General features: G+C 47.7%; 2 protein-coding genes across 4 annotated transcripts; both read right to left on the reverse strand.

Annotated features, from left to right (window-relative positions):
• Positions 1-7,651: 7,651 nt before the first annotated feature.
• On the reverse strand, positions 7,652-44,664 carry LOC116946600 (putative DBH-like monooxygenase protein 2). Its single transcript, XM_032961659.2, has 13 exons — positions 44,078-44,664; positions 42,116-42,262; positions 37,602-37,787; positions 32,656-32,739; positions 27,199-27,384; positions 26,022-26,124; positions 25,176-25,366; positions 23,188-23,273; positions 18,742-18,838; positions 14,183-14,242; positions 11,620-11,750; positions 10,012-10,162; positions 7,652-8,562 (listed from the first exon to the last, which is right to left on the reverse strand). The coding sequence occupies exons 1-13, from the start codon at positions 44,360-44,362 to the stop codon at positions 8,380-8,382; spliced, it is 1,890 nt and encodes a 629-aa protein (XP_032817550.2). The 5' UTR covers positions 44,363-44,664; the 3' UTR covers positions 7,652-8,379.
• Positions 44,665-46,947: 2,283 nt separating this feature from the next.
• LOC116946598 (putative DBH-like monooxygenase protein 2) lies at positions 46,948-68,840 on the reverse strand. 3 transcript variants are annotated; one of them, XM_032961658.2, is made up of 14 exons: positions 68,738-68,840; positions 67,166-67,510; positions 64,628-64,774; positions 63,519-63,698; positions 62,933-63,016; positions 61,674-61,853; positions 59,731-59,833; positions 58,502-58,695; positions 57,997-58,073; positions 55,764-55,860; positions 52,965-53,024; positions 51,500-51,630; positions 49,801-49,951; positions 46,948-47,587 (listed from the first exon to the last, which is right to left on the reverse strand). In XM_032961658.2, exons 2-14 carry the CDS (start codon positions 67,466-67,468, stop codon positions 47,402-47,404), a joined length of 1,893 nt encoding a protein of 630 aa, XP_032817549.2. In that variant the 5' UTR covers positions 67,469-67,510; positions 68,738-68,840; the 3' UTR covers positions 46,948-47,401. The 3 variants fall into 3 exon arrangements, with proteins under 3 accessions (XP_032817549.2, XP_032817548.2, XP_032817547.2); XM_032961657.2 differs by lacking the exon at positions 68,738-68,840 and adding an exon at positions 68,542-68,559; XM_032961656.2 differs by lacking the exon at positions 68,738-68,840 and adding an exon at positions 68,404-68,496.
• Between the last annotated feature and the right edge of the window lie 3,082 nt (positions 68,841-71,922).

A 71,922-nucleotide genomic window follows, 5' to 3' on the forward strand; every position in this document is an offset into this window, starting at 1 on the left:
TAACCAACGGAGCATGTTTGTTAAGAATTTGGAGAAACGTGTACCTGAAGGTCTCCCAAGCCATAGTCAGGTTGGGGATATCACAGACCTTGTCAGTATCCGAGTGAAGCACATCATTCGTAAATGCCTGAATGCTGACGTGTCTTATGGAGTGCTTCTCAACCAATTTAGGGGGGCTTTGGGTCTGGCTGATGATCTCACCCCAAATATGAAGGAGTGATCACTAAGGTTATTACCCAGAACACCAGTCAGTGCAAAATTGTGAAGGGCATTTGTCAATAGGACGTCAAGCAGAGATGACTGTCCTGGATTTTTTAGGTTGGGTCTTGTGGGGATATTTATTAATTGAAATAGGTTAAATTCATCTGCAAAATGTATGGCCACGGCCAGCAGGTTTAGCTAATTCCAATTCAGGTCACCCATTAAAATTATTACACCTTTAGGGAGGCCCCCAAGAAGCTTCCTCAGTGCGTTGCAAGCTTCAACATCCTTACCACTAGGTGGTCTATAGCAGCACACTACCAAAATCTGTTGATTTTTAGGGAGAGTGATTCTGAGAGTTAGACCTTCAAAGCAATATTTCTTTAGCAAGGAATGAGCTGGTGAACATGCAATAGTACTACAAACATATATGGCAATTCCACCTCCTTTAGACCCTCGGTCAATTCGAAAAAGGTTGTAGTTGTCAATTGTAATCTGCAAGTCATTGATAGCCAGAGTGAGAAATGTTTCTGTAAGGCAGAAAATGCCTGGGTCCAGATTTGCCACTTCTAGTTTTAGTTGACTTAATTTAATCTCAAGCCCTCTGATGTTGACATGTAGAACACCAACACCTTTTCTGCCAGAAAAATCTACAGAATTAAATTAGTTCTTTACATTTGGGCCAGGGTGAAGCTCAATACCTCCCAGAAATAAGAAAAGTAGAATAGTTAGCGCAAGTATTTTCTGTGAAAGAATGAAGAGCGACGAACCTTGGACGAATAGCAGCTGCTTGCATATGGCAACATTTTTAAGAGCAGAACGCAGTTAGGAAGGAGTGCTGGTGAAGTAATAGAATAGAGATAGGGTTTAAAAGGATACAATAATGGAGTGTAGAAGTGGCTATAAGCTGTTTCACTAGCAGGTGTAGTGGCGAATGGAGCATCAAGTATGGACAAGAAATAACGAGGGCTGCCAGTGCTGGAGTTGTGTTTGGCATTAGATATGGCCAGGAGGGACAGCAGTAGAATACACAGCAGAACTGCCATCTTTAAAATAACAAAGATCCACAACAGTTAAACACACAAGTGAAAAACGTACAGGTAGGCCGAGCGCGAGTAATGTCTTGCCGCACTCGTCGCACATGTACGGCTTCTCGCCTGTGTGCTTGAGTTTGTGGTGGTGGTCAGCTCCAGGTCACGAAGTTGACTAGTCGTTCAAGTTCTTGCTGTTTGTAAGAACACCTTTGTGCGTTACTATTTCTCTACGCTAGCGTACATGTGACCTAACACTTCACTTTTTGTTCTCTAAAGGAGCATCTTCGCGAACAGGGCAATAACCTGATCAAGCAGGTGAAGGGTAAAAACCTCAAGGAGCGGGTCAAGATGGTCGAGGGCTTCCTGCAGAAGCTTCGGCCCCTTGATAACGGAGAGCGTTTCTGAGCAAACCAGGCAGCAGCAGTTAAGGCAGACCCAAGGAGCAGCAGCTCAGGCAAGCCCAGGGAGCAGCAGCTCAGGCAGGCTAGGGAATAGCTGCTCAGGCAGATGCACGGAGCAGCAGCTCGGGCAGACCCGGGGAGCAACAGCTCAAGTAGACCCAGGGAGCAGCAGCTGAGGCAGATGCAGGGAACAGCAGCTCAGGCAGGCCCTGGAAGCAGCAGCTCAGGCAGACCCATGGAGCAGCAGCTCAGGCAGCTGCAGGGAGCAGCAGCACAGACAGATCCGTGGAGCAGTAGCTATGGGAGACCCAGAGAGCAGCAGCTCAGGCAGTTCAAGGGAGCAGCAGCTCAGGCAGGCCCCGGAAGTAGCAGCTCAGGTAGACCCTGGAAGCAGCAGCTTAGGCAGACCCAGGGAGCAGCTCAGGCAGCCACAGGGAGCAGCAGCTCAGGTAGACCCAGGGAGCAGCAGCTCAGGCAGACCCGGGGAGCAGCAGCTCAGGTAGAACCCGGGAGCAGCAGCTGAGACGTATACTGCGTTATGGGATTGCTATTCGCATGAATGACGCTCTATAAAAAAAATACTGCATGTGATAGCCACAGATCTTATGAGCTGTTATTGAAGAGTCATAATGTCTTCTTTGGTTCTTTTGGTAAAGTCACGTGTATGCTTTAATACTGCATGTGATAGCCACAGATCTTATGAGCTGTTATTGAAGAGTCATAATGTCTTCTTTGGTTCTTTCGGTAAAGTCACGTGTATGCTTTAACTTAGCTATTTCAATGCTAAATTCTATGCTAATTCCTTTGTCAAGGGGTGCCTCTGCGGATGTGTATGCTTTAACTTTTAACATAGCCATTTCTGTGACCAGTCACAAGCTAATCACTCAGCCATTTCAATGCTAAATTATATGCTAATTCCTTTGTCAAGGCGCTTTGTTTCCTCTCACACAGCTTAAAGGTCGTGATCTGAACGTGTTTTTTCACTCCAGCGCTGTCCTACCAGACAGTCTCGTCCCTTCACCTGAAGGCCGCTTGTGTTGTGGCCGAAACGTCGTGAGAATATTATTGTGTTATTTTATTTTATCCATTTATTATTGTATTCTCATTCTACGTGACTTTACCGAAAGAACCAAAGAAGATGAATCATTGCAGTCACGAAAGCTTTAAATCGAGTCATAATGTCTTGTTCCTTCATATCCAAGTTGAGCGTAATCATGTTACCTTGTTGGTTTACCCCATGAAGGCCGAGAGCATATTATGTGCTATACGCCAACACAGTAGTGATGTGAGGAAGATCTCATGAGGCTTTCGAGAGCTTCCTCTCGTGGCGGCATGAGCCGGCAGTTGCAGGACTGCACCTTTACCTCTGCAACATTTATGAACAGCTATAACCACGATAACATGACAGATAATTAATCCCCAAATTACATTTAACAAAATTACTTATAGATTAAGGGGTAACTTATAATCTGCAATTTTGGATCTCGGTAAAAATTGTTAAGTTATTAAACACCTTCTATGAGTAAACAAATTTAAAGTTTATACATTTAGGCCTACTAATCTGGTACTAGGTGAAGCCTGCGGCAAGATAACTGATCCTGAATTAGTTTTTAAAATACTTATAGATTAAAGGTGACTGATAATTTCCCATCGAAGGACCTCTGTACTGTAAAATTAAGTTATTAAATACCTTAGATGGGGAACTAAATTAAAGTTTAAATCTTTAAGCCTGAGGCCTACTAACATGTTATTAGACGAAGCCTGCGGCGTGAGAATTAATCCTCAAATGAGTTAAAAATGCACTTACAGACTTAGGGGTGACTGAAGATATGCCATCTAACGATCTCTGTAATTAAGTTATTAAACACCTTAGTTGAGTAACCAAATAAAAGTTTAAACCGTTAGGCCTAAGGCTTGAGGCCTACTAACCTGTTTCTAGGCAAAGCCTGAATCCTCAATTACGTTTAATTTACTTATAGATTAAGAATGTTCCATGAGAACATGTATTGATTACCGAAGTGTTGATGATGGGTGATGGTGTTGAATGATAATCATGATGGGTGGTGAAGATGGATTGTGATGATGATGGGTGTACGTGCATGCGGGAGCACGCAAACCTGCCTGTTCATACTGAGACGAACTGGAACCGATTAATTAAACTCCCCTGCTCCCGCCAATCTCAATTTAAATACACACACACACTCTCACACGCAGCTCAACTCATCACAGCTTACTCACACGCCGCCGCAATAATCTTGTGATGATCGACGCATGAGAGTCTGGTGATGGAATGTAAGCCAGTTCATGTGCAGGATTGACGTGGATTGTTTGCAACTCAGGTCAATGACGGATGGTGGAGGCCTTCACTGCTGATGGCGAACACTGAACGTCAGATGGTAATGGTGACACTGAGAATAAATCATTTGGTTAAGCTCGCGTCTCCGATTGCCACGGTTCACTGCTTACAGTGCGAAAGAAGTTCAACATAGATACCCAATTGGTCCTTGTAGGATATGTCTACTGAGTAACAAAGGGTTAGACCTAATTCCAGATGGTGGTGGTGACCATGAGGTTGTTGCCCTTTGAGGAGTGGTCCTGTGAGGATGAATATTGACTCTGTAAGAGCTGTGGGATCTGGCCGAAGGAGGCGATGTGGTGACGTGAGGTGGCATCACTGGCAAAGGCCATGGTGTTCCTGAACTTGTATATTTCATCAATGTAGTTTGAGTCACAGCATGGCACATAGCGGGTTATGCAAGGGTGACCGAGTGGGATGAAAGGTCGTGATGTTTTTTTTTAACCAAAATATCAGCAAGAAACCTTGGCTGGTGGTAACGCCACACTCGATTAGTTCATCACCTTGTCATGTGAGATCCACGATGTATTAATGAGGTCCCTTATCAGTAATTTCATTTATTGGCCACACCAGTGACTGCAATTATGTTTATCTACTCCCAGCCACACCCACAAACTATACAAACACAATTCAGACGAACTTACACATGCTAGGAACTTGGTGGAGTTGTGGTAAAAGGCATTTATTTTAAGGCTGAGTCTACCTAGCGGGATGGGGGTGGGGGGCAGGGCCAGTTGAGATAACCGCCATTGTGTTGATTGTGAGTGCGAATCGAACTCAGGAAACCAGGTTCAACAGGAGTGGGGACAAAGATATGAACACCCCAAGAGGGAGGCCATTTTCGCACTTAAAACACATGCGCTACAGACACACAAACACAGACCACATCTAGGGGCCGACCTTTCTGAGTCGATAGACAATCACGAGCGTAATTCAATCGGTATGTGTTCAAACAAATCTTGGGGTGACCTCCCAAGCGAGGAAGTACAGCAGAGTTTATCACATCAGGCACCGGGTTGTCTGCAGAGCAGAGCCACTGTGTCACGCCACTCAGGATGATGAGTGGCATGCCATTGAAAGGAGCTTTTGTCTCTGACATGACCAAAGGAATTAATTAAATAAGATAGATATATCTTAGCTGCATGGTGAGCCGACATTTTATATATGGGGGGGGGGCATAGCCCCCCAAACGGCACCCCACACGCTCCCAGTGACGTCACCATACCTAACCCAGCACACATTATCCTGGCCCCGCACATCTAACGGTTACATAATGACCCCCCTCATGAAGTTAATCAAAATATTGCCATTGATTGAGTAAAGTAGAGCCAACATGAGGTGGGGGGGGGTTCCGTTCTTTCAATTCCCCCAGTCCACGCTTGCCCACAGCCCTCTCCCAATCCGTTCCCCACCAGAATGCCCCAAGCCCCCCCGATGCCCCACTCTATCTCCTCGCCCGCTCCTCCCCCCTTCCACTGCTCCCGCTCCACTGCCCCTCTGATTTTGGCCGGAATCTTCTCCATGCCCATTAACACACTGTCCATCTCCATTCCTAGCCCTGACGTCCCTTACATGTGCGCAACCCAAAAACCTGTTGGCGATTCCAATTCACGGTGTTGTATATATAGGCCTTTTTCCAAAAATTAATATTAAAAAGAATTCTGCCAATTTTTTAAATAATAATAATCGACAAAATAAATAAATAAAACACCCTCAAACCCGCTAGCTCCCACCAGCAGTTGGAGGTCGTAAAAGGCCATTAAATAATAAACTCCGGGGCAAAGGGAGGTTAGCGACTTTCTGCAAAATCTCCAGATTGCCAAAGGACAATTCACAAACAAACATCTATTTGATGTAATGCAGCCGCCCGGGGTCACCAAGAGGGGAGGGGGGCAATCAGGCGCGGCCGCGGTGATAGAGCGGACGGAGTAAGCATCTGTTTTTTTCCTCTCGCAAGAGACGCGCAGAGGGGATATTTTTCGTATATAAACAGCAACACAGCTCGACAATTCAGCTCAACAAGGGACAGCTCGGCGAGCGACAGAAGAGGGCGGAAAGCGGCAGGCTCCGGAGTGGGCCCCGCAATCAACCGAGGATGGCGAGGCTTGCAGAGTAGCGATGTGTCACCGAGTGTGAGTTCAGAGCTGAAAGACAAAGTATCTCTGAAAGAGTTTTATTCTACATCGAGTGCCAGCTCCCAGCAGCAGCTGCAGCCCGAGAGAAAGAGTGACGAGCGATGAAAGCAATCGTCCACCGCGAGAGAGCACGCAGCAGGAGAGAGCGCACAACCAGCACAACCGGCACAACCAACGCAACCAGCGCAACCAGCGCAACCGGCGCAACCAGCGCAACGAGCGAAATCAGCGCACCAAGCAAGAGAGTCAGCTGCCAGCGGACAAGCATTGTGCCGACTCAGCTCATCCAGCAGGGGAAAGAGCCTGACCAGCCGCCCGTGAGCAAGGGTGTCAGCGGACCAGCGGCGAGCGCGATCGAGCATCTTCAAGGAGAGGGCATCGTGCCGACGCAGCCCCTCCAGCAGTGGAAAGAGCCTGTATCTGCCAGCCGACGCCCCGAGCAAGAGCGAGAACGAAGCAGTTTGTATGACCCTCCCCCACATTCACACCTTCACGACGCATCACCCGGCGTCTGCTTTCCGAAGACACACAACACGCATATCGGGACAAATCAAGAAGGGTTGCTATTTCCAAGGTGGTGCATTAAATATCAACTGATAGTGAAGAACATTGCTGCCCATTGAGTTACGTGGATACGGTCATTTAGAAGTATTTTAGTCGTTCGTTTTTCCTTTTTAATTGCATAATCTTGCCAATGAATCTATTGACGTATACTTTTGCCTTTGGGGTATAATAATTGCTTTTATTGCTTTTTGTGTGAATATCGTCGCATTAATTTTTAAGGACTTTTTATTCCTATTTGCCGTATAAGCTCGTGTGCGGTTGCCAAAGTGAAACAACGCAACCATTGATGGTTTAATGTACTGCTCACTGAGGGAAAATTCCCCGATGGTACCAGGGGTAATTCCAAGCATGAGAATCGCATATTAGAGTGTTAAGGTTTTGTTTAGAAATTAAAATTGCTTAACACAGAAGTGTTTGAGTGTTTCTTTCCTGAGTTCATGCGTAATAATCTTAATTATAAGAACGGTATCCTGCGGTGAGATTTGAATTTGGAGACCTGACATAAACATTAATACATAATCAGTAAAGGTTAAAGCGAGAATAATTGCATTATACCGATTGATAATACGAACCTAGACAACGAAGGCGAGGTTAATCTGGCATACTTACAGCACACCTGCATAACTTCACACCATTAACTGTACGATCCCGATTGATGATACGACCCTCGTCAACGAGGTTGAGCCTAATTATCATAACTGTGTACATTAGCATAATCGCACACATTAACATAAATTAATACAATTAGCTCTCGAATTTATGCGCATAATTACATAAATTTATCATAATTTCAGATAAATACGGATTTTTTTTTAGTGAATTAAATTTGTATTATTTTCATCATATTTTCAACAACCAGCACATACAACAACGATCAACCTCCGCGAGCACGCCCGTCGTCTTTGCGTGGCGAGACAAACAACACGGCATCACTCACGCTTAAAAAAACGCTTCGTCCTATCATTTCCGTACCCTCTTGTGGGCACGTTATATTATATTTATTAGAGGCCCCATGGCACAGCAAAATATTAACAGTTGCTGTAACGCAATTGACCCCCTCCTTCTGAACACCGTGATTGAACCACTCTACATTCACAAAAGATAGCCGCAAGTACCTGGGCAACGCCGGGTATTTCCTGCTAGTAATTGATAAAGCGAGAATGAGTAAATGTTGAAAGTGAGAATCATTGATATTATCACGATTGTCAATACAAATCCCTTGACAACATGAAAGCCAATAATAAAATTTATCGTTCACTGAATTCACTAAATGATCTTGAATTCATGTTAGAATAACTAACCTTTATGATAATCGCTCCTAATAATCGACAACAATTAAATAAATATTGATTAAATATTGCAATTAACATTAACACATACACATTTGTCATTAATAACAAAATAAACATAATTACCATCCAATATTTTTCAACTATTTGTAGTTGGGGGACTAGAAGGCGGTGTAGGTGGTGAAGTGATGTATGCAGTGGTATTGGAGAAGGTGGTGGAGTGAAGTAGGTGGTGGAGGTGAAGATGGTGTAGGCGATGTAAATAACTTGGTGTAATTGGTGGAGTAGGCGGTGGAGGTGGTTGTTATTTATGGAGGAGCACGTGGTGTAGGTGATGGAACGAGCAGGTGGTGGAGAAGGTGGTGTACGTAGCGGGCATCCACATCGATGAACAGAGCGTCAGGCGACGAGCAGAGCGGTCCCCATCAGATGCAGGAGGAGCACCGGCAGAAGTGTGGTGAGAGCGGCATTCATCCCGGGAGCACTTCCCTTCGCCGTGGAGGTGGTAAATTTGCTACAAGGTTGAGCTGTGGGGTCCGTGGGAAGCTTGGGGATCTTTTCGACGGATAAAATGGGGAAAAGCTGCATGTGCACACACACAAACACAGCAGCAGGGATGGAAATCGAGCAAAGGATGAGCGACGTGCCATGCCTTAAATATTTATTGATGGGAGTGTTGTTGGTATGAGTGGTGCGGGATGGATGGTCGGACTGGTGAAGCAATGTGGAGCAATGCGGATGAGGTATGCAATTTGAGTTCATAAAATGTATGTAATGGTGAGAAGTTTGGTGCTGAATGGAAGAGTGATGGATTGGTGACGAGAAACTGAAGTGCGTAGTTGAGCGGCGGGGTGGAATCGATAATCAGCTGTATCACGTTTTCAGGGGTTGAGCGGTGAAAACTAGGAAGAATGCACGGACCGTGCAACACTCATCCGCATGCATTTATCCTCAACACCATTTCATTGGTGATGGCGTTTTGTTTCAAGCCGCACAATGGGATGACGTCACAAAGCGTTAGGAGCGTTACGTCGCGATGATGATTACACGTGTAGCGACGCCATCGGGGAGTGGGAGCGGATACAAAATGTAACCATTAGGAGGAGGTTTTGGGGAACGAGCGGGCTTCGGGAGGGGTAGGAAAGGGGAGCAACTCGTGCTCCACTTTGTTTGATACAGAATTATATTTATTTATACTTGGATACGATGAGCTATAAGGCTATTTTTCACATATGAACCTTATGGCGGGACCCCTGCATTTTCGACGTAATTTTATGTCTGTAGAAGGCGAACGATATGGCAATCTATTCCTCTCGAAGAGCTTTACACGATGCGCTAATCAAAGATGTGTTTCTTCTGCGCATTCGTCCTCACTGCGCGTGGACGACATGACAACATAATGATCCGCGCCAGGTGGGTCGCGGCGTTTATGTGCGCGGTCGGACGGAGTCGCCAAAAAACAATTAATTACGATTTTGACTTCCGTTTATTCGGGATCCCGGGGTCCCGCCATAAGGTTCATATGTCCAGTAGATGGTGATGGTGGTGTTAAACTTGTCCACTCATCTCAACCAGTCACGTGATGCGGAAGGAAACGAGAACACAGCGCAGAATAACGTCGTTCCCAAATGCTTTTTTTTTAGCCGGCCAGTGGGGGAGAGGGACAGGAGGGGGCCAGCTACACATTTACATTCCCACACACAAAATGCAGCAATGGAACGACAGTTTAAACCAGTGGTTTCTTAACCCAGGGTGCACGCTGCACCACCTGGGAGGTGCCAGATGCCCTTTTCTGGGGGTGCGAGACATGGCCACATTTTTTTGTTCGAAGGTAAATCATCGAAAACACAAATTAAGCACTCAAGTTTATCAAACCCAATGTATTTATTAACATTCTAAAATAGTTTTTTTTTACGATTGAGAACCAAAGGGGGTGCAAGGCTGCAGTAAAGGTTTAAGAACCAACCACTGGTCGAGACGCTCACGCCGCCCCCCACATCTCCAGTCTTGTCACCCCCGACCCATACTCACGTCGTTTAGGGAGGAGACGTATTGCGTTGCGTTACGAGCGGCACTCTCCACTTGGCAAACCAGCTGCTCGGTCCAGGGGATGACGTCATAGATTTCAAATAAAAAATATCTGAAGAACGCTTGTGGGCTGGTGATGTAATATGGCCATTGCCTGTGCAACGTTTTGGTCAAGGAGAGAGGTGCCCAATGAGGCATGTTAGGCTGTGATTCGTTTGTAATTGTTTTAAATCCTTATGCAAGTATAGTCTTCACGTGCCTTTTTTTTGGAAGAGGTAAGCAATTATATCAACTGTCTATCCATATCGCCTCCTCAGCCATGAGCCTAAATTGTCATATTAACGGTAAGATTAAGACTCCCCCCAGAACCACATTAACAACCATGGTTCAATTGTATGGTTGGGAGGGATGGGATTTTCGCTGGCTGTGGTTTTTTAATCACCGGGATTGTACTTTAAGTTGTCATCTCTTCAAGTATCCTCTAGGGATGGGAGGGATAAATACATCTTTCCCAAACTTGACAACCCGAGTCCCATTTCCTATCCATGGTTACCATCAGTGGCGTATAAGTAACCTGGTCTTGGGCCTCTCCTGTGTCATGTCAGCCTCAATCGAATACCTGGTGCGGTGCGTAATTAGTACTGGGGAGACAAATGAGGCCGCGTGATCCTGGCCACACCCCACACTCGCCCCGTGCGGTGTATGTGCATATCGTAATCACACCGTTATAGCAACAACGGCTCTCATGAAGGCGCCACAGTTGTGCCCCGAAAGATGCGCGGGACATTTCCCGTCATTGAGTCTGCTACCACGAGAACTGGCTGGCGGTGGAAAAAAAATATCGTGGACAGTGGCCGGGTAATGAGTTCCACGTCGAAGGGCCGGACACCGCCAAAGTGTGGCAACTAGGTCGGTGAGCAAGTGGGTGGGCGGGTGGCCGAGCCTTATGGGCAACACAATCTTACGGGGTCCGTGCACCAGATGTCTCTTTCGGTGCGTGGGACGATCGATTTACGGTGTGCTGCCGACCACAGTTGACGACCATTGGCACAGGCATAGACTGGGTACCACGTTGTGTCTCGGCTAGATAGGGCAGTCTGTATTGGAGCAAATACTGGAGCAGAACTCCATAGACGTGGCGCGCACAGCTTGTAGGCTCAATCCGGCTTGCCGGACTGTCAGCCAGTGCAGCGCGTCATGAAGTGTCACTGTGATGTGATCTGTGTCTTTGCGGTGGACTGAAGTACTGTGTCCGGCATTAACAGACGCTCATAAACAACACTTTCTGGGCTATGGATGCGTTGGATATAACGCGATCGAGTGAACAGAACTACGTCGCGCGAGTAGGAATAAGCGGTTGTACGGCTGCCTCGGCGTAGCATCACGCAAAGCGGGATGCTGCTGGATGCTTCTAGACTGCTACCCACGCGCCTCAGTCTTTGTTCAGCCTGGGTACGCATCTCACGTGTTTTCGTGGACTGTGCTCTACCCGATATTATTTATTATAACGCGATTTTTCCATAAAGCGGTGTTCTTCAGGAACGCATTATAGGACAGACTGTACTTTGTTTTTTCAAGTGCGGGTGTGTTTCTGTGTGTGTTTGCACTCACGAATTCAAAGTGAATCCCATCACTGGAGCTACAGTAGTTATGTCGTACATACTGCGACAAAGTCCAATGTTCACTTTGGGGTAGTAGTATAGAAAGGAGAGGCACATTTCATTCATCGTGCTCAGTCCACCCTGCGAGAGGAGGGGCAAGGAGGGAGATGTTGAGTGGAGGAACAATACATTACAATTTGCATTAATAAAGCGTCTCAATGCGAGCACATCTACACATGTAATTGGTCACATTAAGGCGCCGCAGTGGTGAGATGTTAACTACCTCGCCTGGTATGGGTGCGATCCCGACCCTGACGCCTGTATATTTGGAGTTTGCATGTCTCCCCGTGTTCGTGTGGATTTTTCTCCGGGTCCTCCGGTTTTCCCCTCCACATTAAGAAACATGTATTCAGACTATTTGGCTGCTATAAATTTACACATGATACACCTGGTAAAATAAAGCATTGTTTCGTTTTAGTTTAGTGTGAGTCCATGAGATTTGTTTTTGAAGGCGGATTGCGGGGATAGGGACTGGGGTAAGGAGGTGATGGTGACGATAATGTTGATGTTTTTCAATAGAAAGGAGTATAACCTGGGTTTGTCAGCAAATTCATCCGTCTGCTTTTTCAAGTGGATAAACGTAAAAATGCATGGATCATTGCATATAATGGGATCTGCCAATAGCACCTCCCCATATGAGTGTGGATAAAAGGCATTGCCCTAACAAGGAATCAATGAACTTGATTCGGCTCTTTCGTGACTGCAGGAATTACTCTTTGTATTGATTTAGTGTGCTCCTCCGTGTGCTCCTCCGTCCCTCTCTGTATCCCCTGGTGTATCTGTGTTAATTCCCTCTACTTAAGGTCTGTATATATATCTGCGGTTATGTTTCCTCTACCTGATGATGATTGCTTGTGTTGCAATCGAAACGTCGTATGCTATTATGTAATTTTATTCTTTCTTATTTCTACGTGACTTTACTGGAAAAAAAAGGAACCAATGATTACGATTGCGTTCCAGGGGGAAGGAAAATGCACGCTTGGGTAACACATATTTGGGGGGGGGGGGGACATTCTGACACCAGCACTGCTGATATTCTGGTTTTAACTCATAAATAAATAATGAAACACTGAGTGTTCAAATTTAGCAAGTTGATCTCAATTTGGTTACTGAACAATTCAATTACGATAACTTTAGTTTTTCACTTTAATCAGGAGTATATTTTAGGCCTCTAAGGATTAAACATTGTGGGTTAAACACTCTTTGCAGGGCAGATAAAAGTGTGCCACATAATTATTATGAAAAACGTAGTGGAGGAATCTATTAAAGTAGTTCTGTGGCATAATCTTCTCGGACCATTCTCTGATACGAGGTGGTGCACTGCTCACTGCAAGGATAAGGATGTCGATTTGTTATAGGGTGCTTAATATGCCATGGCATCTTAAAGCACATTTTTTATGAACAAAAAAAAACATAAAGAGACAGGGCAGAGAGACGAACCGACCTATAGCTTATGAGAGTTTGTGAGTGTAAACGTCTTTCCTTCGTGACACGATGCCAATAGCACGATTACATTAACACTGGGAGAGTGACCGGTTTTAAATAAATTGTTAGTAATGTCATCTCTGAAGGTCGTTTACAAAATGTTCGATGTGCCTATACTCAACTGCATTTTACAGCCTTTGCTCCATTTAAATGCTGGACTACGGCTACCCATTGCTGTCAGGCATGGAGGTTGTTTGACCATACTTCACCACACTGGTCATTGCAGTGTTGTCAAGAGGGGACCCTAGGACCGGTTTAGACATCGCTCACCACCAATGTTGGTCATGGCCATGAGTCAATTAGGGTCAGTGGGTTTGTCCTGCAGTGCACGAGCCACCGCTCGATTGTGGAACGTGGACTCTAGGAGGAAGGAAGGAGCAGTTGAACGTGGGCAGCTGATACGCAATTTCCTTTTAAGCTTGCTGAGAATGAACTGTCGAAGATAGGGTAAGTAACAGTCTTATGACGGACATACATGGTAAGAGGATAACCTCGAAGGAGTAAAAGAGCTCACCAAGATTCGAAAGGTGCAGTGACACGAGGCGGATGGAGGAAAGCAATTGAACCGAGAGGCTTATTTGAGTTGTGGAGGAGAGAAGACCAAAAAAGGCAGGGCAGAAAAAAGAGTAGAACGAACAGGACTGGAGAGCGCTGGAGAAAGAGAGACAATGGGAAGGCGTGGAGAGGTGTCTCACAACCAGCCCAGGAAATTCCTGGACACAGAGACGATGACGATTTTTTTTACATTTGCGTCGTATTCTTGGATATTGTGTCACTGTACGAATGCGACAATGGGTCTCTGTGTGGCAGTGTTGACCGCTTCAGTTAAAGTATTACTGTTCATTGTTTCACTGTAATTTAGCATTTTTTAAAACTTTTATTCTGAAATGAAGGGCTTAATATAATTCTACATTTTTGAGAAGCATCATGAGAGGTAGATGCTAAGTGCATTAAAATTGTTATTCTATGATGATTTCATGTTGTTGGTCACAGCGAGTTTTATCCGAGTGCTCATGCCAGTAACGTACGGTGGTGGTCACGGTGCGGGTTGTGGTCCTGTAGGTGCACTCCGTGACCACCTGGTCTCCCTGAATCATCGCACAGACAGCGCAGTTGAGATGTCAAAACACAATCAGAATATTTGTTTAGACTGGAGGAGGTGGAATCCGAAGAGCGATGAAGCTCTTGTTCACAGGTGTCCTAGTCGGGGGAGAGGGTCAGCAAGTTACAACAACAAACAATGCAATAAACGATGGGAGTGCAAAATAGAGAAAAGGTAAGCAGGTCACTAAAAGTACAGATGACATAACCACATAATTTGCCTGCCGATTTTTCAGCACTAAATTGCAAGCTTGGGGCAAGGTGAGAAAACAGCAGCACAGCAAGCGATCGCCCCGTCATCATCGCACGTGAGAGGCTGTCGTGGAGAATGTGAATTAATCGGAGGGTCTTTCTATTGTCCACTACATTTAATGTATAACAATACATGCACCTAATTTATTCAATATTTTATTCATTAACAGTTAAGTAGTTTTTCCTGTTCGATGGACTGTGGATTAGTTCTCATCTCCTGTTTACAACCCTGAGCTCTTTGTGAATATTTCACATTCCTCTGGTGGGATTGTGTCTGTCTACAGGACAGCTGTTTGAGTTCCCACAAATTTGTACTCATTTTTACACGCTTTCTTTTAACTCACTCTGTTGTTGTTGTCGTTGTTGTATCCTCAAATCTTGTAACTCAATTTTAACCCACTTCCCAATGTGGTATCGACTGCAAACTGTTATACTTATGTCATACTGATGACAATACTATATTCTATCATTAAAAATATTTATTTTTAAATATTCTTTTTTTATATTATGTTTCGGCTTGGGTCTAATTGTCCACGCTCAACAATCACCACGGTTCCTTACGTTATGGCAAGCTTCGGGGACACTTCCTGGAGTCGTGGAGTTCTGCCATTACTAGTACATTTCATAAAAGTGTGTTTTCAAACAAGTTTTTAAAAAAAATATTACTTATTTTAAATGACCCCTGTTCGGAATTTGAACTCGCAAACTCTCCGGTCACTGTGGTGCTCTAATGGATTACGATTTATTTACCCAGGAAGACCTCACCAAGTCTCAAAACTGCTTCTGAAGAGTCCATCTGCATTGAAACATTTGGCCAGTTATTTTTGAAGGAGAATTCCACGTGTGGAAGAAAACCCATGAGTCTGGAGATGGTCACATTCCAGCATCCGCACGGACAGGTGCGGACGCTGTTCTGTCTAAACTATAAGTTGAACTAAAACTAAACTTTTTTTTTATATTAGCAGGTAAGGCCCACTGAGAGCTATAAAGCTGTTTTATAGAAGCGACCTGGTCACAAATGATAGCTGAACGAAGTGCCTTATCAAGTGGAAATGTATATCAACCACTCGAAAACGCATGTTGCTAAATGTGGATGCATAAACGGGAGGACCTGAAGAAAATCCACGTGACCACAGGGAGAACATTCAATCTCCAAATTTAAAGGTGTGACGGTCGGGATCGAACCCACAACCTCCTGTATACCAAGTCAGATAGTTAAAACCTCACCACCATGGTGCCCTGCTTCAAACAAGCAATACGCTAAAAATCTCAGAAAACAATCTAATTTTCAAATACGCAAGTTTGTGTTTTTAAGATGGCGTGACCTGACCTGCAAAGTGGGCCAAGATATACAGTGAGGGAAAAAAGTATTTGATCCCCTGCTGATTTTGTACGTTTGCCCACTGACGAAGAAATTATCAGTCTATAATTTTTTATGGTAGGTTTATTTGAACAGTGAGAGACAGAATAACAACAACAAAATCCAGAAAAACGCATGTCAAAAATGTTATAAATTGATTTGCATTTCATTGAGGGAAATAAGTACTTGATCCCCTCTCAATCAGAAAGATTTCTGGCTCCCAGGTGTCTTTTATACAGGTAACGAGCTGAGATTAGGAGCACACTCTTAAAGGGAGTGCTCCTAATCTCGGCTTGTTACCGATGTAGTGGAGTAGGAAGGTGTAGCCTATGGAAGGCGTAAACAGCGTGGGTCGCCTTAAGACAGGCACGTGCAGAAGCTGCAAGGTGACGTTATTGGTTGGGACAATTAAGGTAGACGAGAAGCAACGGCGGTGATTGGCTGGGACTTGCCAGGGCTGGAGAGGCGCCGGGATGTCTGAGAGGAGGCAGGTGGTGGATGACGCGTTGTGTGTGGAGGCACGCGGGCCAATTGATTAGCAATAATGTGAAGGGGGATGAATTGGGAGGAGACAGAGTTAGAGTCGGAGCTGAAGAGAATTGGGAGTAGGAGCTGAGGAGAGTTGGGGTCTGGAGTTGGAAGCCAGGACTGTGTAGAGTTAGCGGAGCTGAAGAAGACGAAGCAGTTAGCAGTGGAGAGAGCGTAGTAATAGAGCAGCTGGAGACGATGTGTGCGGAGGCAGAGAATTGAGATTGGGTTTCGCTGTGTGCGACGACGCTGTATAGCGGAGGAGCTGAGGAGGATAGCCAGCAGTGGAGAGAGCGTAGGAATAGAGTTGAAGATGTGTGCGTGGAGCAAAGCGACGTGATACTGAGAACCAAGGTGGTGAGCGAGACGGGCGAAGCACGGCAAGCGAGCCAGGATACGGTGGAGTGTGGAGAACGTGTTAAACGATGAAAATAAAGAAGTGGTTGAAAAAAGACGACAAGTTGTTCATGTAAAGTTCAACCACTACACCTGTATAAAAGACACCTGTCCACAGAAGCAATCAATCAGATTCCAAACTCTCCACCATGGCCAAGACCAAAGATCTCCCAAGGATGTCAGGGACAAGATTGTAGACCTACACAAGGCTGGAATGGGCTACAAGACCATTGCCAAGCAGCTTGGTGAGAAGGTGACAACAGTTGGTGCGATTATTCGCAAATGGAACAAACACAAAAGAACTGTCACTCTCCCTCAGCCTGGGGCTCCATGCAAGATCTCACCTCGTGGAGTTGCAATGATCATGAGAACGGTGAGGAATCGGCCCAGAACTACACGGGAGGATCTTGTCAATGATCTCAAGGCAGCTGGGACCATAGTCACCAAGAAAACAATTGGTAACACACTACGCCGTGAAGGACTGAAATCCTGCAGCGCCTGCAAGGTCCCCCTGCTCAAGAAAGCACATATACATGCCCGTCTGAAGTTTGCCAATGAACATCTGAATGATTCAGAGGACAACTGGGTGAAAGTGTTGCGGTCAGATGAGACCGAAATGGAGCTCTTTGGCATCAACTCAACTCGCCGTGTTTGGAGGAGGAATGCTGCCTATAACCCCAAGAACACCATCCCCACCGTTAAACATGGAGGTGGAGACATTATGCTTTGGGTGTTTTTCTGCTAAGGGGACAGGACAATTTCACCGCATCAAAGGGACGATGGACGGGGCCATGTACCGTCAAATCTTGCGTGAGAACCTCCTTCCCTCAGCCAGGGCATTGAAAATAGGTCGTGGATGGGTAGTCCAGCATGAAAATGACCCAAAACACACGGCCAAGGCAACAAAGGAGTGGCTCAAGAAGAAGCACATTAAGGTCCTGGAGTGGCTTAGTCAGTCTCCAGACCTTAATCCCATAGAAAATCTGTGGAGGGAGCTGAAGGTTCGAGTTGCCAAACGTCAGCCTCGAAACCTTAATGACTTGGAGAAGATCTGCAAAGAGGAGTGGGACAATCCCTCCTGAGATGTGTGCAAACCTGATGGCCAACTACAAGAAACGTCTGACCTCTGATTGCCAACAAGGGTTTTGCCACCAAGTGCTAAGTCATGTTTTGCAGAGGGGTCAAATACTTATTTCCCTCATTAAAATGCAAATCAATTTATAACATTTTTGACATGCGTTTTTCTGGATTTTTTTTGTTATTCTGTCTCGCTGTTCAACTAAACCTACCATTAAAATGATAGACTGATCATTTCTTTGTCAGTGGCCAAACCTACAAAATCAGTAGGGGATCAAATATTTTTTTCCCTCACTGTAGGGTGCTTCAAAAAATGTTAACACTTCTGAGAATTTGCAACAAGAAATGTGCCTCCGGACTCTGGAGACCACCTGGAGAAGATTCCAGGCGTGTATTGACAATGATGGCGAACAAGTGGAGACTCTTTGCCTTTCTGAAACTATTAGGATACATTTGTTAGCATGTTAGTGTATTATCCGTTCTTTTTCCATTAAAAACGATAGTCCCATATAAGTGCTTTTTTTTAAGCACCCTGTATTGTGGAAAGAACTAACAGCTCGGGAAACAATGTCTCACTCTCACAAATACAGACATCGACCAAATTCCAGAGGGTGTACCTACTCTGACAAGTTACGAGAGAGTGGGGATTGCATGCCATTGATCATCAAACCATTGTGGAAGATGAGCAACTAGTGCGGGCACAGCCCCAGCAGTGAGAACGCCAAAGCTGGTAGTTGGATAACAAAATATCCCCAAAGGTGTGTGCATAAATATGCTGCATGGCAGCAGGGAAAAACCCTCTTCTGGATGCAAACGCAGCCCATCGCGCCGAGACCGTGAACGTACAACATGTGGGCATTTGTCAGTGCTCACCGGCAAAACGGCCGTCAGATTGTTGAGGTAGCGCGTCTCCTGCAATCCAAAGTCGTAGCCCATGTCACGACCAAGGTTTCCAATCTGGTTGCCGTTCCTTTTTCACACACGCACACATAGACATGCACAAACATCAGCTGCCGTCATTTACCACTTAAGTGGTGATGACGTCAGCACAGAATGTGCCAGGCATGTGAAAGGCTTGCTGCTGGCAGGAAGTCACGCGATAGGCCCAGGTGTTGACCGACAGATTACTGGCAGATGCACCACCTGTGCACCACACTGCCTGACAACTTGCTGCGTTTTAGCCGCTCGTTGCAAGTGTGGTGCCGCCGCAGCGGAGCCGCTCCATCCGGGCCGTGCCCACCGCCGTGACACCGCCACCGGGGAGTGACGGCGCCGATGCGGCCCGCCCCTCGCCGCCTAATGGGATCAAGCTTCATGGTTTCCTGCGGCCGGGCAATTGGGCGATCTACCCCCGAGGCTGACATGCACCGCAGCGCCGTGACCTGATATTAAAGTTACGTGCTCACGGCAGAGGCCGTTGAGCCACTGCGAGTGAAACCGCATACACAAGCACGAGTCAGGAGGCCAAGGGGGGTACGGATCGGAATGCCTTTGTTATAGGTAGGATTTTGGGTCCAAATAAGAGGGACAGGAATAACCAGGCCTCTGAATGGACAGGGTGGCACGGTTGCGGGGGCAACTGAATGCCTTGTTATCGGTGGGATTGGGGGATCTGAATGTCAAAGGGACAGAAATATTTCGGCCTCCGATTGGATGAAAGGGCACGGGCGAGCAAGTGCAGGGTCCACGGAATGCCCTTTGTGATAGGTAGGATAAAAGGCAGGCGATAGAGACAGTGAGGGAGTTCTTCTTCTTCAAGACATCGAGAGCAGCGGGGTGTTGGAGTCAGCCGTTCAAGATGTCCGTGTGACAAGCTTCAACGCAGCCAGGCTCAACCCTCTACGGAGATGACCCACAGCATCACCCTTCTACAGCTTCCAGCGCAGCAGAGTGGAAGTAAGCGTAAGAGAGGTGAGTTTGAGCTATTTCATCGAGGGTAGAGAGCGGAGAGATAGGCAGGATAAATTGGACCTAGGATCCTCGAAGGATAGGCTAGGAGGGCCTGCTGACTCACAGACGCACGTAGTTTAGCAGGATATTCGCGAGGAATAAAACTGTCGTGGTCGCTGTGAGTACGAAGAGGGAGGCGGCGTGTTTTGTGCTCTCGCGCATACGCGGCTGTTTGCGGCGAATAAGGGAGTGTAGCGTCTGGTGATCGCGTGCACGCACGGTTGTGTACAATGAGGCGGAGTGCTTAACGTGCGCGTGCCTACGTGTCTGTTTACGGGAGTGCTTGGCGTTTGCGTACCCGTGCAACTTTACTGGAGTGTCTCGCGTTCGCGTGCATGCGCAGTTGTCTATAGTGAAGCGGAGAGCTAAACGCCTGGTGTGTGCGTACACGCGCGGCTGTTTAAACGGCCCTTTAAATCGGAGCAGCGTGACTCCCTCCCATCAGCGCGCGCACGGCGGACACCCCCCCCCCGACCCCAATTCCCTCGCGTGTGATTGGTGTACGGGGCTCGGCAGGTAGCAGCGTCGAGTTTGTTATTGCCTGAGCGCGTAGAGCGTGTGTGTGTGTGTGTGAGGGAACCACGCGTTGGCGCGCCGTCCCTGTTGGTTCACGTGCGGGACGGAGTCTCGCTCCGCGAGCGTGCTCACTGCCGCACGCCGCCACTGAACAGCGTAGCGCGTCGTAGGCGTAGAGCAGGCGGCCCCACCGATTGAGACATGCCGACGCGGTCAGCAACCAAGTCGGGGGTACAGGGGGGCAAGGAAGTGGAGGCCGGTAGCCCGGATCCCCACAGAACAGCCGGGGGGCAGTGATATAACTGCGACAGAGGAGACGGGAGATGGCGGGGTTAGGACTGTGGAGGTGGGGGGCGGCAGCACCCGCAGTAGTACGAATATAACGGGGGAGTCGGAACAACGGCCCCGACAATTCTGTGATGGCGGGGGACGGTAGCACCCACACAAGCATCACTCCTCCACCCCCCGATGCTGGAGGGCAACTGCTTCCAACTGCCCAGTAGCTTCCTTCATGAACCTCATCTACAGAAGCTGATCTTGCCACTAGTGATACCAGTATAGATTATTCTACATGGCCAAATAGCTACCTGGGCATACGGGTAAGATGACCCAGTAAACGAAGGAGCTCACGATCTTTCAAGCATCTGTGACCTCACACAATCCACCCTAGTTAAACCCTCTCATGCCCTACTTTGCACACACACACAACTACACGTACGATATGTATCAGCTTTCAAGTTAAAGTTCTTCGAGTAGAACGAATCGTGTGGACTCATTTTCACATGGACTGCTGGAGCCAGTGCTGTTAGTGACACCGGTTACAAAATGGTGAACAAGGGGCTACTTTGGCCTTCCCCATGTCTGGCTGTGTTTTATCTCCTCAGTGTTGATGTTATGCCACGCCAGGTGCTTATTTAAATATACGTTAACTCGGCTATGCTAGGCCCAGGGCAGGTTTAGATATCACTAATTTCCCAAGGCCAGGAAATAAACCTCCAATGAACATGTTTTTTTTATTTTACACAAGCTCGCTATGCTAGTGCCATGCTTTCATGTGCTGTCAAATACAGGAAAGTATAGCAATGCTGCAACGATTTGTGAACCGCACTGATCAGAAGCCGACCCAAACCTGCCAATTCGATGGCGGATGTGAACACCCCGCGTCTTATACGGCTGAGATCCAGAAAATCCGCTTTAGAAACACGCGGCGCAAGACTCCGTGTGACGCGAATTTCAGCATCAAAATGGTGAGGATGCAGTGGGCTTGAAGCAACGTGCCCAAGCAAAGACCTGATCAGCAACCCCACCAACAGACTCCCAGGTTTTGATCTTCCATGGAAATAATGGGCAAGCCTTAATCATGCCAAATGTACAAGTGAAAATTCAAAGACTCTCCTGTGTGCGACTTCAGCTACGAATACCAAACCACGGACCATATCGCACTGACCCAAATGTATCTGCAATTCATCAACTCTCAGGCAAAGCAAGAGAATGGCTAAATCACGGATTAATGATGCATGGATTTTCCCTTCAGCCAAAATTAATCATCTAAAAACAGTTATTCTTGGAAATGTTTATTACAAATCACGTGCTTAAACTGAACAAATAAGCGCTCCAATGAAACTGAAATCCCCGTGATCGTCTCTGCAGTACAGTAGTTGCATATCTTTCAACAGTGGGTGGAGTTTGATTTTGATTGGCGTGGCTCTGCTGTCATCCACTTAGTGAGTGGAGTCTTCTGCATGCGAGCAGGAAAGTGTTATCACTGAGCACGCGCATCAATCGGTGGAATCTTTTCTACAATTTTTTTTTTGTTCATTGACAAACTCAATTTTCTTAACTTAAACATAAATTACACCTACATTAGTGTTTTTTGGCATAAATATCCGCGGAAAATGGATATTTTTGGATTATCCACGGCCCTCCCTGTCATTAGCGTGGATAATCGAGAGTCTACAGTAGTTGTTGTTCAGAGGCCATATGATAGAAGGGGCAAGAGAGGGTTAATCTCCAATTCCTGAAATTCATCAACCCTGAAATGTTTTTTTAAACTATGACTACCTCTCACTTTATACGGGGGGTTGTGTTCTTGAAAAATGGCGCATAACTCAAAATCGCGCAAATTAAACGTAATTTCCCCTTTAGAAATAAAGAAAATGGACGAAGTTAGGAAGATCACGCTGTCGAACCTCATTCTTACATCTACATATTTCACTGGTTACAGTACATATTATATTGACAATACTACCATGTATTAAAGATAGTAACAGTCTATTTAAAGCAAAATATGTAAGTTAAACGAAAAGATGATTGAGTGTGGTGGAGGGGAGGAGTAGAGATTCCAGGAGAGAGAGGGTCATATTCGTCAGATGACGATGGTGGAGATGACGTCAATCGTGATGGCTTTCTGCTGCTCCTTGGATATGGAGCCATGCTTGGATGTAGCTCGACGCTTATCGGACATAGTGGTGGCCGAGTGTGTGCACAAGGCAGAGTTCACGTGGACAAGATCGTCTGACGCATGAGAAGGAGATGCTGACGCTGCCCGCACTTGTGGTTGTCACACTGCACCTCGGGCAGCATCGCTAGTGAACTTTGTAGCCTAACGATTGGCTCGCAGCGCGTCTCCGTACATCGTGGCCAATGCACTGGAGCGCATTATTTCAATGATAGTGCGAACGTTATAAAAATAAAATTTCAAATTGATCTAACGCGCCACATCAAAATCGCTTTATGCAGACACACGTAAAAGGCGAGGCGACTGTATAGCCAAAAGAAGTCCAACTTTTCACGGAAAAAGGTAAACCATACCATTCACAAGGGCCCATGGCCTTGTCATCGACTCGGACATACCTGAAGTGCCGCACTTGAATCGCGATACCGGCCAGGTGGGAATGGAGCATAGTGGCGAATACGTTCATGGTTCCAGACACTTGCCCCTGAAACACCACACGACGATCGCTCGTGACCAAGTTTCTTAATTTTATTTTAAGAAAATTGTTTTTCGGTGGTTATTGGTAACAGCATTAAACAAAAAAAGGCAAACATTTTGTTCATGCGTACACCCGTCATACGACAGCTATGGTATTAAGATGCCTCCATCTCGGACATTGTAAATATTATTGAGTTGAGAGAAGACGATTGTACAGAAAGGTCGGGTCAATAACTCCCCCCACAGCTGCGTCGCACAGTCAACATTTAATTGAATTTGTTACGTTTTTGAGTCGGCTGGTCAGGATTAGGCAAAACCTAGTCCACATTTCACCCAGGAAACTGGAGAGCAGCACAGACTGTGTTACTAATCTAACATTAGAACAAACAACAACATATTTACGAATCATGGTTAATAGACAAACAAATATATACTATGAAAAATAAGAATACAATTTTTTTTATTTTTTCAATGGATTGCCTAAATTTTAAGGCCTTCACAGACTGCATTCCGCAGGGCAATGGCAAAATGGTAGATCGGGTTACACATCGTGTGGCTCTGGGAGTTGCATGAGTGGATAAGGTGTAAGAGATTAATATAAGAAACTAAAAATATTCATATAAAAAAGGGGGGGATTGTAAGATTATGAGAATGAAAATGCACTAATTGGATATTAGACATGTAAAATTATAGAAAATAAAGTTGGAGCAACTGATATAGGGTGATGACAACACCTGAATATTCCAAATTGTATATTTTCTTATCTGTCATACATTTTTATGAAGCTATAAGTAAAAATGGTGTTGGGCAGTGGAGAGAGGTGATGGGAGGTGGGTCAAATGCAAATCTCAGGCACGAAGGACTCGTGTTGTGCACCTGCTATAAAGGTCACTTCCGATTGTTTATACGTACGGAAGTGTCACAGAGGTGAGTCTGTGTGTGGCTCTTGTCACTCTTTGAGAATCTGTGTGGGTCTCTGGATCTCTATACATACCTGTCAACCTATACGGTTTATATTCTTTGGTTCTTTCGGTAAAGTCACGTCGATAGAAAATAATAGCGCTGAGCGGTGAGGGGCGCAGTCCAAGTGTGTCAGCAGCATGGGCGGGGCAGCCACCCCGCAGTAGCACCCGGTGCTACTGCGGGGGTCCACTTTCTGCCCTGCCTCCTCCCCCTTTCTCTTTCCTCCCCTGCAGTCGACCTCGCCAGTGCCACTGCGGTGGCCCACTTTACTCCAGTGACCCGGGTGCTGCTGCGGGGTCGACTTTCTGCACCCCCCCCCCCCCTTCCCTCCCCCCCCCCCCTACTGCCGAGGCCTATATAATCTCGTGCCACGGCAGATCTCTCGCCTACTGCAGCAGTCTTTTCTCGCTGTGGTTGTCCCACCTGATGACGATTGCTTGTGTTGCGATAGAAACGCCGTGATCTATTATTTTTCTACCTACGTGACCTTACCGAAAGAACCAAAGAGTGGTGTTTTTTTTCTAGAATCCTATTGGTTAGAAACACATCCTTCAAATGTGCAAGTGTTGTTGGCTGGTATCTAAATTGATAATTATTTGGTTCGTTACATATGTAGTTCCTGATATTGAACAACAATGACTGGATCGGCCACTGAACGGCACGTGGCATTTGTCTTCTCTATCTTGCAAAGTGAGGTTATTTCCTTTTAATTCCGAAATTACCGTGGCACACCTGATACTTTGCCGGCACACCTGGAACGTTTCCGGCACACCTGGGACTTTGCCGTGGCACAACGGTAGTTGCGAAGGACTGATCTATAGAACAACGATGACTGTTATCCGCGATGAAGTTCATGAGGTTAGTCGTGGTGGTGGTGGTGGTAGGGGTCAGGGAGGAGGGAGTACCGGTCAGTTGCCCACGCCTGGGCTGGCACCTAGCCCAGTACCTGCAAGGTGTCGTTGGAGTTGGCGGTGACGAAGCTTCTGGTGTTGCAGATCCCATAGCTCGTGAAGCTCGTCGTCTTCGGGGGGATGAAGTGGTATATGTTTGGCAAAATGCCAGTCTCCAGTATCCCGGTGTCGTACTTGCGCAGGTTAGGTGTGTAGTACAAGCGAAGTCCTGAGCTGTCGCTCACACCTGTGTGTGTGCGTGTGTGCAACACCTGTGACGATGATCTGAACCAGTCCTGGGCCTCTCCAGGTCAACTCAGCCTCAAATTAGTACCTGGTGCAGTGTGTAAACATTTCCGCTTAGGAGACAAAGGCGGTCGGGTGTGGTGCTGGCCACCCACCCCCTTGTGTATCTTGGTGGCCTTTATTGGTGCTCACTAACAGCTCTTGCCCCAACAGTCTGTTAAGGCTCTTTGGGGGATATTTGTCTTTGTTGCGTGTGGTTGATGTGATACATGTATCCACGTGTGCAAGTATGCATTTGTATAAATATTTGTGCATCTCAAGATTCTACATAAAAGATATGCAAAGGAACAATGTGGGGATGAGGGATTTAATTTATAATGCGAAGTAATTAAACAGAGGAGCGTTTTGGGGTATACATGTTGGAAATATTGTAACGTTTATCATTACGTGCGAGTTCACTGAAGCAGCATTTTGACGACGATATCATCCACACAGGCGTGCACGAAGAGATATGTACGTCTTGTGAAGAGACGAGTGGTACGGCTGCCTCATGTCTCCCTGGGGTAACCGCTTTACTTTTCTCCCCATGAGGTACCATGCTCAAATGTCGGAATTTTCCGATTTGGCTGGGGGGACAGTAAACAAGAGTCACTCACCAGACGCCGCTTGTGGATTGTTGTAGTGCATCTCCAGCATCACGACCTTCGGGTCTGCGTCCATGCCCAGCGAGTATCCGGCATCAGCGGGGTAGTCGAACGTCTGGAGAATATCGTTACGGTTATCCACACGATCAGCGGCTGTGGCCGCAGCACCAACGTCAGCAGCAGCAATATCAGCGTTATAATGATGGCCATCGGTGTAAACAATTGAACCCACCCCCATGTCCTGCTACCACTTGTAATTGGTCACATTAAGTAGTAAGACTTCAGGGCTAGAAATATATTAAATTATGCATGTTTTTTCTTGCAACGATTATGATTCTGATGATGTTGGCGATTTATGGACTGATTTATTAGGGATGTAATAATTCATTAGTGTATCGATTAGCATTGATTTTAAGGATACATGTGTTGAATTGAGCGTGTAAGAATCTGCATTTTTTTTCCATTTATGAAAATAATATGCTGTTCAATTAATTCTAAGGAAGCTGTACAAATGAGACAAAATAGAAATACCATAAACAAGATGGTAAAACATAAAAAAATATATATATATATTATTTGATCAAATTGTAGCCCTGAATTGTTTCTATCAGTATATGCGCCTTTTTATGAATAAAAAGACCATATAAATACATGTATATCCTGAATCTCCACGCAAAAGTGAAATGTTTTGGAGTCAATCGGCGTGTAGTCCTTCCTATATGTCAACGTCTGATTTCCACTTTTTGCTCGCCCGTCCTGTTGTCTGTACAGATGGCAGCTCATTGAATAATCTCAAAAACAAGACCAAATCTAGGTTCACCATCAGGTATCCCCCGCCCGCCGCCCCCCCTCCCCAGGTCTCATTGGTATTTGGCTTTCAGTGGCTTGAGTACCGCTGGTTGATATGCGTGGGGTTGTCATTGCTCTTTCCCCTGTATTTCCTTACGTTTCACCTTCCTTTTTCGACACTATCTGTGTTTCTCTTGTGTTATTTCAGAACTTTGAGATGGTGTGGAATTTAATTGCTCGAGACGCACGTCTAAATCCTCGCCATAGCAAGTTCAAGATTGCAAATAAATAAGGTTAAATGTCATAATTACTGCTGCCTCATGAGTTAAAAGAGTCAAAGGGTGATAGTCATCGTGATAATGAGGATGATCATCACGCATTGGCGTACACCTGTGCTCACCTCTCCGCCCACAGCCCATGCAGCCAGCACACTTAAGCACCTGGCGCTGGGGTGATTGGTTGCACCCATCGACGAGTAGCATTGAAAGGTTGTATTTATGTAGGACATATTCACGTTGGTCTCGCACGCGTACACTATCATGTGGTGCACGAAACGCGTGTTCCCGGCCTGCACCAGCGGCTGCACCTGTGAACGAGAACACACACAGACTCGAGAAGCCATCCCTGCATGGGTTGTTGTTTTTGTTGGTAGTTTGCGTCTGAGCTTGTATACTGGAGAGTTGTTAGCAGGGGTTGTGCAGTGATTTTTTGTGGGGGCTAACGCCCCTCCTCCTCTCCCCCCCCTCCTCCACCCCTTCTCGCCGCCGCCGATCGAGTGATCGGCCTCCCCGCACCAGCGTCCTCTCTGAAGGACATGGCTCGTAGCTGTACTCACGGCGTCGAACGGACGCTGTGAGAGTCGGAGGGAGAAGGACGAGTGAAACCCTTGCTTATCACTGCCTCGTAGCAGCACTCACGGGCATCACACGGATGCTGCGAGCGGCTCAAGGACACAGCAGGGAGGCTCTGGATCGCCCGGAGGTTGAACACAAGTGAACTCACCGTCCCGGGGCACCTATCTTTATTCTCTAAACTTCAAAGGCCCAGGGTGACATCATACCGTGCTTCCCGTCATCGTCCCCCTCCACCGTCTCTACCATGACCTAATCCCCTCACTTCAAAGGCCCAGGGTGGCGTTGTACTGCGCAGCCAATCGCGTGCTCACCTGTGCCGTCTACATGGAGGGCTATGGGGTCTGCTGCTGCTGCTGCGGCCCCTCACCCATTGTCCTCCCATGCGCATTAATTCTAACCCACTGGTCTGCCCTTCTGGCCTAATATTCCACCCTCCGCCTCTCCCAGTGTCGTGAGTAACTCCTTGCGGTTGAACCTTTTCGTTCTGTGCCCATACAATCTTCAGACAATTTAGGGGCACCGCAATGTAACCTGTCCTGTGAGGGTCGGCCAATCTCCTGGCACCAGGAAACCGTGGGACTCTCCCTCTAGGGGCCCTTCGGATTAAAACCCGATGTGCCAGGCAACCCCCCGTCAGGACACTACGTGGGTGCGCTCTGTGTGGGTGTATGTTTAGTGTGGGGGCCTGGAGGGGAGTGCGGTGTTTGCGGAGTTGCTCCGTTGCTGTGGCACCACAATTACAACTCGTGCTACGCAGCAAGAAGGGCCTGGGTTCGATTCTCGATTCGGGAACCTCTCTGTGTGGAGTTTGTATGATGTGTCGTATCAGCGCACACACACTACTCGTTTACTAATGGGCTCTTGTCACACGTGCACAGCAGTAGACGGCAGTGTTTTATTGGGACAACCGCTCTGTCTGCAGCGGTGAGAGCAACCTCACGGTTCGTGTTGCCTGTGTAGACGCACTTGTAATGAATCGCATGTATAATTGTCCACTCTGTAGTATATAGGAACCTAAAAACAAATTTTGCAAAGCTACGGGTAACTAGGTGCGTTTTATCATTCTTTAACAGAAGGGAATGGTGGACCGAGGAATTCAGCGATGGTGTTGTGACGTGGGTTGTGTCTGATCACTATTGCAGATGTAGTGATATGGAATCGGTCACTACGGCATGTAGCGCTGGCTGCTGGCAAAAAGGAGCTCGGCTGCCATGGCAACCCTGTCCGCCAGAGGTGAGAGGGTAGGTGGGAGGAAGGGATGTGGAGAGAAGGGGATGAATGGGGTATGAGAGAAGCCCGGGAACCTTCTAGGGGGTTCTAGAAGGGGGGCATAGCCAACGGGGTGCGAGGCTGTGCTGGGGGGATATAAGGGGGACTCCGGGGAGGACTCGGGGCCATTGTTGGAGTGGACCCCTGGAGCCCGTCAAGTCAAGTCCCGTCAAGTCGCGTCAAGTAAAGTCTCGTCAAGTCTTCGTCATCGACACATCGTTTTACCCTAGTCTCAGCGTTGTGGGTCAGGCAGCCCGTTGCTGTCCTGACTTTACTATAGTATTCTCAGCGCCGGCGAAGGCTATAAATAAACACAGTGCCTCCTAATATAGTGTCTCTCCAGTCTGTCACTACACAGATACTAAATTTAACCTTCTGAAGAGGACTTTTGAAATTAAGTTTTGCCGTTTCACAAACCACTGGTGTTCAGCTGTTGTGGAGTCGCCCACTATCTCCGGAGTACAGAACACAACGCGGAGTTTCTTACTCATCCTCTCCTAAATGTATGTTTTCGTTGTTGTTGCTGTCTACTTAGCAGACATGTCCCTCGACGGGAGGAGAGGGGGACAGGGTGGATCAGCTACATCTGCAAAGGTGCAGAGGCCGACTTGAATGGAAGAGGCCCAACACCCCCCCCCCCCGCCCCCCCAAGGGTATACGCAGGCAATGATCGCATACCTGTCAACCCATATGGTTTACCCATATTCTTGTACAGGGGAAATAGGATTTTGAGGTCCATAGGGCATACAGCCGTTTCAAAACGGGCATTTTTTAAAATCTATTAGTTTTTTTCCCTTGTGATGGGACTTTGTAGGATGAAAGTTGAGATTTATAAGTGCACGGGGTGATCAATAAGGTCTAAATTGGTCTGTTATGAGATAGGCACTGATATAGGAGTTGACAGGTATGTGATTGGCCCATCTCAAATATGAGTCAGACAATCAGATTGTGAAAGGGCACCAAAGCGGGCAGTGATTGGTGGAATTGGAAGGAGGTGGTGGGTCAAGTTGGCTGATATAAAAGGAGAGGGGAATTTTATGAAGGCAAGGAATCGGTGTTCTGCCTCACGGCAGGTGTGGCGGTGTGCGTACACAGGAATTTCCTGGTATGATGTTGAGTTTGGTCACGTGGCCAGGAAGTGAAGATTTAATATTCTCTAAGCCATAAGGCAGGGTATCAGCCATTACACAGAATACAAAATGGAGGCACAAATAGCATCTCAATGAAGATAGGTGAATCTGTTCAATGTGGGACTTTAAGAAGCATTGTCTGTAAGTTCGTTTATGTTCTTATAATACTGGAAATGCTGTTATAATGTTAGGATTGCTATAATGCTGTAAATGGCTTTATAATGCTGTTAAATTGCTATGATAAATATGAAGCCTCGTTAACAACGAAGCCTGCCACTTGCATTATTGTGAATGTTACTTGTACAGTGAGGGGAAAAAAGTATTTGATCCCCGGCTGATTTTGTATGTTTGCCCACTGACAAAGAAATGATCAGTCTATAGTTTTAATAGTAGGTTTACTTGAACAGTGAGAGACAGAATAACAACAAAAAAATCCAGAAAAACGCATGTCAAAAATGTTATAAAATGATTTGCATTTTAATGAGGGAAATAAGTATTTGACCCCCTCTCAATCAGATTTTTGGCTCCCAGGTGTCTTTTATATAGGTAACGAGGTGAGATTAGGAGCACACTCTTAAAAGGAGTGCTCTTAATATCAGCTTGTTACCTGTATAAATGACACCTGTCCACAGAAGCAATCAACCAATCAGATTCCAAACTCTCCACCATGGCCAAGACTAAACAGCTCTCCAAGGATGTCAGGGACAAGATTGTAGACCTACACAAGGCTGGAATGGGCTACAAGACCATTGCCAAGCAGCTTGGTGAGAAGGTGACAACAGTTGGTGCGATTATTCACAAATGGAAGAAACACAAAATAACTGTCAATCTCCATCGGCCTGGGGCTCCATGCAAGATCTCACCTCGTGGAGTTGCAATGATCATGAGAACGGTGAGGAATCAGCCCAGAACTACACGGGAGGATCTTGTTAATGATCTCAAGGCAGCTGGGACCATAGTCACCAAGAAAACGATTGGTAACACACTACGCCATGAAGGACTGAAATCCTGCAGCACCCGGCAAGGTCCCCCTGCTCAAGAAAGCACATATACATGCCCGTCTGAAGTTTGCCAATGAACATCTGAATGATTCAGGGGACAACTGGGTGAAAGTGTTGTGGTCAGATGAGACCGAAATGGAGCTCTTTGGCATCAACTCAACTCGCCGTGTTTGGAGGAGGAGGAATGCTGCCTATGACCCCAAGAACACCATCCCCACCGTCAAACATGGAGGTGGAAACATTATGCTTTGGGGGTGTTCTGCTAAAGGGACAGGACAATTTCACCGCATCAAAGGGACGATGGACGGGGCCATGTACCGTCAAATCTTGGGTGAGAACCTCCTTCCCTCAGCCAGGGCATTGAAAATGGGTCGTGGATGGGTATTCCAGCATGACAATGACCCAAAACACACGGCCAAGGCAACAAAGGAGTGGCTCAAGAAGAAGCACATTAAGGTCCTAGAGTGGCCTAGCCAGTCTCCAGACCTTAATCCCATATAAAATCTGTGGAGGGAGCTGAAGGTTCGAGTTGCTAAACGTCAGCCTCGAAACCTTAATGACTTGGAGAAGATCTGCAAAGAGGAGTGGGACAAAATCCCTCCTGAGATGTGTGCAAACCTGGTGGCCAACTACAAGAAACGTCTGACCTCTGTGATTGCCAACAAGGGTTTTGCCACCAAGTACTAAGTCATGTTTTGCAGAGGGGGTCAATACTTATCTCCCTCATTAAAATGCAAATCAATTCATAACATTTTTGACATGCGTTTTTCTGGATTTTTGTTGTTGTTATTCTGTCTCTCACTGTTCAAATAAACCTACCATTAAAAGTATAGACTGATCATTTCTTTGTCAGTGGGCAAACGTACAAAATCAGCAGGGGATCAAATGCTTTTTTCCCGCACTGTAGTTGGGTAAGTTGAACCAGACTTGTACCCATGTAACTTTAATGTGATCTTGAGAGCAAAGATGAATAAGTATCTCATCCACAGTTCAGTGTTATGTGCAGCGCCGTATATTTAGGCTGCAGTATGGTGATTACACGAAGTGACCTTATTCAACACAGTAGCTTATTCTCTTGTATAGCTATTCAGTGCTAATGTAGGTGCCTGGTCCATCCAGGACCTATTGTGGAGTTTCATGTTATCTAAGACAATGTTACGATGCTGCAGTGTTCATTGTATTGATATTCCAAGTATTAACAGATTCTGTATTTTGTGCTGTGTTTTTCCATCGGTTTTACCTCGTTCAATTAATTAAATACGTCGGAGTCATATGTTCACCCTGGCTCTGAAAGTTTATTGAATGCGAGGTTGACTAATCGGATAGTGGTGCAACGCAGCACACAGCGAGGCCGAGACAATCGGTTTACATGGGGCCAGCTGGATATCTTTGATCAGAATCTTTACGTAGGCTGGAGCGGTGAAGCCTGAAATTAGTACCTTGGCGCGGTGTGTAAACATGGCCACTCGGGAGTCAAAGGGGGCCGGAGGTGGTGCTGGCCACCCACCCCATTCATAGTGGCTCGCTAACAGCACTTGCCCCAATGGTCTCTTAAAGGCTATACGGGGGATCTTTGTCTTTGTGTGTGTGTAGGGAACCCTACCTTTATCAGATGATGTTTCTTGGTCAGGTTGGGTAATTGCATAACATTGCACACGTAGTTTGTTTCAACTGGAGGTATCAGGAACTGAAAGCACAAACACGTACTTTATGACAAAAAACTCAACACATTGTCAATTACACATTCGTTGTAACACAATTAAATTACTAAACAGATATCGCGTTGTATTCAGAAATTAAATTGCCATTGATCAAGCAGGGATGATGAGGGGCGACACGGTGGCGAGATGTTAACTACCTCGCCTGGTATAAAAGAGGTCGTCGGTTCGATCATGACACTAAAACCTGTATATTTGGAGTTTGCATGTCTCTGGCGTGGATTCTTCTCCGGGTCCTCCGTTTTTTCCCTTCACATTTATAAAACGTGTTTAGAGTATTTGGCTGCTGTCAAATTTCCATGTGATAATCCACTTCGTTGAGCTATCATTTGTGATAGGTCGCTTCTGAAAAAGAGCTTTATAGCTCAGGGGCATTACCTGCTAAAATAAAAAATATATTTAAGTAGTTTTATGATCGTGGGTTGAGATTACCCAGAGCAACGATCGGCAGCGATGTGGCCAGCAGATGGCAGTACCGCCAGTGGATTTTGTGAATCTGCTTGGTGGTTCTGTTCTATCCCCTCGTGCATGGATTTTCTCCAATTCTACACCATGTCAACAACAAAAAAGGTCATTAAATACGAATCGCGAAAGGCCTTTCCAGGGAGGCAAATGCGTTAATCCAAAATTTCAAAGTTACGGCAAAACACACCTTTTATAGCGAACTGGAAAGAGCATGCTCCCCCAACACTGCAGGAATGGGCCAATAAATTGTCAAAAATTGGAGCATCTAAGTGCAAAACTCAGGGTCAGGCAGGAAGCTTATCACCAAACATGGAAACCCCTTCACTACCTCTCCTCCAGTGGGCATTGATTATTAAGAGCATTCATTGGAGCATGAAGGCACCCCCCCTCTCCCTTTTGTTTCTTCGCTGACAGGGGTATTATTAGAGCTTATGAAGACACTAGGTGGGTTGTAGAGTTCATTTAAAGTTTTATTAAAAACATGCGGTTTAGACTGATTTCCATTGCACTGTAATCCGCAATGTGTGTTGTGGTGGTGGTGGCGGTGTAAACCCCATTTAATATCCGCTGTGTTGTGTACCCGAATCGTCTTGTTAATAGGAAAATATACTTTTGGAGAAAGAAAAAAAAACACACGAATCACCCAAACAGCACCGTGTGACCCTCTTGGGAAGGTATTGAGACTCGGGATATCTAAATGTCCCGAATCAAATGGCGTATATCACAGCAATGTCACACTAATGATTTCATCTTCCTGCTGGGACGCCACTATGGTGAGATAAATTCACTCGCACGGGGTTTTTTCTTCACACTTTTATTGAACTTGCCCATGTTGTCTGTTTATATTCTTTGTAATCTTTGACGCTTCATATATTTTCGGATCTACGAAGCCTAATGAGCTGACATTTTCTACACAGACTTTGCCTCCTCACGTGACAATTCAATACCGTATTTCATTAAAAAAACAATCCAGGTCCTGCCTATCATGGTCCTATTCGTATTAACTACATTTGACTAATTATTAGTTATGTATTTGACTCATTAATAATCCTATATTTTACTCATTAATAATCCTGCATTTAACTAATTATTAATGCTTAATTTTAATCATTAATCTTACATTTTACTCATTAATGCTACATTGACTAATCCTAAATTTTACTAATAATCCTACATTTAACTCATTAATGCTAAATTTTACTAATTAATCTTACATTGTACTCATTAATGCTACATTGGCTAATTGATCCTACATTTTACTAATTAATAATCATACATTTTATTAATTAATAATCCTACATTCCCCTACCCCCCCACACCTTTTGAAATTACGAATGTTCTCGCCCACCCACGACTGCAAACGTCTGAATCTTCGCTTAAAGCTTTTGTGACTGCAGGAATTCATATTTTTTGCAAGCGAAAAGCAGACCGCGACGTGATATCCATTACATTAATGCGTGTGCAATTTGTAAGGGCGCGGTGACACAGACATTTCATTTTAAGGTTATGATCCCTTGTTCATCATCACGTCCTTTTTAAAATTATTATTTCTATCAACTCACTCTGTTGTTGTCGTATCCTCAAATCTTGTAACTCAATTTTAACCCACTTCCCAATGTGGTATCGACTGCAAACTTGTTATACTTATGTCATACTGATGACAATACTATATTCTATCATTAATTTTTTTATATATATTTACATTATTTTTATGTTGTGTTTCGGCTTGGGTCTAATTGTTCACGGTCAACTGACGTTGGCTGTAACTGGCCACGGCCCCCTTACGTTGTGGCAAGCTTCCGGGCCACTTCCTGGAGTCGTGCAGTTCTGACATTACTAGTTCGTGTCTCAACAGCGTTACGGAGATCGCGTGACGTGAGGGTTCTGACTTTGTAGTGAGGGTTGTGAGTTGACGCCGAGGAGGGGGGAGGAGGCGCCTCGGCCCCCCCCCCCCATGTGGAGTGACGTCAGCCGCTAATTCTATTGAATGCTGGCGGGGTGTCCATTTGGAGGACGTCACCTTATTCTAGATTTGAAGCTTTCGTGACTGCAAGGATCCATACTCTTTGGTTCTATTCGGGAAAGTCACGTAGGTAAAAAATAAAACGACAAAAATCACGACGTTTCGGCCACAACACAAGCGGCCTTCATCAGGTGACGGGACCAGCGTTGGTGTTGTGGCCGAGACGTCGTGATTTTTGTTGTTTTATTTTTTACCTACGTGACTTTACCGAATAGAACCAAAGAGTATGACGTCACCTTATGATTATCAATGATGTGGAGTGACGTCACCTGCTCATGATTATTCATGAGGGGGGGGGGGTCCATGTGAAGGACGTAACCTGTTCATGATTATTAATGAGGGGGGCTGGTCGATGTGGAGTGACGTCACGAGCGTTAAGGACATTCCTGGGTGATTATAGTCGGTATTAGAATTTCGGCAGCCTACGGCCACCTTATTCCAATCTGATGTCCTCATATCTAATCAGTAGATACTACTGACTTATATGTAGGTTGTGTAGGCATATATAGTCAGTAGATACTACTTTCTTCAACTTTTTGATTCAGGCCTTCTGAAAGGCTCTTATAATTTAGATGACGGACAAACGGAACGCCGTTCTTTTATAATAGAATAAGTTGAATCAATTCGTCAACAATTTTGCGTGCTTTTTTGCAGAGAAATACACATTTTTGGAGCAGTTGTTAGTGTCTGATTGTCGATAACAATTGCTAAAAATCATAGGTTAATTATCACATTCATTGAAAAAAAATTCCTGACGAAGACACGCTTCATGAACTCGTGAATAAATAAAATGAGTACAACTTCGCGAGCAGCCAACCAATGATCAATGGGTATGACAGCTTGTTGCACAACTGGCTCGGTTTAACTCGCACAGACGCACGAATGTACCAAGTCATTGCGGAAATCTCCATTTGGAATTTAAAAAAAAACTATTGCACAACGCATTTTTTTGTTCACATCCGACGCCGCGTGACAGTGTCTCAAACTTCCAGTTATTGTGCACGCGTGCAATTCGTACGTGATATGAGACACTGTTGAAGGCATTTACGCATATCCGATTGTGAAAAGGTCGAAGAATTTCGAACATAATTTGCATTGAAAGTATTTGAATGTAGCTGCCCCAAAGTTTTGCAACCACCTCTAGTTTTGTCTCTTGGTATTTCCAGCCTGCTGTCTTGTCTATCCTCATTTAAACTGACGATTCACATCACTGATGTCCTCCACCCCCCCCCCACCCCCATGTGTGCAGATTCCACTGACTCTATTGTATGTAGGGTGTATAGGCACCCTACACTGACTTGTATTATTGTATGTAGGGTGTGTTGGCATATATCGAGTCAGTAGATACTACTAAAGTTGAAGTGTGAATATAATTTATTACTTAACTTATTTTTGGTATCTGTATTGATGGAATGCTTTGGTGTTGTCGCCCTCTGAAAAAGGAGAGCTTTTCTCAATCGACTTTATTCGGGAAATACACTTCTCATTCTGATACAACTAAACTAAATTGAAACAAATTTAGATTTAAAGCTTTCGTGACTGCAGTAATTCATATTCTTAGCTCTTTCGGTAATGTCACGTTGAAGGGAAACAATAAAATATATATAAAACAATAAAAATTCTCACGACGTTTCGACCATAACACAAACGGTCACACCTGATGACGACCGTTTGTGTTATGGTCGAAACGTCGTGAGAATTTTTATTTTATATATATATTATTATTTTATTGTTTCCCTTCAACGTGACTTTACCGAAAGAGCTAAGACTTTAAATTGAAACAATTTTTTTACCAGGTAAGATCCACTGAGCTATATATCTCTTTTTCAGAAGCGACCTAGCCACAGACGATAGCTCAATGAAGTGGATTTTCACGTGGAAACAGCCAAATACTATAAACGGATGACTCTGTCGAGGGGAAAACTATAGGACCCAGAGAAAAGTCCACGCGACCATGGGCAGAAGATGCAAACTCAAAATATATCACAGAATGGCGCGCACACCTGCGATGCGGTTGTGTGTACTTTTAAATGCGTCAGGGTTTAGTTGATCGAGCAGGGAACATCGTACGTGACAGGCCCAAACACAGTCGGTGTAATGGCAGTACAGCAAGGAGGTTGTCAATTAAATCTACTGAACAAACATTAGAGTGTCAATCCCGCCCCCTGAAGGATCTGATTCCCGACCAGTTGACCACAACAATCCAATGCAACCGGATTGACGGGGGCCCTTTGGAGTTACACAAGATGCATCCGACGCCGATATATATTTTATCACACACTCATCGTCATCGTCCATAATTCCCCGTCAATCCACACGAGCGAAGGCTGCCCGTCGCCTCACCTGGCTCTGCACCACGTCGAACGTGGAGTAGTTCTGCGGCAGGGGCTGCTCGGTGGGAAATCCTTGCCTCAGGAGCAGGATGCTCTTGGAGCCCCGCGTGGCCGCGCTGTGGTACGGGACGTCAGTCACGTTCTCGCTCTTCGGGTCGTCTGTGCTGTAGGCCCAGATCAGGCGCACCGTGTCCTCCTGTGTGTCGGCCGTGCGTGTGCGTGTTGCGTCGGAGTAGCATGGGGAGCCGTGGTGTCGCGGTTAAGCGCTACGAAACGCCGGCGGCACGAGTTCAACTTGTCACCCACCAGTGACCATTATCTGAACCGGTCCTGGGGCCCTCCCCTAGGTCGACTCAACCTCAAATGAGCACCTGGTGCGGTACGTAAACATCGCCACTGGGGGAGAAAAAGGCGGCCGGGCGTGGTGTTGGCCACTCACCCCCTCATGTGCCATTCCAGCCTTCAGAGGTGCTTGCTCACTACACTTGCCACAACAGTTATTTTAAGGTTATGCTTGAGGATCTTTGTGTGCGTGTACACGTGTGTGTGTGTACACGTGTTTGGCAAAACTGCCAGGCGGGCAACGCTGTCGTGGGCAGTGCCGTGGGGGGAGGGTCAATTCAGATTGGCCTTTCCCCTCATGGCGTTTGTAACCATCACAGCGGCCAAATGAGGGCTCTGGACGGGTGCGAGGCGCTGGTAACCCCTCCACCTTCAATTAACTACCACTAAACTACGAGGTAAAACATTTATTAAGCTTGTGCCGGAGGCCCAGGGAGACAGGCGTCTATGACGTATCCTGGCCAGACCCCATTTGGCGGATCCAGGACACTGAATCCTTACCCTCGGGTCTCCTCCAGAAACAACAAAAAAACACTGTGTATGGACACGTGGAATGTTCGAACGCTCACTGCAGAGGAGAGGCTGCCACTCCTCTGTCGCGAGCTGGACTGGTACCGCCTGGATCTCTGTGGTATTCAGGAGGTCTGGTGGACCGGCTCTGACTCCTGCCACCATGAGGGGTGGACAGTCCTCTACTCGGGGAAGGAGACTGCCAAACAACAGGGTGTGGCTCTTCTTCTGAATAAAATAATGAAGGGGGTGTGGGAGTGTGGCGGTGAGGTGTGGTAAGCTGCAAGCCCCAGGCTACTTTGGGCTCGCCTTCCCATCAACCAGAGGGCAAGGAGTGGTGGTTGTGGTTACTCATGCCCCCACTAAGATTAATATCTGTAGAGGAATGCAGGCAAGGCCGATGAGTCAGATGCCTTCTATGACCTCTTGTCACAGGTGCTAGCTAAAGTGGCCCCTCGGGATAGTTATCTTGTTGGGTGACTTCAATGCCCGAGTTAGTCATGCTGACACCTGGTCTGGAGTAATTGGAAGGCATGGGCCAGATCAGCTCAATAACAACGGCAGGAGGCTGCTAGATTTTTGTGCAGGCCATGGGCTTGTAATTACGAACACGCTGTTCCGGCATCGGCGCATCCACACCACATCATGGATGCATCCTGGGTCCAAGCAAGAACATCTGCTGGACTATGTAGTGACGGATGCAGGCCCATGTCCTTGACACCAGGACCTACCGTGGAGCTGATATGCCCACTGACCATCGACTTGTCATCTGTAAGATGCGCCTGCCATTCTTCCACTCCGGTGGTGGGTGTACACCCAGGATTCCATTCAAACCCTTAGTGGCATGGTCTCAGCTCGCTGATGAAAGTTACAAGCGAGAATTTAATCATCGCTTGCGGCTGGGGTTGGCATCGTCCCCCACTCCTCCTGATGTCGAGGGGAAATGGGCGAGGTTTAGGACTCTGGCTCATGCAGCTGCAATAACTGCTTTGGGTACACGGTCCAGACCTCCCCAGAGACTCTGGCTGACAGAGGAGGTGTTCAAGCTGGCTGAGAAAAAGCGACAGGCCCACTCTCATCGGCTACAGCATCCCATGTTGGAGAATGAGGCTTACCGCAGCCTTTGCTCGGAGGTTTGGAGAGCTGTGAGGCGCTGCAAGGATGTGTGGTGGTTGTGGGTTGCTGAGGAGATGGAGTCTGCCTCAGTGGCCCGTGATCACAAATCACTCTTTAACTCCATCAAAAAGTAACCTGCAGCACCACACCTATTACCATCATTAGGGGAAAGAGCGGTGATTCATTCTCTGACCCCCAGGAACATGTTTGCAGATTTGCTGAGCATTTCTGTGAGGTCTTGGGGGAGGGGACTTCCCTCACCCAGGAAAACAACATGGGATAAAGGGGGGATGACCCTGCCAAGGCTGCGGTGCCTCAAATATTGGAAGAAGAAGTCACCCTCTGTGAGTGGCTGGCTGAGGTGCCATCTGTGGAGGAAGTACTGAGGGCGATCCAGAGTCTGAGACTAGATGATCTACCAAGATAAATGCTGAGGGAGGGTGGCGTTTGTGCACAGACTGCCCTACATGACATCATAACAACAGTCTGGATCACTGGACGGGTTCTGCAGAATTGGAAGGATGCCTGGTGGTCCCCCTCTTTAAGAAGGGGGACCGCACAGACTGTAACAACAACAGGGGCATCTCACTCCTCAGTGTGCCGGGAAAGGTCCTGGCAAGGATTATTCAACATCGCCTTGCTAGGTACACTGAGGAGAGGCTTGCGGAGTCCCAATGCGATTTCAGGAAAGGGCGGTCCTGCACAGATGCCATATTTTCTGTCCGTCTGCTACAGCAGAGGTGTATGGAATTCCAACAAGACCTACATCTCTGCTTTATTGACCTAGTCAAAGCCTATGATACTATCAGTAGGCCTGGGCTCTGGGCTGTTCTTCGTGTAAAATAAATTAAAATGTTATTTTGTACCTACGTGACTTTACCGAAAGAACAAAAGAGTATGGATTCCTGCAGTCACAAAAACTTCAAATTAAGATTGTTCTTCGTGCTTTCGGAGTCCCTGACCCTCTGCTCACGATTATTAAGGACCTTCATGACGGTGAGCGGGCCCGGATATAACTACAAGTCCAGGAGTCAGAGCCATTCCCTGTACACCTTGGTGTGCGACAGGGATGTCCTCTGGCTCCCACATTATTTAACATCTATATTAACCACTTAGTTCATGAAGCCTTCAATAGCTATAACGGAGGAATTTCCATCTGGTACAGATACAATGGGAGGCTAGTCGATGCCCGGGTGCAGTCAAGGGATGGCTCCCTATTGCTCAACCACGTTACGTATGCCGATGATCTTATAATTGCTGCTCACTCAGAGGAGGAGCTGGAGGCGCTGCTGCTGAACCTGGAGCTTGCCACCAAGAGGTGGGGCCTTACCATCAGCTCCACCAAAACTAAGCACCTGCCTGGGTATTTTGTACCATTGGACACTCCACCCCCACAACTCCCAATTAGTGATAGGGCAGTTGTGGAGAGAGTGGAGAGTTTCCCATACCTTGGCGGTGTGCTCATGACCGGCTCCGGTTTAACAGCAGAGGTCTCACTCCGAATCAGTCGAGCGGCATTATCTTTTCATTGGTTGCGTAACACTGTGTGGAAGCTACCTGGTCTCTCACTCCACACGAAGCTTCAGGTCTTCTCGGCCACAGTAATTCCCTCCCTTCTCTACGTTTGCGAAACGTGGACCTCCCCTAATGGAACATCTTCGCCGGTTAGAAACATTTAGGCTGGTCTGCCTACGATCCATCCTGGGTTTAACCAGGCTGGATTGTGTGAGGAGCTCACAAATCCTTGAAAGATCTGGACAAAGTCCCATCGGTGAGCTCCTCCGGCAGGCAAGGCTGCGTTGGCTGGGTCATGTAGCCCACATGCCCAGCCACCGCATGCCTAAACAGCTTTTGTTCGGCCGGATCGAGGGGGCAAAATGGGCGCGGCACGGGCTAGAGAAGAGATGGAGTGATGTGGTACAGGAGGATGTGGAGCTGAGTAGACTTGCCGATGACTGGTACCAGCGGTGTCAAGATCGGCCTATGTGGAGGAGGCTTGTGAAGGACGCTATTCGGCAGTTGGAGGCAGTTGCCCTCCAACAATAACGGAGGGCGGAGGAGTGACGCTCACAACGAGTGGAGCGCCGGGTGGCTAAAGCACAGCAAGTCGGCCTAGTAGAGGGCACAGGTGGTGCATCAGCCAGTCGTCTCAGTCAGTCGACCCGTGGCATCTGCGTCTGCCCCGTGACCTCCTGCCAGCGGGCGTTCGACACTTCACGTGGCTTCAAGGTGCAAATAGCCTGGCACAAGCGTCGTGGTGACGTCACCGCCACTTAGTGGCGAGTGGCGGTTGTTGTTGTACACGTGTGTTTGTGTGTACACGTGTGTGTGTGTGTGTACAGGTGTTTGTGTGTACACGTGTGTGTGTGTGTACACGTATGTTTTTGTATACTCGTGTGTGTGTGTGTACACGTGTGTTTATGGGTACACGTGTGTATGCACGTGTGTACACGTGTGTTTTTGTTTACTCGTGTGTTTTTGTATACTCGTGTGTGTACACGTGTTTGTGTGTAGCCTGTGTGTGTGTGTACACGTGTGTGTGTGTGTAACACGCACGGTGATGTTCCTGTCGTTGGCGTCATACGTGCGCAGCGCGCGCACCACGCGCATGACCGTGTGGGTGCCGTTCTCGCTGAGCCCCACGAGTTTGTAGTCCTGGCTCGCGTCCCGCACCAGGCTCCGATCCATCTCGATGTGTGCGTCCTGATCGCCCGAGGAGGAGGGGAGAAGGAGGTGAAGATGGCAGGTACAAGGATTCGAAATTAGGACGAGATGATATTTAATGCGTAACACCCCTAATAATACCTAAAAGCATGTTTACCAGGTTCGTGGGAGTAGGGTTGAGAAATCCGGATTATAATGCAAAATGTTATCCGTCAACAAATTCGACATTCACTCCGAATATTCTCCACTGGTAGCTGCCTTTATGAGCGTGCTCGCTTCACTGGCATGGCTTATCTGTTAAGAACAATAGGGTTATTGCCGGGAACGTCGCCTATTTTTTTCTTTTAACGCCACTGTTATTGCTGAGTTGTTATTATTGCCGTTCTTCATTATACTTGTCTTGTGACATCGCTGGATGGCTGTGAGTGCAGTGCCGGCCCTAAAGGACGGGGTGTGTGGGTGCCGACCAAAGGATAAGGTTGTGTGGGGCCATGCCACTCTGGTTGACCCGGGAGGACACGTGACCGGTTAAATTGACAGAGGGGCCCTAAGAGAGGGCTGGGGGGGGGGTCACGTTATTGGGACCCAGATCCTTCCCGAGGGTTCTGGAAGGTGGACGTGGCCAAGGGCGGAGCCGGCCACGCCACAGAGAAGATAAACCGGGTCTACGATCTCCGTTCAACAAGTCTTCCAACACGTGGACCCGGGCAGATGTTGTAGTCCCGGGTCCGTGGTAACAGTCACGTGGTAACTAGTGTAGTCAGCCGGGTGGTCACCACCTTAGGTTGTTATTCTGTTAAGGGGAAGTTACCCTGTGTGTTGGAACTGAATAAATGTGTTGCCTCCAAAGTCTACGTCTGCGACTCATTTGAACACATTACGCTTGTGCATCACTGTCAGCAGCAGCACCTCCAAATAATTTGCCATGGCTGGTTAAATTGCTGTTATATCCAAACCAGTTTTTAACCTCTGCCTCTTTTAAGGATGAGACGTAATTTATAGGGGTGCCCCACAGCTCCCTTACTGCCTCCAACATATGATAAAAACAATCCATGTTCGCTTACAAGACACCTAAATGCGCACCGTCTCCCGTATTTGTACCGGGTTCCTCATTGCATGTTGTTATTGTTAGTGTAATCATCACAATCAATACCAGAGGTAGCTTGACTTCATCATCTTCACATACACACAAAGACAAAGACCCCCCGTATAACCTTAACAGACTGTTGGGGCAAGTGCTGTTAGCAAGCACCCGTGAAGGCCGACACGGCACACGAGGGGGTGGGTGGCCAACACCACGCCCGGTCGCCTTTGTCTCCCCAGTGGTGATGTTTACACTCCGCACCAGGTACTCATTTGAGGCTGATTCGACCTAGCAGAGGCCCAGGAACGGTTCACATAATCGTCACTGGTGTTGTCCATGTGCAGGAATCGAACCCGGGTCCCCGGGTTCCCGGGTTCATAGCGCAGTGTGCAAACTCCTATACTACCGCTTCCTACACACACACACACGTGTACATACACATCTATACCAGCAGTAGCGCAATGATGCTGTGATGAAGATGTTGGTGACTATAATAATTATGAAGGTGATTGTGACGATGATTATGATGTTGATGATAATGACGATAAAGATGATGGTAGTGATTATGGTTGTGATGATAATGCTGATTATAATGATGATGGATGTGTGATCTTGATAACGATCATGATGATTTTTATCATTATTTTTTTTTAAATCAACATCGCGACAATCACTGAGCATAAAGCATGCATGGTGCTCATAATGATTTTAGTCATTGCGTCCTGACACCGTGACCAAAAATCGAAGCCAGTTCGTTGCCTGCCACTCACCACGAGGTGGGTAGCGGCTGCGCTGTCCACCCACCCGATCACCACGTCAGAGCCGGCCATCATCCCCGTGGAGCTCAGACCCAGCCCGACCCAGCCCCGGGTGCGAACCCGAGCTTCCAGGACGATCTGGTCGCTGTCAAACGCCCACGAGAGGTGGAAGTCGTCAGGAGCCAGAACCGCGCTCAACGTGAGATTGGTCGTGGCGTTCAAAGAACAGGACACCTTCATCACCCCCACAATCATCATCATCATTATCACCACCGGTGCCATCATCTTCGCCGACATCGATGGATTGGGTCACGGTGAGACGCGGTGCTGCCAGTGAAGACGGAGGACGCGAGGCCTTTATAAGACCGGTAGCAGTGGGAGCGGAGATAGACGAGGAAGGTGGGGTCACGGAGGGGTAGGGGCGGTTACATATTTGGTGATCAAACGCATGCCAGCAGGTCATATAAACTTAGTTGGGTATCGTATTACGGAACAATTGCTGAAATCAAAATGCATTTATAAATGGATAGATGACACCTAGGTGCGTGACTTAAAAAGTACATCTTCTGGGTTCTTTCGGTAAAGTGACGTACAATATTATTTTTATTATTTCATTTCCCTTCTACGTGACTTTACCGAAAGAACCCAGAAGATGAATCCCTGCAGTCACGAAAGCTTTAAATCGAAAATTAAAAAGTACAGTTTACGCTTTACTTTAATTCAACCGATTGCAACAACAGATTTTTACGTGATTTGTTTTGCACGTGCGAGAAAGCGCACGGTATTGTAGAAGGTGAAAAGCTTCACTCAGTGTCCATTTAAACGCCGCGGTGGCACGCGTGGCTTGTAATCCAGCACGGTGGAGTCGAAGGTTGGTGGACCGCACGAATATGTCATGGTCACCTTTCTATGTCATGGCCGTGGATGCCACGGTGGCAACGAACCTGCTAAACTACCGCTCCCTACGCACATAATACAGGGTTCGATTTGCGATCCTGACGCCCTGTATATTTGGAGTTTGCATGCTCTCTCTTCCCCCTTCTCGTCTAATTCCAAGCCATTACGCCCCAAGATTGTTTTCGCACAATTTTTTTTCTGTCCAATTTGTGTCCTTGTATAGTTTCTGATTCAGCTCATCGCAGGTGGGACACACAAACCACGTGCTGCCTCAGGCACATTGGTATGTTGCTCTTCGTCATTTCCAGATTTTCAAACATCAACTTCAATGAGTTATTCTGGTATCTGCCGGCTGTGTTTTGTAGTTGTGCAGTCCCTGCAAGAGATATCTTCTTCTTCAGATATTTATCGAGCTTCCTGTGTGATGTACAAATATCATGTGGAGGATTTTGAGTCACGTTATGCCCATCTCATATTTCACTCTCACGTGTTTAAAACTTGTGATTTTCACACAAAGTTGTAAAACTCCATATTTTATTTGAACTTTTTTTTTATTTTACCAGGTAATGCCCACTTAGCGATATAGCTTTTTTCAAAATTGACCTGGCCACAAATGATAGCTCAACGAAGTTGCTTATCATGTGGACATTTATGGCAGCACAATACTCGAAACGCACGTTGACTCTAAATGTGGAGGGAAAAACCGGAGGACTCGGAGACAAATCCACGCGACCACGGGGAGAGACACGCGAACTCCAAATATACAGGCGTCAGGGTCGGGATTGAACCACGACCTCCTGTATACCTCGCGAGTTCAATCTCTCCACCGTGGTGCTAATGTCGAGAAGGAGCCATACCCTGGCTCTCTGGGAAAGGCCGTGCAGCGAAAATGTGGACTCATCCCGTTCCGTCTGTATTTTTTCTGCAAGCGCTCATAAAATAGGTTGAAAACATCTTAACATATAGAGAACTGCAGAGCTGGGGGGTGGGGGGAGGTTGGCACTGGCTCACCACCTGGCTGCCTTTCCCACATGCTTCTGATTCCTCCAAGACGCCTCGGAAGTCGTTCTCTCTTGCCGTGGAGAGTGGAAGAATCGTGAACGGCGCGTTGCAAGTTGAAATGATTATTGGTATATTATACTCTTTGGTTCTATTGGGTAAAGTCACGTAGGTGAAAATAAAATAACAAAAAATCACGACGTTTCGGCCACAACACAAGCGGCCTTCATCAGGTGAAGGGACGAGACTGTCTGGAGGACAGCGCTGGAGTGGAAGAAGCCACGCTTAGATCACGACCTTTAAGCTGTGTGAGAAGAAAAAGACCACGCGCCTTGACAAAGGAATTAGCATATAATTTAGCATTGAAATGGCTCATTGAAATAGCTAAGTTAAAGTATACACATCCGCAGAGGTACCCCTTGACAAAGGAATTAGCGCTGGAGTGGAAGAAGCCACGCTTAGATCACTCCAGCGCTAATTCCTTTGTCAAGGGGTACCTCTGCGGATGTGTATACTTTAACTTAGCTATTTCAATGAGCCATTTCAATGCTAAATTATATGCTAATTTCTTTGTCAAGGCGCGTGGTCTTTTTCTTCTCACACAGCTTAAAGGTCGTGATCTAAGCGTGGCTTCTTCCACTCCAGCGCTGTCCTCCAGACAGTCTCGTCCCTTCACCTGATGAAGGCCGCTTGTGTTGTGGCCGAAACGTCGTGATTTTTTGTTATTTTATTTTCACCTACGTGACTTTACCCAATAGAACCAAAGAGTATGGATCCTAGCAGTCACGAAAGATTTAAATCTAGTATTGGTATATTCATTGATGGACGCTCATTGGGCGGTGAGATCATGTAGTTGCGACCGATGCGCTGAAGATTCCATGGACATGGAAAACATTTTGCTTGCAGCGCACGGGCCGCCATAGCACCCCCCCCCCCCCTCCAACCTCGCTTTAAACGAAAGGAAAACGCTCTTACAGCTCAGGCAATCCAGTAAGAAGCATTTATTTAACGAGGTACACTCTACTGATGAGTCTCAGAGAAGCTGAAACCGGTCCACGGATTGTCTGTTTAAACAACTGGTGCGAACATCAACACAGACCCCACGTGGTCCATTTTTTGGTAACAGTCCACGTATATCGTATAGTTCACCGTCAACAGCACAGCACAGTGAAGTGTGACTATTCTACCTGTTGGACACAATACAGGCCTCGGTGCTTTGAAGTGACAACACGGCCACACTCTCAGCAATGTTTAGTTGGTGGTCTGGATGAGGCTTAAGAGCAATTGTTGTTTCCCTTCAACGTGACTTTACCGAAAGAACTAAGAATATATATAGCAATTGTACAATACAAGGCACATATGTGTGTGTGTTCTTAAATATATGCGATACCAGGCGCTTGTCAGCTTACAACATTTTCTGGGCTCCCTTTTCCCATTTGCTTAGTCACAGAGCGCTCTAGCCAGTAGGAGCAGCATAAGAGTGGCGAGCAGAGGGGCAGTCGGCGAGGCGGCGGTGGTGGCAGGCAGGCTGCCGTTTTTCCCGCACTTATTGTGGACGCAGGGAGGAGGCGTGGGATCAGCGGGGATTCTTGGGATGATTCCATCGTAGATTAAGTTGACGGAGGACTGTGTGGTGAAACACGCGCACGCAGATTCAGGGGAGGAGGATACGCACGCGTGAGGAACGCCACGTAACACACGTCATGTGTCACCTCTTCACCCGATAGCCGAGTCCTTGTCCCATCCAATCAGAGCCCGTCACAGATTCACCCGATGTAAAGCCCGCTGCCTCGTGATGAAAAACACTTTCCTTTTTTTGCTTTACCCGTCGAACAAAGACGGTGGTCACCATATCGCGCAGCGCTTTCGGATGCACTTCTGCGGACGTCTGGAACGCTCTTCCTTCCGATATTAGGACGCCACTGGAGCTATGCACCTTTAAATCTAGACTGAAAACTAATTTCTTCACAACTGCTGGTTGTGTTAGTTTGTTGTCTTTCCAACCGCATCTCCAATGAGCACGGTTGGCCACGTATGGTGCAAAAGAAGTTAAATAAACATACTTGGCCTCAGCTCACAGGGAACCATCCGACTCCGATTCAGAACTCGTATGTCATACAAGTTAAAATTTCCGTTTCATTCGGTTCAGAATTTCTGACTCAATCTGTGTATCTCATCCAACACAAAACCACGGTCTCCTAAAATTGTTAACTCTTTCACTCGATGCAGAACCCTCATCTCATCCACCACACAACCCCTATCCATCGCAGAACCCCTTCCACGTATTGAATTACTTGATAAATACAACACCTCAGCTCTTCTTATGGGGAAACTCAATCTTATCCGAGACGGAATGTGAATTTAAATAATGCAAATGGAATTTGTGGTGCCATGATCACGGAGCAACTCCGCAAGCACCGCGATTGTCCACTACCCCCCACCCTGAGCACACGCACACACGCAGCACTTGCACCCACGTAGTGTCCTGGCGGGGGATTGCCTGGCACTTCGGGTTTTAATCCGAAGGACCCCTAGAAGGGAAGTCCCACGGTTTCCCGGTGCCAGGAGATTGGCCGACCCTCGCAGGACAGGTTACATTGCGATGCCCCTAAAATTGGTTTAAACTTGTATGGGCGCAGAAAGCAAGGTTCTATGGGCCAACCGCTATGAGTTACTCACAACATTGGGGGGAGGACAGAGGGTGGAATATTAAGCAAGAAAAGCGTAAGCCGGGCGCCCTCCCAGACAATGGGCAACGAGGGACAATGGGTGGCCGGCGACCGCCGCCGTGGATCAGAGGAAGGACGCGGTAACATGGGGACGGTAACCACAGGTAAGCGCACAATTGGCTGCACGGTGCGACGTCACCCTGGGCCTTTGAAGTTTAAGGGATAAAAAGAGTGGCCCAGGATGATTTTGGTCTCTTGTCTTCAACCCCTGGGCCGTCAAGACCCCCCACCCCCTGCCGCCCTGCCTCTTCGAGCCGCTCGCAGCATCCGTGTGATGCCAGTCAGTGCTGCTACGAGGCAGTGATAGGTAAAGTTTTCTCGCGTCCTCCCTCCGACTCTCACAGCGTCTGTGCGAAGCCGTGATTACAGCTTCGAGGTACGTAGTAGGACGTTTGAGTGACTGGGTTCGTAGGCAGAGTTAGGCTAAGCTCTTCTCGCAAAATATTCCCCCAAAGTAGAGTGTATTTGCGCCGTTAATAAACTTTGGTACAGAGTATCGGTGCAGTGTGATTTCTGTGTGTGTGGGTGGAAACTCGGCGTGGTGTTGGTAATTTGAGTGTGTATGCTAGGCGCGCCTGTATTAAAAACATAAACGGCCGCCAACGCTCGCACGTCTGTGGAACCGTACCGCGCGAATATTAGGGAGGGGTGCGTTAAACCTGCTTGCCGACGCTCGCACGTGTTCGCACGAAATCAATAGCATTAACGGTGGATCGCGCGCGTGTATTGAAACATAAACGGCCGCCGACGCTCGCGCGTCCGTGCAGCCGTGCTGCGCGAATATTAGGGCGTGTGCAGAGTAACCCAGTGCGGCGGTGAGCCAGCTCTGTAGCCATGTCCCTCAGAGAGAGCGCCAGAGCGGGGAGGCCGATCACCCGGTCGGCGGGTGCCTGGCAGGGGCCCGGCGGGAGGCGATCGACGTGGTGGAGAAGGGAGTGGAGGGGGCGGACGTCACGCCCCACCTGCCCAGCGAGGGCAGTGGGGAAGACGTCAGCCCCCACACATTCGTCTCTTTTGCAGACTTGGGGCAAATTCCACATTCCTTGCACCTCCCCCCTCCCTTCTACCCCATGGACGGCCCTGGTTATTGGGTAATTGCTGAGTCCTCACCATGTGCTGTTGTATGATGAGTTGTTGGGACGTGAGCGCCGTTCTCTCCGCATCCCTGGTCCTCTCTGCAGTCCAGTTGATTTCGTTAAACACCATGAACAGGTAACTTCCCATGTCCTTTGCCGGGGAGGTGATAACGTAGGGGTATATTCTGCGCAACGCATAAGGGCGCTGATTAAATTGGCCATTCGGTTCCCCCCATGAGTCAGTGGAATGCAGTACACAAGAGAAAGATCCCACCCCCCACGGATGGCCTTAACAGACTGTTGGGGCAAGTGCTATTAATAATACTCTTACCTTCATTTTATATAGCGTCACTCATGCTAATAGCATCCAATAACGCTGTACATTGATTATATATAAAGACCAAATCCCACATACAGCCACTTACCAAGCAAATGAAAACTCTGCTACAAAGCAAACAAAAAAATGAATAAACAATTAAACATGTTAACTCCCTCGCCTGGTATACAAAAGGTCGTGGGTTTAATCCCGACCGTGATGCCTGCTGTATATTTGGAGTTTGCATGGTCTCCACATGGTCGGGTGGATTTTTCTGGTTTTTCCCTCCACATTAAAAGTCAACATTCGTTTCGAGTAAATTTCCACACGATAAGCCACTTCGTTGAGCTATCATTTGTGGCCAGGTTGCTTTGAAAAAAGAGCTACATAGCTCTAGTGAGCCTTACCGAAAGAACCAAAGAAGAAAAATAAATGTAGTTTAGTATTTCAGGCCCAGCAGAAAATCACGACAAGGAACTCCTGTCCATATTTCAGAAGTAGGTGACGAGTTTAGTGACAGAAGCCCGGGATCAAGCGAGCCAAAAGTTCGAGTGGCCAAACTGGTTTTGGCAGCCGGTGACGCTGCAGAACACCCGTTGGCAATGAGCCAGCGGGCAGCAAGGTACGCAACCAACGGCCGCACGGGTAGAAGGTTGAATAGGATGTGGTGGCCACCACCACAGCCTTCCCTGGGCCAAAGGCCCGGGAAGACCAGGCGGTGGGCAGCCGGAGGTTGGGGGACAGTGAGTAATGGGTGGTAGGTCATTGGGAGTAGCGGCCACCACCACAGCCTAGCCCAGACCAGACGTCCAGCAGACCAGGAGGTCGGCAGCCAGGGGTAGGGTGAAAAGTGGGTAAGAGGTGGTGGAGCAGTTGGAATAGTTAACGAGCACCTATAAAGGCCGGCTAGGTACATGAGGATGTGGGTGGCCAGCACCACGCCCGGCCGCCTTTGTCTCCCCAGTGGCGATATCTATACACAGCAGCAGGTACTCATTCGAGGCTGAGTTGACCTAGGGGAGGCCCAGGACTAGTGCAGATATTCGTCACCGATGTAGGCGGTGAGCGGGAATCGAACTCTCACGCTAACCACTACACTACCGCTCCCCACACGCACCCACAAGCACACGCAACGGCTTCTCTGTTCGAATTCGGAAAGCCGCCCTGATTAATGCGACTGGTGAATTAGCCGTATAGTACGTAAAAAAAAATCCCGTGACGTCATTCATAAAAGCGTGGGCAGTTCATCGCTGATATCTGCAACAATAACAAAAATACCTGCAAATGACGCAACTGGGGATCATAGTGCACATTGTTTGCCACCGCCGCTCTCCAGGAAACAAGAAAATAGAAAAAACGCATTCCTCACATGCACACGCAGGCACGCAAGATCCGCTCACGCGGCCGAGACACTCACCCGGTGGTGGTGTATCCGAGCAGGGCGGCCATGCTCGGCACGTCGTACATGCTGTGGCACATGGACACGTTCACCTTGGGGTAGTAGTGCAGGAAGGCGAGACACATTTCGTCCTCGGTGGTCATACCCCCCTGGGTGGGTGGGTGGGGGGGGGGGGTGCAAAGGGGTTAGGATTGAACCCCCACGAGTGGAGCAACCCACGGGGCTCTTTGTGAACCCACTGCTGGGTGAAGACCTCCCCCATGCCGCGCCAGTTATGGGGGGTCGTTTGACTGCACCCACTGCACCACGCCGGTCAGCGCGGGCAGCTGAAGGTGGGACGCTCGAAATCAGTTCAAAATATTGCTTGCCACCGCCGTTGGCCATGGCCGGGTTCATAGCAAAGGGTGCTAACCACTCTGTACCACCTCTCCAGCCCAAAATGTGTGTCATGTGTGTATGTACGTTGAACTTCTTTTGCACCGTACGTGGCCAGCCGTGCTAATCGTGGAAGCTGATCCAATGGGACTCTTCAAGAAATGCCTCGATGATATTCTATAATCGATCTGGGACTCGTAACCGAACGAGCTGCAGGGACCAAATTGCTCCCTCGTTTGTATTATTGCTGTGTACAGGCAGTCCCCAGGTTACGGAAGGGTTAGGTTCCCTAGAACGATCCGTAACCCGAATTTTCCGTATGTTGGAAACTGAACAATTTCCCCCCCAAAATCAAAGATAAATTCCTGAATCCTAGTGAAGCTCAAGCGAGACGTAAGGCAGCTGGCCACCTTACACCTCCTCACTCCACACCTCCTCACTCCACACCTCCTCACTCCACACCTCCTCACTCCACACCTCCTCACTCCACACCTCCTCACTCCACACCTCCTCACTCGTCCGCCTTATGCCTTACACCTCCTCACTCCACACCTCCTCACTCCACATCTCCTCACTCCACACCTCCTCACTCCACACCTCCTCACTCCACACCTCCTCACTCGTCCGCCTTACGCCTTACACCTCCTCACTCCACACCTCCTCACTCGTCCGCCTTACGCCTTACACCTCCTCACTCCACACCTCCTCACTCGTCCGCCTTACGCCTTACACCTCCTCACTCCACACCTCCTCACTCATCCGCTTTACGTCTTATACCTCCTCACTCCACACCTCCTCACTCCACACCTCCTCACGCCACACCTCCTCACTCGTCCGCCTTACGCCTTACACCCCCTCACTCCACACCTCCTCACTCGGCCGCCTTACGCCTCCTCACTCCACGGTATTCATCCGCAACCTCACCGCGCTGCAATACTCGCGCCTACGTAACTAACGCAAACATTTCCGCGTATTGAATTTGTGTTACATGATTCATGGGAGCATTTCCGTAAGGTCGGATTTCCGTAAATCGGGTCTTCCGCAACCCGGGGACTGTTTGTACTTGTATAGCGTGTCAGTCACCAACTGGCCAGCTCATGTTGTATACCAGAGTGGTCTTGTTGCGATTCGTCGTTCTATACACGCACTCCACGACAATCTTGTCACCCTGTGCGCAACACATAGACACACCACCACCACAACAACAACAAGAGCAACAACAACAGCTGACATTTGTCACTCTGTGCCACTTTGTTGGGCATGGTGTAATTGTAAGTCATGGGGAGTGGTAACGGTTCACTTGTGGAAGGTCAGGGAACTTATAACTAGAAGTTTCACCAACTCCACTTTCCACTGTGTGTTCCCGATTTGCATTTTACGATGAACGAAAAACTTTTTTTTATTTTACTAGGTAAGGCCCACTGAGCTATATAGCACTTTTCAGAATCAAAATCAGAAAGGGTTTTATTCGCCATGAAAGTTCACACAGACACGGAATTTACTTTGGCAGGATGGTGCATACATTCAACATATAGGAATCTAAAATCTTAAATAAGTGGTAAACAAGTCTTACTATAATAAGGGTTCAAAGTCTAACTAACACCAAGGGGCTAAAGTATATAAAATTGAATAAATATCGAATATAAAATAGCTATAAGATACAATCTAAAAATAAAAAATACAAATAGTGTAATATAGTTAATATTGGCAAGGTGTTATTTTGTAGATAAAATGTCAAAGTCAGTGTAAGCCCTTGGCCTTGTTTAAGAGGCCAGCAGCGGATGGGAAGAAACTGTTTTTGTGGCGTGAGGTTTTGGTCCTGATGGACCGCGGCCTTCTGCCGGAGGGGAGTAGCTGAAACAAAGAGTGTCCAGGGTGGGAGGAATCGGCCACACTCTTCCTCGCTCGCCTCATGATCCTCGTGGTGTGCAGGTCCTCGAGGGTTGGTAGATTGCAGGCAATCACCTTCTCAGCAGTGTGGATGATACGCTGCAGTCTGCTCTTGTCCTTGGCAGTGGCAGCAGCGTACCAGACGGTTATGGAGGAGGTGAGGATGGATTCAATGATTGCTGTATAGAATTGCACCATCATTGTCTTTGGCAGGTTGAATTTCTTCAGCTGCCGTAGGAACTACATCCTCTGTTGTGCTCTCTTGGTGAGGGAGCTGATGTTCAGTTCCCACTTGAGGTCCCGGGAGAGAATAGTGCCCAGGAAGCGGAAGGACTCTACAATTTTGACTGGGGAGTCACACAGGGTGATCGGGGTGAGTGGGGCTGTATTCTTCCTGAAGTCCACAACCATCTCAACTGTCTTTAGAGCATTTAGCTCTAAGTTGTTCTGGCTACACCAGGTCACCAAGTTGTCAGCTTCCCACCTATAGTCAGACTCATCCCCACCAGAGATCAGCCCAATGAGGGTGGTATCGTCCGCAAACTTCAAGAGTTTGACGGACAGATGATTGGAGGTGCAGCTGTTGGTATACAGGGAGAAGAGCAGTGGGGAAAGGACGCAGCCCTGAGGAGTTCCGGTGCTGATGGACCTGGAGTCAGAGACTTGTGTTCCCAGCTTAACGCACTGCTTCCTGTCAGATAGGAAGTCTGTGATCCACCTGCAGGTATAGTCGGGCACGTTCAGCTGGAAGAGCTTGTCCTGAAGCAGGGCAGGGATGATGGTGTTGAAGGCAGAGCTGAAGTCCACAAACAGGATCCTGGCGTAGGATGCTGGGGAGTCCAGATGCTGTAGGGTGAAGTGGAGGGCCATGTTAACTGCGTCGTCCACAGACCTGTTGGCTCTGTAGGCAAACTGAAGGTGGTCCAAGAGAGGGTCTGTGATGGCTTTGAGGTGTGCCAGGACCAGGCGCTCAAAAGACTTCATTACCACAGATGTAAGGGCGACCGGTCTGTCATCATTTAGTCCTGTTGGCCTTAGCTTTTTGGGCACAGGGATGATGGTGGAGGACTTGAGACAGGCTGGTACATGGCATGTCTCCAGGGAGGTGTTAAAGATGTTGGTGAATACCGGAGACAGCTGGTCAGCGCAGTGCCTGAGGGTGGCTGGAGAGACAGAGTCCGGCCCAGCTGCTTTGCGTGGATTCTGCCTCTTGAAAAGTCTATTAACTTCTCCCTCCTGAAAGGAGAGAGTCGTCTCTGTAGTATGGGTGGGGGATGGGGCCTCTTGAGTGGGAAGGGGTAGTTCAGGACAGTCCAATTGTCTTTCAAATATGCAGTAGAACTCGTTCAGGTCGTTGGCTAGGCGGGAGTCGTTAGTGGTGTGGGGGGCTCTGGGTTTGTAGTTGGTGATCTGCCTGAGCCCTCTCCAGACAGAAGCAGAGTCGTTAGCAGATAACTGGTGTTTTAGTCTCTCTGAGTACAGTCGTTTAGCATCTCTCACCGCCTTGCTAAACCTGTTCTTCGACTCCTTGAATCTGTCTCTATCCCCACTCCTAAACGCTTCCACCTTCTCCAACCTCAACCTTCTGAGCTTTGCTGAGAACCAGGGCTTGGCCACAATTATAGCTCAACAAAGTGGTTTAGCATGTGAAAATTAATAGCAGCAAAATACCCTAAACGCATGTTTCTAAATGTGGCGGGGAAAACCGGAGGACCCAGAAAAAATGCTCGTGAGAGAGAGAGAGTCACGCAAACTCCAAATATAAAGGCGTCAGGGTTAAGATTGAACCTACGACCTGCTGTAGTCCATGCGAGATAGTTAACATCTAGCTACCGTGGCGCCTCTGAGTCATCCTCTATCTCCAAGAGCGAGCGAGTGCAGGGCAGCAGCAAGCGGTTTTCAATGTTCTCATAATTGTGCAGCCTCTTGATGCGTTAACCGCTGCGCCACCACTCCACGGCACCTCCTACACACATCCGCACAACCACGTAATGCAGACGGGAGGCAGGGATCTCACGGGCAGCACGGTCACGAGCTTCTTGAGGTGCCGCGTCTCCTGGAATTTGAAGTCGTAGTCCTGCTCCCGACCGACGTCCCCGATCTGAGTGCCATTTCTGCACGAAATGCAACGAGGCCGAGTTAGTGCGACGTCCGTCGTTTTTTCACGACGCTCGCCGCGGTTTCGCTGGGGGGTGCGAATAAATGGCCATCGGTTCATTGAAATTCAGAACTTTAATGCAGAAACAATCACGTGGGTTATTTACCAGGAGAGTGATGTTTAACCCGCATGCTTTCACGAACAATGTTATGATTCACGATTGATTTATGGGTCACACCACCTACTTTAGGGCCCAACGCTGGAGGACATTTTTTGATTTCTGACAACTGCCCGCTGGTTGTAACTACCAGCGAAACCCCATGAGAGGGGTTATTTTGGGGTTACATCGCCTAAATGTAAATGTGCTGTTAAACCCGTCACCACCCGACACAGCCAATTAGTAAGGTTTGTCATGTAAACTAAATGTGCCAATTCGTTATTGGTACAGCACACTGGTGTGTTGGAGAGTAAACCCACAACATTTACAATTCTAGTACGAAGTTTCACCGGTAATTATAACCAGCCTCATCAGGCAACAGCCAACGTAATGGAGAAATCCTCTTCCTGTTTCGGTATTAAATAGAGGGGGTAAATGCGAAACGTCGTACCAAATTACGAGCATGCTGTGGATTGCACTCTGGTGGTGCTGCTGCTGAAGCAGTGATACATCGGCACGTGTGTTCATGACGTCAACGAACGACATGCTGATCTCAGACTAAGCGTTATTAGTTGACCGTGTCGGGTGGAGGAAGGTGTACATCAGAACGCATTTTACTTTCGCAATCCCACCCAAACATTTTTTATGAATCGGGAGAGTAAACATGCAGCGATTCATTGATTAAAAAAATCTATACTTACACTCACACTCCACGCATTGATCAGAATGTGCGAGAATCAATTGTTTGCGACTTTTGCAAATTGTATTAAAATAAAATATTTTCATGTTACATTTAGTCGAATGGAGTGAAGAAAATAGCACCCCCGATAAAATGAGACAGAACGAATGAGGAAAAAAACCCCAAAAGTGACGTTGAGAATAAGACCGTCCCACATTCAAATCTAGGCTTGGAACTCTCACAGTTGTCCATGACTGTCCCTCTCTCGGACGTTTCCGTCATTCCTGTCTCTACCCCCATCTCAGCTCACTCTCTGGCCTGTGTAACATCCCCATCGATTGTTTCCTGCACTGATCACCTTTAAAATAAAAACGTCCTCTTAGAAATGTTGCAAATGCAGTCCTCTCACCTCGTCCGATATTGAGCCCTCATCTAATCGGATACTCAACCCCCCCCCCCGTCTCATTCGCGATAGAACCCTCGTCTTGTTCTACGCGGAACTCTAATCTCACCCGAATCAAAATCTTTCTTTCTTCCTGTTATATTGTATGAGCACTTCCGATTAGCACCGTTGGCAACTGTGCGCTGCTAAAGTTTCAGTTTATTTATTTTGGTATAGCCCTGTGAGCCATTCGGCTCTTGAATCGGATGCAACCACAACAAACAAACAAAAAAAACACGAACAAGAAAAACATCTTAAAGTGACTATGTGTGACTGTGTAAACCAAAAAATCCATGAAAAAAACAGCAAAATATTCCTGAAAAAAGCACCGTACACCAACGCTGTGTGCAAAAAATCCCCGAGGGATGCAAGTCAAACAACAACCACAGGAAAAGAAGTTCAACGTGCGTACAACACGTTTAACAAGTAGGCTTTCGCGACCAATATTATCCATAATAAATGTTTAATAAGGTTTGTCGCGTAAACAAAACGTGCCAATTCATTACTAATTCAGCACACCGGGGTATTGGACAGCAAATCCATAACATTTACAATTGTAACGAATTGGCACGTTTTGTTTACATGACAAACCTTACTAATTGGCTGTGTTTGGTGGTGGCTGGTTTAACGACACATTTATATTTCCTGATGATGCTAGTTTTAATTACTGCGAAACGTCGTACTCGAATTGTTAATGTTGTGGGTTTACTCTCCAACACACCGATGTGCTGTACCAGTAACGAATTGGCACGTTTTGTTTACGTGACAGACCTCACTAATTGGCTGTGTCGGGTGGTGGCGGGTTTAACGACGCATTTATATTTACGCGATCCCACCCCAAATAAAAACCCGTATCGTGCGTACAACAACACACCTGAAGTGGCGCGCCTGCATCGAGATACCGGCCAGGTGTGAGTGCAGGCACGAGGCGAACACCTGCATCTCGCCGTCCTGTACGACAGGGAGGACACTCGCATCGTACCCATGGGTTGTGAGAAGCTCACCCTTGATTGGACGGAAAATGTGTCAGCGGTGCGGATAGCCAGAGGGGGAAGTGATGGGGTGGGGGGGGGGGTGAAATTATAGATTCTGGTTCAGCACCGGAGGAGCATCCAAACCATTAAGCGAGATTTGAACAGAGGAAAGATCTCTGCGGTGCGGATGGCCAAGGGGATGGAATTATATAGATGGGGGGGGGAGGTTGAAGGGGAATGCAGCGGAGAAGAATCGAGCTCACATTTTGCCGAGGCTAACTGAGGGGTTTGACAGCTCTTCGGTTTATGGAGCGGATGGAACAGGGAAGGTGGAGAGGGAAGAGGAAGGGTCCCGGAGGAGCAGGGGGCCGAACAGAACACTTGGTTCATGCGTCATTTGCCTACCACTTGTGTTTCCCCGTTGCGGTTGAGAGTGGAAAAGGAGTTGGTGTCACAGATGCCGTACGTGGCGAAGGAATCAGTGTTGGGAGGAATGAAGTGGAACGGAGACACGATGATCCCGGCCATCAGGTGTCCCGCGTCGAAGCGACGCAGCTGGGCCGTGTAGTGGAAACGGAGGCCGGAGCTGTCTTCAATGCCTGCGGTTGCCAGGGGAGCGGTAGTAGTGTAGCGGTTAGCACGCTACGCTGCGAACCCGGCGACCCGAGTCCGATTAATTACCGCTTACGGCCATCACCAGTGACGATAATCTCGACCGGTCCTGACCTAGGTGTGGCGCGTGTTGCCACTGGGGAGACAAAGGCGGCCGGGCGTGGTTGCTGGCCACCCACCCCCTCGTGTGCCATTTCGGCCTTCATAGGTGCTGATCGCTAACAGCTCTTGCTCAAAAAGTATGTTGAGGAATGCTATACGGGGGAAGGGGGATCTTTGTGTGCGTGTGCTTGCGTGTTATACGCAGTTTTTTTGCCCCCGCACTGAGTTTACTGGCTTGGTGGCCCGAGTTCAATTCCAGTCCACATTTAACATCAGCGAATATAATTCTCTGAAACACTCCTGGGCCTCTCCGAGGTCGGCTCTGCCTTAAATGAAAACCAGTGTTGGAATGCAGCCGAATGCTAGAGCTGGTCACACCACCGATCCTCCCCGCGCACTGTACCTGTCATAATAGGTGTGCTCGCGAACAGCACATTCTCCAACGGGAACATGTTAAATGGTATATGGGGAAAATTCCGTTGTCATTTGTCCCTTGGATCAGTCGCCTATTCATCCCAGCGCGGTGCACTGTGAGTCTTTGAATCGGCAACGATGCGCTGACAATATCAGAAGTGAAAGAGTGAATCCCAAAAATGTCAAAGCCACAGGTGGTAATGAGGTAGGCAGAGGAAACCTAACCGCATGCACTAGGGCAGTGATATAAATTAAGTATAAGTCAAATATAAATAAATTTCCGAAACAATAGGTAAAATAAATGTCGTCATTATTGTCCGGATCAAGCTGCGTTTGCATCACAGCCACTGCGGACCACCTGGAGGAGCGTCACGGACCACCACCACCACCACCGGTGGTACTGGGAACCCACACGTTGAGAGTCACTGCACTAGGACATGCGCTTTAGGTTGAGCTGACCTAGAGGAGGACCATCCCAGTTGTGGGAGAGTTGCGAGTCCCTGTACCTGTCGACCTGTTGGGGTTGTTGTAATGTATCTCCAGGAGAACGAATCGGGGATCGCCAGGCACCCCGAGTGAATAGCCAGCCGCTGGGGGGTATTCGAATGTCTGTGGTGCACGTACACACAACAACAACAACCGCGGTGACATCACCACGGCGCTTGTGCCAGGCTATGTGCACGTTAAGGCCACGTTAAGTGACGAACGCCCGCTGACAGGAGGTGACGGGACAAACTCAGGTGCCATGGGTCGACTGACTGAGACGATTGGCCGATGCACCACCTGTGCCCCCTACTGTGCCAACCTGCTGTATTTTAGCCACCCGGCGCTCCGCTCGTTGTTCTGAGCGTCGCTCCTCTGCCCTCCGTTGTTGTTGGAGGGCGACTGCCTCCGTTTTCTTTTCTTTCTTTGTTTTGGTATAGCCCTGTGAGCCATTCGGCTCTTGAATCGGGTGCAACCACAACAAACAAAAACACAAAAACACGAACAAGAAAACATCTTAAAGTGACTCTGTGACTGTGCAAACAGAAAATCCATGAAAAAACAGCAAAAATATTCCTGAAAAAAAAGCACCGTACACCAACGCTGTGTGCAAAAATTCCCAGTGGGATGCAAGTCAAACAATAACAACAACAACCACAAGAAAACTTAGATTAAGGCCATCAGTCTAACTCCGTTCTACAATAAAACACGTCCAAACCAAAAAACTTTTCGAAATCACCAAAAAATAAAGCCATAATTGCAACGTAACAGTGACCGAATTTTTTCAATAAACTACATAAATGACATGTAACACCAAACCCTAGAGCCATAGCTGGCTGCATGAATTACTCCACAACAACAGAAGCATCGGTCGGAGTATCAAATTTTTCAATGCACGCTAAATCAAAATACAGATAATACTTTGCAGCGTCATCCGGAGCGAAACACATTTTATTTTATTTTATGCCAATGAATAGCAGTGGCAGCTAGGGGTGTACAACTCCTCTAGAGCAGTTTTGAGAGAAGATCTCATTGGTAGCGATTCAAGTTGCAGTTTATTGGCAATAGCATTCCAGACCCTGGGGGCATCAATTGCAAAGGCCCTTCCTCCAGTTTTGTATGGCAATAGAGAATGTGAAGCTTGTAAATGAGCGAAGACCTGAGGTCAAATTTGTTCTTTGAAACAGAGAGGAGATCCAGCAGCAGGTAGTCTGCGAATTTTTTTGTAAGTACATTGTGAATAAATAAGATCTGGTGCACATGCCGTCGAACATTAAGAGATGTTAAGTTTAACCCAATGTAGAGATCACAGTGGTGAGTCCTATATGGGCAGTTCAATGCAAATCTTAAGGCCGAGTGATAGATGGGGGCCGGGGGGGGGGGGGGTCACGGCGCTTGCAGAGTTGCTTCGAGGCCGTGGCACCACATCTGTACATCGCGGCTCCTCTCATTATGCTCACATTCGAACATTTTAAACATCTCATGGTGGTTGTCAAGGGAGCCCCACAATTCGTAGCTTTGACCACCCGGGGAGGAGGAGTGGGGGACAAAGCACTCCGACCCCCCACGCGAGTCACGCTTCTGGCTGCCACCTGTCCAGCGGTATTGTGTAGAGATTATTTTTGTTTACGGATATTACTGCACAGCTTTGATAGACCGACAACGGCTGAGATGTACGTATACCCAAGTTTAGTCTGTGTGGACAAAGTGGCAACCCTAGCACATTGACACACGTTGGGTATTTACAAAGACACACAAAGACAAATATTGTCCTATTGTTGGAGCAAGTGCTGTTAGTGTGCGCGAAGGCCGGCATGGCACACGACGGGCTGGATGGGTGGCTAGAGTCGATCTCGGGGAACCCCAGGACCTGTTCAGGTAATCGTCACTGGTGTTGGCCGTGAGCTCGGGTCGCCACCGCTCCCCCCCCCCCACACACACACACACACAGAGGGGTACCACGTACCCCACCGCCAATGGCCCACGCGGCGAGCACGGAGGTGCAGGTGGAGAAGGAGTCGGGTAGTTGGGCGAGGTAGCACTGGTGCGTGACCCCCACGTGGGACGCGTTCACGGTGTCCGGACACATGTACACGACCATGTGGTGGACCAACGCCTCGCTGCCTGGGTCGATGATCGGCTCAACCTACACGTGCACACACGGTCATCGTCGTCCAGAACAGACGTTACGACAAAACATGACGCGATTTCCCCTGATCCACAAAATACGAAGGAGACATCATGGCGATGCCACTCTGCTGCTCCTGACGCGGTTATCTGGTTTTGATCGCGCTCTGCGCCTGCAATCAGCGATTCGTGAGAAGAATAAGATCATTGTCGCCACCGTCATCTTGTCATCTCGGGATCATAACGTATATGTTGACGAGGGCATCCCCGCGTCACCACTACGCTTAACCACACGGGGTTGATGGAGTGCTGGTTTCCTGATGGTGGTGGGGAGCATAGGCGTGGGAACATTGAATAAGTGAAGAGCAGTACAACAGTGAGTTTGCTGTGCTGCCTTCCAAAGGACATGTGGGTTGCTAGTACTGTATATACTGAAACGAATATACTGTAGTCAAATCACAATAGCCATCACGTATGTAATGTTAGATTCACTAGACCCATTGCAATTTTTATTTTCCTGAAATAATGTTACACGGAACAATATTTTTGTTGGTATTGCTCTGATCAAGCACAGGCTGCATGCAACACTGGGACATTAAAGTTTATTCAGCAGAGGATTAAGCGCTGTCCATTATGAATTCATTATCACGATTAAACAAATCATCTGGTGATGCTGCAGCTTTGGCTGTGGTGCATAAACACACAAAACAGTAATAGAAACAAATATTCATCAAGAAGACCGTAGCGCTAAAAGAAACACATGGTTGTCGACTTTCGATTTAAAGCTTTCGTGACTGCAGGGATTCATATTCTTGGTTCTTTCGGTAAAGTCACGTAGGAGGGAAATAATAAAATATAATAAAATATTTCCCTTCTACGTGACTTTACCGAAAGAACCAAGAATATTGTCGTTGACGTTTCAGACAATGGCCCTTCTTCCTTATTCAATCACTGCCACGAAAACACTCAACAATGGCTCAGTTTTTCTGCGGTGTGTGGGACAGTGCTCTCTGTTTCCTTGAAAGCCACGAGCCGGGTGCTGGGAAATATCACCACCACCTTCAGGACGAGCAAGCGGGACCTGTACTTCTGTCTCACCTCGACGAGGTGATGTTTCTTGCTAAGGTTCGGGAGGGAGAAGATCTTGCACGCGTAGAACGTAGAGTCGGGAGGGATCGCGCACTTTAAACAGAAGAGGATCATCACTTTGTTATTATGATCATTATCGTAATCAATTTTAATCGTCACATGATGGCGCACATCTTTCGATGCTGAACAGTACCTTTAAATACGGCCTGAACAGGCTTTTGGGGTAAGTTCTGTTAGCGAGCACCTATGAAGGCAAACACTGCACACGAGGGGTTGGGTGGTTGCCAGCACCACGCCCGGCCGCCTTTGTCTCCCCAGTGGTGATGTTTACACACCGCACCAGGTACTAATTTGAGGCTTAGTCGACCTAAGGGAGGCCCAGAACCGGGTTGAGATAATCGTCACTGGTATTAGCCGTGAGCAGGAATCGAACTTGGGACGCCGGGTTCGTAGCACAGCGTAGCGCGAACCGCTAACCCTCCCCCACCCCAAACACATTGACTGACATTGCGTGGGAAGGCCTTCATCATTCCGTAGTACATTGACAAATGATACAATGTAATAATTCATTATCAGCATTGTGTAGCGGGTGTACCTTGTCCTGCACAATGTCGAACGTGGACCGGTCTTGGGGCAGCTCTGGTTGGGAGCGTGGCCTGGAACTCAACAGCTGAAGGCTCTTTGTGCCCCGATCCATCGGGCCGTGGTAGGTAATCTGCGCCTCACTCTTCGGGTCGTTATCCTCACTGGCCCAGATCAGGCGCATCGTGTTCTCCTGCCGCAGATCGCTTTATGTTAGAGGTCAAAAGGTCAAAGAGGTCCTCGCTACCAGTGCCACTGATGCACCTCCGATTCGCACGGTTGGCTGCGTACGGCGCGAAAGAAGTTCATACAAAAACATTAGTATTAATAGCGTGTGTACATGTGTACAGGTGTGTGTGTGTGTGTCTGTCGACTCAGCCTCAAATGAGTACCTGGTGCGGTGTGTAAACATCGCCACTAAGGAGACAAAGGCGGCCGGGCGTGGTGCTGGCCACCCACCCCCTCGTGTGCCGTGTCAGCCTTCATAGGTGCTACTCGCTAACAGCACTTGCCCCTACAGTCTGTTAAGGCTATATGGTGGATCTTTGAGTCTGTGTACTCATGTGTGTGACTATGTGTGTGTGTATTTGTGTATTATGGGGAGCGGTAGCGTGCTACGCTACAGACCCGACGACCCGAGTTTGATTGCCGCTCATGGCCAATACCAGCGATGATTATCTGAACATGTCCTGGGCCTCTCCTAGGTCGACTCAGCCTCACATGACTACATGGTGTGATGTGTAAACATCGCCACTAGGGAGACAAAGGCGGCCGGGCGCGGTACTGGCCACCACCCACCCCCTCGTGTGCAGTCTCTGCCTTCATAGGTGCTCGCTAACAGAACTTACCTCAAAAGTCTGTTAAGGCTATACGAGGGATATTTGTCTTTGTGGCTATGTGTATATGCATTTTTATGTGTACACGCGTGTCTATGTGTACACGCGTGTGTCTATGTGTACACGTGTACACGTGTGTGTATGTACACGTGTCTCTGTATATGCGTGTGTATATGTGTACACGTGTGCGTGCGCACGTGTGTACACGTGTGAACAAGTGTGTTTGTACACGTGTTTTTGCGTGTACACGTGTGTGTACACGTGTGTGTGTGTGTGCAACACGCACGGTGATGTCCCTGTCGTTGGCGTCGCACGTGCGCAGCGCGCGCACCACGCGCATGACCGTGTGGGTGCCGTTCTCGCTGAGCCGCACGAGTTTGTAGTCCTGGCTCGTGTCCCGCACCAGGCTCCGCTCCCCCTCGATGTGTGCGTCCTGACCGCACAGCAGCAGCCCGGGAGACACGGGTTCAAGAGGGGACCAGCGTTAGAGATACGGAGAGCAGCTGCGTATTCAATGGTAAGACAATGACCCCACTTTCTTTGTCAGCCATCGTTTTTTTAGTGAGCGCCCATTGAGGTTACCCGGAGCACTCAAGGCTGAGAGTGCAGGGAGCTCATTGCGTCCGATTTGTCATTGAATTACAACTTTGGCTAATCAGGCGTCGAAGAAGCGTAGCTTTTCTCCTCCGAACCAAATAATAATTCGGTCCGGAACAGTCGCTACTGCTGTACAATCCACACACTATGCTAAGATTAGGGAACTGCGGTCAAGATCTGTGCCAGAGCGTCTCGATCCTATCCGACACTGCTCCATAAGATGCAACATAAAGCACAATCGCGTTCGGTTGAGTGATGCTCATACGCTCACACATACCTGTCAACCCATACGGCTTACCCGTATTATTGCATTTGGAAATTGAGTCATTCCTTGCCAGTATCAAAGTATAAATAAAACGTTGTTCAAACACCAAACAGAAACCTTTTGCAAGGAATCATGCCCGCATTAACCACACAGTACCCTGTGGTGAACATGCAAGGAATCACGCCTGCATTAACCACACAGTACCTTGTGGCGAACATGCAAGGAATCACGCCTGCATTAACCACACAGTACCCTGTGGTGAACATACAAGGAATCATGCCTGCATTAACCACACAGTACCCTGTGGTGAACTTGCAAGGAATCACGCCTGCATTAACCACACAGTACCCTGTGGTGAACTTGCAAGGAATCACGCCTGCATTAACCACACAGTACCCTGTGGTGAACATGCAAGGAATCACGCCTGCATTAACCACACAGTACCCTGTGGTGAACATGCAAGGAATCACGCCTGCATTAACCACACAGTACCCTGTGGTGAACATGCAAGGAATCACGCCTGCATTAACCACACAGTACCCTGTGGTGAACATGCAAGGATTCACGCCTGCATTAACCACACAGTACCCTGTGGTGAACATGCAAACAGAAACATGCGCTGGTAATACAGGCATTGTCTTTGAAACTGATTAGTCTACACCAGAGACAGCCTTCTGTAGAGCGCAGTCTCAACTAGTGTTAGACCAGAGGACGCCAAAAGGCGAACATAGTGTTTGGACATTTTAACACCTGCTTTATTGCCATACAGGGTAAAACCTATTTTTATACAAGGAAATTTGATTTTCAGGTCCATACGCCGTACAGCCGTTTCAATACGGGCAATTTATTTTGTCTATTTGTGATTCTCCCTTGTGATGGAACTTTGTAGGATGAACGTTGCCATTTGTAAGGGCACGGGATGATAAATAAGGTCTGAATTGGTCTGTAATAAGGTAAGGCACTGATAAGGGGGGGTGACAGGTTCGCTCACGGATTCACTCCGGTCTCGCCCTCTCACCATCGTGCAAGTCACTTCCGTGCCACTCTTTTATCGCGACTACTGCTACGGTTGATGTTCTCATGGATGATCAGAGATATCAAGGTGTTTCCTCTCACCCGTACTACGTCCTTAAATCGTTCGGCATTGGAACTCCATCTCAACGCCTCTTCCCCCCCCTCCCCAATACCTACAATAAATAACAATACAATAGTTTAACACGTAGGCTTCGCGACCAATATTATTCATAATAAATGTAAATGTTGTGAATTCACTCTTCAACACACCGGTAGGCAAAAGTAGTGAAATATTTGTCGTTTGTCAACGTGACGCTTTTTTACTGATTGGCCATGTCGGGTGGTGGAGGGTTACGACACATTATAAATAACGCGATCTAACCCAAATAACCTTTATTATGAACAATACAATAATAATTGAAAGTGATCTGTCATTCCACTGCTAGATGAAGACCTCCCCCTGCCACATCCGTCTTGGGTTTGTTTGACCATGCTTCACCAAGCTGGTCAGTGCGGGTGGAGCCCAGTACCTGTTCAGATATCACTCGACACCGATATTCGCCGTGGCCCGGAATCTATCTCAAGTCGTCAGTCTGGTTCATATAGCGCATTGTTCTTCATTGGCAAGGCCCGCGGGCCACCGACAGCCCCTGGTGGCCTTTGATGCGTCCCCCGACACAATACACAAAAAGTGAAAAACCACCGCCTTCATCATCATCGTGCTGATATCAAACTCCCAATGGTGTCCAACGTGCGGCGGCCCTCACACTGATGATGTCTCATCGGCGAAAGCGGCCGCCCCCCCCCCCCCCCCTTCTGGAAATGAGTGAAAAACACCGATATCTTAGCGTTAATGTGATATCCACTGCACCACTGCGTCCCCCAAACTTCCAGCTCACTGCTTGATCTCCGAGGGAAGGACCGCGTTGCCCGCCGCCTGCCACTCACCACGAGGTGGGTAGCGGCTGCGCTGTCCACCCATCCGACCACCACGTCAGAGCCGGCCATCGTCCCCGTGGAGCTCAGCCCCAGGCCGACCCAGCCCCGGGTGCGAACCTGAGCCTCCAGAACGATCTGGTCGCTGTCGAACGCCCACGAGAGGTGGAAGTTGCCCGGAGATAATTCGGCGGTGAACGGGAGGTCGGCGTCAGGATCCAGGGCACACGGGGAGTCCGGGCCAGGCAGAGTAGTCTCGCTGCTTCCCATCACCATCATCGACATCATCACCATCACCGCAATGGTCCTCTTCATTGTGGCCGCTTCTCCGTGTCGCCAACGTCTCGATGTGCCTCCCTGCACGGTACAGATACACTCGTTTTAGAATTAATTCGTGAAGCAAGCACTGGTGATCCATGTTGGTGTGTGACGTTATTTGACACTGAGTACTTATTAAAAACAAACAAACGCACAAAGGTGCCCCCCCCCCCGAAGACAAATTAACAGGTGAATATATTCTTAGTTTTTTCGGTAAAGTCACGTTGAAGAGAAACAACAAAATAAATATATATTTATTCTAAAATTTTATTCTAATAAAATAAATATATATTTTATTCTAATAGAATATATATAAAATATATATAAATATATATTTTATTCTTTTGTTGTTTCTCTTCAACGTGACTTTACCGAAAAAACTAAGAATATGAATTACTGCAGTCACGAAAGCTTTAAATCAAAATTTAACAGGTGAATAGTCGGAGATGCGCGTTCATCATCCTGCGATGAAAATTCCGCATTCCTGTGGAAAGTCAATTTACGCGACGGCCACTGTTGAGTTCCCACAAAACGGTAGCTATTTTATCGACCTCGGATGGTTCAATGGCAGAGTCGACTAGCATCATCAGGCGGCATACAGATTTGTGGATAAATCCTGTTTCTAGTTGTCGCCTGATGAAGCTAGTTGTAATTATTGGCGAAACGTCGTACTCAGATTGTAAATGTTGTGTATTTACTCTCCAACACACCGGTGTGCTGTACTAGTGACGAATTGGCATGTTCTGTTTACGTGACAAACCTTACCAGTTGGCTGTGTCGGGTGGTGGCGGGTTTAACGACACATTAGTATATTTACGCGATCTAACCCCATAAAAAACACAGTATTATGGATGATATTGGTCGCGCAAGCCTACATGTTAAGCTGACTGAACACTCCGTTTTTCTAAACCACACAGAGCTCGCACTTGTACCTGCGCTGACGATTCGCCCGTGCGCATCTTACTTAAGAACACATCAGGACGCGATGTCCCGATCCACAAATACGTCGGAGACATTGAAGCGATACCACTCCGCTACTGCCCCTGACGCGGTTATGTGGGCTTGACCACTTGAATGTCAACTTGTAGTTGTCGCTCTGCGTCTACATCAGCCGGACGAAGACTTAAGAACAACATAATCCGGACCGTCGCTCTGGGGAAAATAAGGAACAAATTAAATCAAACAATAATACCGTTGTATTCATTAACTTTGTTACATAACGTGTCGTTGTAAGAAGTGCGAGACCGGTCGAACACGTGAACGCACCTGCTTCAACCAGTGGAGAAGTGAAAGGTGGACGCACGATGCGGTTGATTATATCTGCAGCTTGGTGGGTGGATGTGATGGGGCGTGGGTGCGTCGGGTTGGTTGACCTTGGTGGGGGGTGGGGTGGGGTGAGTAGCGGCTTGGAAAGTGAGAGGGTGAAAGGATTAATGAATGAATCGAACGAGTAAGGGAATAAATGAGCGGGCGAGTGAGGTTGCGAGTTGGCTGAGTGAACGAGCGAGATTCTCGGTGAGTGGGTGGGTGAGTGCTGAGAGCGAGTTTCTGGGTGAGTGAGTGTGTTTATGGGAGAGTAGATCAATGAGTGAGCTTCTGAGCGGACGAGTTTGTTTCTGGGATGGGTAGATGGATTAATTTCTGGGTGGGTGGATGAGTTGGTGAGTTGTTTTTTTTCGGAGGGATAGATAAATGAGTGAATGGGAGAGTGAGCGAGGGATTACTGAGCGAGTACGACGTTGAATTCGTCCACTGAGCGAGTGAATTCCAGATTTGAATGAGCCGTCCACGAGCGGGCAAGTGAGCGATTTCATTCACTAGCAAGGGAGTGAATGAATGACCGAATATGGCGAGTGCGTGATTAATAATTAACTCACAATTTTTGCGAGTGCGTGAGTGAGCGAGTGAACAACTTCGCTCGCGTTTGCTCGAGTGTGAGTGAATGAGTCACTAAGCGAGTAACTCAATTTCTGAGTGTGCGTGTGTGAGGACTGTGTATGCTGATTGGTGCGTAGCGGGGAACGATAGCACAACGGTGAGCGCGCTGCGCTACGAACCCCGGCCACCTGAGTTCGATTCCCGCTCACGACCAACACGATTGTCTGAATCGGTCTTGGGGCTCCCCTAGGTCGACTCAGACTCAAATTAGTTCCTGGTGCAGTGTGTAAGCATCGTTGCTGTGGGGAGACAAAGGCAGTCGGGGGTGGTGCCGGCCACCCGTCCCTTCGTGTACCATTCCAGCCTTCATAGGTGTACCCTAACAGCACTTGCACCAATAGTCGGTTAAGCCTATACGGGGGATCTTTGTATAGAGGCACTCCGCATGCAGAATGAATGGAAAACTTTCAATTTACGCAAGACCACCACACCAATAACTCCTCTCACTTTATCTACGTAGGCTTTCACGACCATTATTATGATTCATAATTTGTTTCTTTTCGAGTTATACCGTGTGCTAGGTATAATACAAATCATTAACTTTAACCCTCACAATCCGACTTACCCAATCAGACCAAGTTGCACGTCATGGGCCAATATCCCAATTGATTGGGTTTGTCAGCAAATATATTTGGTCAATTTACATATTTTAATTACTGTTGCCAAAGTGCAGGGGTCGGCAACCTTTCGAAAGAAGAAGATACATTTTGTTTTTGTCTTTGACCAAATTAGTTCGAGAGCCGCATCACACGCAGAGAAAGAGAGCGACTTGTACACAAACACAGCGGCAGGTGTGCAGCAGGTCTCACTTAAATAAACAAAATAGGTGATGGAATAAACTTCGTCTATTTAGTTTTTCTCCCCCCTCCCCCCCTCCCTTAGTTGTTCTTTAACAATACAGTTGGACTGTTGTACATTTTGTTGTCACCAAGACATTCCACATTCCCTGACATATTTAATAAATTGTATTTTTTGTTCAATTGTTTTTAAACAGCCAAAGAGCCGCATGCGTCTCCGGAGCTGCAGGCTGCTGATCTCTGCCATAGTGTGACGGTAAATGCTCTCTGATCCGTATGCGAGGCTCCCAGAGGCAATGAGTAAGTGATGCCTGTACTGGACTGATGAGTCCGATCAAAGGGCAAAACCGCTCTAAAGCTGTGTCTTTGTTCCACTGCCGGCCCGTCTCGTTGGCCACAGTTAGTCAATATTTTCAGTGGGTGGTTTGAAAAACGCCAAAATGGCCGCACGTGCAGTTCTTTTTGCGCTGGTGGTCTGCATAAGGCTGAGCGCTTTGTCCACGCGCAATGCAATGCGCTTCCTCGCGCTTGCTGTAACCTCCGCCTGTCAGCGTCACGGTAAAAAAACAAATCAACCAGGGCAGCCGTGGCGGCTGCCTTAGGCCAATTCTCCTCGAAAATGAAGACGCGAGCTGTAAAACAATGAGAAGCTGTGATTTATTTTTTTAAAGACACCAAACCCAGCGATCGTGACCACACTGCATGGGCTGCTCTCGTTGTACCGTGCCTGCCACGTGGCATTATCACACCGCGTGCGTCATTTGCAAACAGCCGTGTTTTAGGCCAAATTCGATAGAGTAAAAAAAAACATGGCCATATTTTGTCATCCTCATTAGGAATCATCAGCATCGTAAAGTCAACATTGTCTGGTGCTGATTTGTGCTTTAGGGGTTCTTAGTAATGGTGTAACGATTCACCCCCCCCCCAAACCCAACACTGCCATCACAATCCAATGATGAGCGTACTCAGATTGTAAATATTGTGGATTTGCTCTCTCTACACATCGGTGTGCTGCACTAGTGTAGAGGTGCTAACTATTCACGGTTCAGTAACCTGCATTGCCACTAGGTATCAAAGGGGCAGTGCAGCGTTACCTCTGTGTGAATAACGGTTGAGGTCAGGCGAGGTGACGTGGATCGTAGCCACAGTTTGGTAAGAACCAATCAGACAGTTCCACGTGGGAATGTGGGATTGGTTAGACCTGGCCACAAAGGGGTATAAGAAGGGTGAGCGTGCAGAGCGCAGGGAGTTCTCTCCCTACACAAAGACCGAAGCCCGGGTTGAAGATAGCCAGGACCCTGGATCCAGCCTTCCAGCCCTTCTGAGGGCTAAGGCTCAGCGTATCCAGTGGTCAAGACCCACCGGGCCAGCGGTGGGTCAGATAGCCTCCCCTAGGTCCTAGCCGGAGAACTCTAGGATAGCGGTAGACGTGTGAGTAAGTCCCGCCAAGACAGGAGGCTGTGCCGCCTCAGGTTAGCAAGATACCTGTGTGTAGGTCCCGCTAAGTCCGGAGGCTGTACCTTCTTAGGGTATCGGGTGAGGGGACCGCATACCCCTCTGTGTGTTAAGGACTGTGTAAGAGAAGAATTACAATAAACAGAGTGTGCCTCATAAGAAGGTTATTCGTCATTATAAACACTACACTAGTAACGAATTGGCATGTTTTGTTTACGTGACAAACCTTACTAAATGGCTGTGTCGGGTGGTGACGGGTTT

Source organism: Petromyzon marinus, chromosome 27 (genome assembly GCF_048934315.1).
Source record: "Petromyzon marinus isolate PM22_M1 ecotype Great Lakes invasive population chromosome 27, UKy_Petmar_22M1.pri1.0, whole genome shotgun sequence".
In the NCBI taxonomy this organism is placed as follows: Eukaryota; Metazoa; Chordata; class Hyperoartia; order Petromyzontiformes; family Petromyzontidae; genus Petromyzon; species Petromyzon marinus.

What these genes read in the sequence shown, in the direction of transcription:
- LOC116946600 (XM_032961659.2), bottom strand. Translation starts at nt 44,362, where the DNA reads ATGTCGGCGAAGATGATGGCACCGGTGGTGATAATGATGATGATGATT. An exon ending in ACTCCAACGACACCTTGCAG is followed by an intron (nt 23,274 to 25,175) that starts GTACTGGGCTAG and finishes GTGGTGTTTCAG; the next exon opens with GGGCAAGTGTCTGGAACCAT. An exon ending in ATCTGACGGCCGTTTTGCCG is followed by an intron (nt 14,243 to 18,741) that starts GTGAGCACTGAC and finishes GCGATGATTCAG; the next exon opens with GGAGACCAGGTGGTCACGGA.
- LOC116946598 (XM_032961656.2), bottom strand. Translation starts at nt 68,487, where the DNA reads ATGTCTCCGACGTATTTGTGGATCGGGACATCGCGTCCTGATGTGTTC. An exon ending in CGTGGGCCATTGGCGGTGGG is followed by an intron (nt 59,834 to 61,673) that starts GTACGTGGTACC and finishes CGTGCACCACAG; the next exon opens with ACATTCGAATACCCCCCAGC. An exon ending in ATGCAGGCGCGCCACTTCAG is followed by an intron (nt 55,861 to 57,996) that starts GTGTGTTGTTGT and finishes CATTTCGTGCAG; the next exon opens with AAATGGCACTCAGATCGGGG.